At 31.9% G+C, this 72,089-nt stretch overlaps 5 protein-coding genes across 8 annotated transcripts; 2 read left to right on the forward strand and 3 right to left on the reverse strand.

Moving 5' to 3' along the window:
* On the forward strand, nt 9,470-12,572 carry LOC109352281 (extensin-2-like). Of its 2 annotated transcripts, XM_019594197.1 has the most exons (4): nt 9,470-10,027; nt 10,283-10,404; nt 10,546-11,055; nt 12,238-12,572. In XM_019594197.1, exons 1-3 carry the CDS (start codon nt 9,498-9,500, stop codon nt 11,028-11,030), a joined length of 1,137 nt encoding a protein of 378 aa, XP_019449742.1. In that variant the 5' UTR covers nt 9,470-9,497; the 3' UTR covers nt 11,031-11,055; nt 12,238-12,572. The 2 variants fall into 2 exon arrangements, with proteins under 2 accessions (XP_019449742.1, XP_019449743.1); XM_019594198.1 differs by lacking the exon at nt 10,283-10,404 and having other exon boundaries at nt 9,470-10,095; nt 10,510-11,055.
* On the reverse strand, nt 16,365-23,255 carry LOC109352282 (serine/threonine-protein kinase STY17-like). 2 transcript variants are annotated; one of them, XM_019594200.1, is made up of 6 exons: nt 22,869-23,255; nt 19,048-19,121; nt 18,136-18,234; nt 17,659-17,798; nt 17,486-17,565; nt 16,365-16,403 (listed from the first exon to the last, which is right to left on the reverse strand). In XM_019594200.1, the coding sequence occupies exons 1-5, from the start codon at nt 23,060-23,062 to the stop codon at nt 17,533-17,535; spliced, it is 540 nt and encodes a 179-aa protein (XP_019449745.1). In that variant the 5' UTR covers nt 23,063-23,255; the 3' UTR covers nt 16,365-16,403; nt 17,486-17,532. The 2 variants fall into 2 exon arrangements, with proteins under 2 accessions (XP_019449745.1, XP_019449744.1); XM_019594199.1 differs by lacking the exon at nt 16,365-16,403 and having other exon boundaries at nt 17,146-17,565.
* Nucleotides 26,382-41,068, reverse strand: LOC109352298 (transcription factor VIP1-like). Of its 2 annotated transcripts, XR_002108348.1 has the most exons (5): nt 40,842-41,068; nt 39,033-39,180; nt 35,324-35,408; nt 34,765-35,031; nt 26,382-26,743 (listed from the first exon to the last, which is right to left on the reverse strand). XR_002108348.1 is itself a non-coding variant. In XM_019594221.1 (4 exons), exons 1-4 carry the CDS (start codon nt 41,006-41,008, stop codon nt 34,841-34,843), a joined length of 591 nt encoding a protein of 196 aa, XP_019449766.1. In that variant the 5' UTR covers nt 41,009-41,067; the 3' UTR covers nt 34,559-34,840. The 2 variants fall into 2 exon arrangements, 1 of the variants encoding a protein (XP_019449766.1); XM_019594221.1 differs by lacking the exon at nt 26,382-26,743 and having other exon boundaries at nt 34,559-35,031; nt 40,842-41,067.
* On the reverse strand, nt 48,552-53,213 carry LOC109352285 (transcription factor VIP1-like). Its single transcript, XM_019594202.1, has 4 exons — nt 52,442-53,213; nt 51,838-51,970; nt 49,492-49,576; nt 48,552-49,137 (listed from the first exon to the last, which is right to left on the reverse strand). The coding sequence occupies exons 1-4, from the start codon at nt 52,954-52,956 to the stop codon at nt 48,893-48,895; spliced, it is 978 nt and encodes a 325-aa protein (XP_019449747.1). The 5' UTR covers nt 52,957-53,213; the 3' UTR covers nt 48,552-48,892.
* On the forward strand, nt 59,493-60,733 carry LOC109352286 (vacuolar iron transporter homolog 1-like). Its single transcript, XM_019594203.1, has one exon. It carries the CDS (start codon nt 59,772-59,774, stop codon nt 60,426-60,428), a length of 657 nt encoding a protein of 218 aa, XP_019449748.1. The 5' UTR covers nt 59,493-59,771; the 3' UTR covers nt 60,429-60,733.

Raw genomic sequence — 72,089 nt, forward strand, 5'->3', positions numbered from 1 at the left:
AAACAGTTGAGTTAATCGAATAAGTCACCACGTTAATCGATTAAGTCACCACGTTAATCGATTAAGTCACCACGTTAATCGATTAACCAATATATTAAAACACGTGGTTCAAAGGTAAGCTACTCATATGTTATGCTTAACTTCTATACATGTTTTAACAATTATATTATGCGTAATATGCACATATAATATGTATGATTAATACATGAACATACAATTAACTATATGATATGTCTCATGAATGTGATATGACAATTATAATGGCTTGAGAGACTTGCCCTTAGGTTCACCTCCCCTATACTCACTTACTAAGGCACACATCTCAGACTACTTAGAATAATGACTCTATTTATATATTCTAGTCTAGATATGACCAATGAACTCTAGGCATGTTGATTGTTGAGTCATCTTCAAGCTTTAATAAAACATTGTCTTCATCAAAACATTGCTAGTGCAATCTTTGATACTTTGCACTTTCAATTCCTTATCACTGTATCATAGGTTTTTGCTTCTCATTTTTTTTTAAACTCAAATTTGATTTTCATCAACAGTTATTTCACCATGATGTTGGTTATGAAATAATCTTCTATTTCTCTCTCCATATGTGATGGAGTAACTAAGATAGTATAAATAAATATATGAATTGGTTATCAGAAAACTTATTCCAATTTAATATTATATAATTTACACTACTTTAAAACAATTATGAAATTCAAATGTGGTTAATTTATATTTTGGATCATTATTTTTCTCAAGAAACTTAATTATTATAGAATCGGCTTAAAATATTTAGATTGCTTTATTTGGTGTTAAATTGTAGGTTCATAAGTTTATGACTCTTATACTTTACTATAATTTCTTAGATGTTACGTATTTTTATGTTGCAGATTATAGTAGAGTTTTTGTACATCATTCATTTTATGCTATATTTTTGGATAGTCATGTTTCAATTATAATATGAAAGTTCTTAGGTCTAAAAGTTGAAATTTTCGTAAATATATATGTATTATAAGAAAATTACAATATATACTAGTTGTTGGTCCACTATGTCTTGATTGCATGTAAGTAATTATTATATATCATATGTGAGTGTTTCATTTTTAGAGACACGAATATTTTTTATCGTTTTCTTGCATTATGTGTTTAGATTCATAGGATGTAGAATTATTAAATTATATTGGATTTGTATATAATGTTAGTTTTCAAATGTTTTCAGACAAATTTCTACATTATTATACTTTAGAGAATTGCAGTTCTTTAGATTATGCTTATACATAGAGGGATAAATTTATATAGTCACATAAAAGTTTGAATTTGGTTAAGATTATAGTATCTTTTTTAGACATGTGGTTTGTTATGAGAATTTATAGAACTCAGTAATATTAATATGGTGATGCAATAATAAAAACCTAAGAGAGTTATTAAAAGGGATGGTAAAATGGGTTGCACGGCCCGTTTCGCTCGCGCCTATAAATGTCCGTAATATTTTAAGTGGGTGGGGGTATGTTTGCATTGTTTTAATGGACAAAATGACATACCATGTTCGTTTTAAAACGAGCTAACAGACATGTGGACGACCCACAAACATTGATAAAAGATATAAAAAAAATATTAATACAATAAAGTAGTTGAAGATAATTTTTTTTAAAAAACTTTGATATTTTATATGAAGTTAAACAAATCATATTACATTACAACTTTTTAAAAATATTAAATTACATTATATCATAATTTATTTGATTTTTTTTATTATTATTATTATATCAAGCATGATGGTTGTCCATATTGCCCAATAGAAATGTATGCGTGCATGACGGGCAAACAGACCAGGAGAAACAGGCAAAAAGGAAAATTTTGTATTTCCTACCCGCAAAAATTTGCTGGCTATGCAGGCTGGCCTACGGGCTTAGCCCATTTTGCCATCTATAATTATCAAGAATAAAACATCTCTTGCTTAGCTTTATGTGATTCGTGTATGAGTATGGGTATAAGTGAATGAATTTGGATTTGGATTTGGTAACTAATGAATGAATGAAAAGCTATCCATGCACCAATCCATATACATTTGTTAAATTATATTTTAAATTATTCAATTCATTCATATTCAAACTTAATGAATGAAATCCAATTCAGATATGTATTCATTGATAGATTGGATGAATAAATAAACAATCTATTGGATTTTATTAATTAGTCACAAAAACACTTTAAAGAAAAAACATCATTTTAAAAACTACCATTCCAATAAATTATTTTTAAAATCACTTTTAAAAATCATTTTTCTAAAAGTGTTTGTTAATTTTGTATATATTTTTACAATATTCTACAAGCATATAACATTTAAGGTTCTATGTGTAAATTTGTTAACATATAATTATGTGTGTGTATATTTTTTGGGGTAATAATATGTATGTTATATATAAGAACACACTTTTAATATTAACCACATTCACATGTTTTATGTCATTGATTTTAATTTAATAAAAATCAAAGTGAGAGTGAGAAACACAACATGAAAGAAAGTGAACAGTTGAGATAATGAATTAAATATAAAAGCAATAAATCTTGTTTGTGAATATTTACTTTTAGGATAAATTGAATATCTATCCAAATCAATATATTCATGAATATCTAATGAATATAATAGATTAAAATTATTTACTGGATTATATCAATTTAAATTTATTAACTTCTAATATATGAATTTGGATGAAATTAATGGATAATTTTGCTATGAATAAGAAGAGAGAAAAATTTGTGTGAAGGAAAATGATATATTCTCCTACTAATGTGATACTTTGTTTCCTAATAATTGGTTTATAAGTAACATGTGTCATATTATTGTGGGTAGAAGAATTAGTAGAATAATATAGTAGGAATATATAACATTATTCTTGTGTGGGATATATTAATTTTCTTACTCTCCGGGATTAATCTTTTTCAGCAGCTGCGTGAGGATAAGAGAAACCCCATTTCTTAAAATTTTCTTCTCTTCTATTCTATAAACACAGGAAAGGATCCAAATCTTACCTTCCTTTTAGAGATTTTCTTTTCGCTTACTATTTCCCTTTCTGACCATAGACTATATAATATCTTGTACTTGAATAGAGAATATCATACTGATATTTTTCTATAATTTCAACTGTTTCACTAAGCCACGGTTCCAACCCCTTATTCTGAAAGTATAGGAAGAAATTAAATAAATAAATAAACGAAATAAAGATGCTACACGCAATTTCCAGATTGGTAGTAGTTTTATTATGCTGTCCAGCGAATTGTGATTTAACACAATTTCAAAAGGCATTTTGTTATTTGTACCAACTCAAGGATAATGACATTTAAATTTGTAATCGCCTTAACACACTGGCTAGCTAAGTAAAAGTTGGAAAAATGTTTGCTGGTTAATTTGTTAACGTAAAATGAATATTCTATGTTGAAGTAGAAATGGTATGTTGAGTGGATTCTGTTCAGGCAATTATTAGTCAAAACTTTGACATTGAAAAAAAATGGATTAATGTTATATCATCATAATAAATAAGTTTAAAATTTTTCCTAACATAATAAATGATATATGTCATTTGAACTGAAACATTTAATTTCACGTGTATTAGAAGTTATACATATCATAGACTGATTTGTTAAGGGATATAATATTTTTATTCATCTAAATATTAATATTACAATATCAATATTTAAATATAATAATACCTGAATATTTCAAGGATATATTACTCTGGTATTATTTTTTTCAATTATATATGCGTGTGTGGTACAAACCTGTTATGTATTACTCCAATTAAGTCAAAGTTTCCTTTATACCTTCAATAAAGGAAATTGTCAATTAATTTTTTTTAAATTTCATATTAAACTAAAATTACCCAATATGTTGGATTGCAAACGTAATGTGTTATAATCAACACGCCCTCAATATCAATTATATTATAATAAATAAGTGAAGTGATTTGTCCAAAGAGACAATAATATATTATATAATCACTATGTAACATACATTAATTTTTAATATAACTTGTGAACATAAAAACGTACCGCAACTTGTCAAATATAAGATAAAATAGGAACAATGCCCTAGAAATTGACTAGATCCATTCATTTACCTTATGATGTGAAAGCCAAAGGCACTTAAAGGATGGAGAATGATATATGTGTGAACACTAAAAAATGTTCACATCTATTTTTTAGAAAGTATACATACAAAAAACAAAAATTTGGTAATAAATGTATATTGTATGAATATTTTGATGCTCAAATAATACAGAATTTCAAAGCTATACCAGACAACATGATGAATGTCCAGATTCACATGCTACCCTACCAACTTTCAAAAATAAAAAAATAATATTCGATAATTTTAATCAGTTAATTATTTGTTAGTCTTTTTTATTTATGTGTATGTTGGTTCAATGGAAGATATGACCAAGCGTTAAATAAATAAGTGTATCATGATTTTGACGGATTCCATCCGAGTAGCATATTTCTAAGCTAAGTATATTTAATGTCCATTTCAGACTGTTTACCACTTGAGAAATCAATTTATTATTGGTGGAAATGGAATTTGGAATACTTCACTTTTCTTTGTTTACCTTTAATAAAAAGTTTTCAATTATGAGCTAATGAACTACTACCAGTAATTATTGAAATAATTCATTGATTTATTCAAGTTTGGGTAGTTTTGGAGGGGCTCTTCTCATTATAAATTACACACCAGATTAAGTTTTGATTAAAAATTACAAGCACGTGATTTTTTTGGTGAATATATTTCATGTGAATAGTTTAACTTTAGTGTAAATTTATTCAAAAAATACAGCTGTATTGCTGCAAGGATTCGCTGTGAAACGTGGCCTATGAAAGTGAAAGCAATAAAATAAGAATTGTTCATTTTTGGTACTCGTGAGAGTGGATGTTTTTGTATGTAAATACACAATTGTTCTCTAATTAGAGCACAGTCTTATTTTTACAAATTCCTTGAAGTATTCAAAAAATGAAGAAAAAGAAAGAGGAAAAGATATTAACCAATAATGAAAATGGGAAGAAAGTGCAACAATTCTATTTTATTTAGATTAAGAGAAAGTAACATTTAACAACACTCATTTGAGAGCACTGTTAAAATTAGAAAATACACATTTAACCGCGCTCGTTTGAGCGAGCGCGATTAAAAGTAGAAAAATACACATTTGACCATGCTCGTTTGAGCGAGCACGGTTTAAAGTAGACATTTAACAGCGTTTGTTTGTTTGAGTGAGCATTGTAAAAAATTATAAATTAGACATTTAACAATGTTCGCTTAAATGAACGATGTTAAAGGTATAAATATACATTTAATAGCGTTAAATCGCACTATAACATGTATATTTTCACCAATTTAACAGCACTTGTTTAACTAAATGCAATAGAAAGTAGACAGATGACAGAGTCCATTTAAGGATAAAAAATAAGTTGCACCATTGAAATGAAAATTAGAAAAATTATTTAATTTATTAAGAAATATGAACAATTATAAAATAAGTTGTGCTATTTAAGATAAAAATGGGTTGGTGGACGGAAGTTGCTGTTAGGCAAGGAGAATTTACTTGTTCCTTAATATCAAATATTGTATATTCTAGCTAGAAATGATCAACATTATCAAGTCCTATATGTACCGATGAAATTACAGACATGCGTATAAAAAGTAATGGGTGTTATGCACAAGTTTACGAAGAAAACTATTTTTTAAAAGAAAAAAGTTTACTTCATATATTATCGATTAGGTCTTCATCCTACCCAAGGGTCTAGGCATATTGGAGTGGACATGAACAACTGAGTAGGATAACATATGAAGAGCATAATATTGTCAACATCCAAATCCACCCATTGTGGTCCAGGATTCGGTTTGTAAGGTATTTACAAGGGAAGTCTCCATTAGAAGTAGGGATGAGCATGAACCACGTTTAGTTGAATAAGGCTTGTCCTTTACCCAATCCTAAATGTTGGTAGAATTATTTTTTTGGTTTTGGACCTGATCCTAGACCCGAAGCTGATCTGGTCCAAATATTGGTTGGGACAACCTTCGAACCAGAACCCTGCTTTAGACTTGATTAAATATAATGCATACTTTTTTTAGATAAAAATTTTTCAACATTACTTATTATTATGAATATGTAATTTAACAATTTAACATGTATAATATATGTATATATTATCATGATACCTAAAAAATAACAGATGTTTAGTCCCTAAAATTTTCTTGAATGAAATAATTTGATTCCTAAAAATCCCCATATTACCATTTTAGACCTCTCCAACTAATCATATAATGACCAATAAAACGTCATTATCTAATACCTATGGGCTAGCTAGCTAGCAAGCAAGGGTAGATTTGAGTCAATTTGTCGTTGGTCAAATAATATTCTGTAAATTTGAGTCATTTGACCTAGTTTTGGGATATATGGAACACGTTATATGATTACCAAACCCTTCTACCTTCGTGGTTTACTGATTATTAGGAACAAAAGGTAGCTTCCATTAATATCATTAATTTAAGAGATAAAAAAATGTCAATAATCAATTCACCATAAAGACCACTAAAATGTAGAAGTAATTTCATGTGAATTACCATTAGAGAAAATTCATTTTCAAGTTTTGGCTGAAAAAAAAATAAATTGTATTTAATATTCGTAAAAGCCAATTCTGATCCTTGATGTACATATGTTGGTTCAAATTATATAATTTATTATACACAATAATGCACAAGGTCTCGATGCATGTTTGCATTCATATGGTTCTTTTTTAATTTCAGCCCATAAAGCTAAAGATAAATACTTAAAAATGGTAAAAAGATTTTTTAAAATCTAAGTCACCAATCTAATTAAATATTTAAAATTTTAATACGTATACATGCTTTATCAACTTATTATTTAGTCTCTTATTATCGGTCCTAAGTACTAAATTTATGAAAACCCATAAATTGAAGATAGAGGTGTAAGGTTCCCTTCATACATGAATGTGCACGTGCTTCTCATGTTAGTGGGTCACTAATTGCTTAAATTATTAACAAGTAAGTAAAATAAAATGCTACAATTTTAAGATAACATGAAATGCTACATGACATCTCTATATTTTCTCCATTTTAAAATATTGAAGTCAGGGAGCTTGAGATTCTTGATGTTTTTCTCTAAAAAAACTGTTAAGTTTTGTGAGAATCAAGATAATGAAAATACATTTATAGATATAAAGGTGATTTAGCATATTTATTAGACTTAGCATATGTTCGTACGTAAAAAATGGATAAATAAATATACAATTAATATGTGGGGGAATATGCTAATTATTAGAATGTGGCATTAGCTAAAAACTTATACTTAATGATTGATGAATTAAAAATAAATGAAAAAACTTTTAATATATGAAGTAGCTAGCTATAAGGTCCAGATGTGTAATTTTTTAAAGTCACTTGACAATGGGAAGAAAAATTAGTTGAGCATACATATATTTTTCATCCTCATTTGTGTTTTTTGTGGGTAATAAAATGCATTTGCTTTATTATATATAATAGTAAAATAAAATGCTCAAAAGCAGAAAAGTAAAAGTAGTATATTTATATCTCTCCCCAATGACAACCAAGCAAGGCCATGCAATATGAGTATGGATCCTCTCCTGTACTGGAGAGGCCAGTACCAACCTAAGATAATTTGTACTACCTCAACACCTTCACCACCATTACCATTTTTTTCCCAATTTCTCAACATGGCTGGAACTCTTGTTCCTTGTAAAACCTTGCTTTCTAACGCTTATTGAAAAACATTAAAGACGGTGACGTTCAACTTTTTGAACTTTTGAACCATTGTTTCTTCACCCGTTGGCCTTTCGTCTTGAAAACTCGTATTCTTTCACATTCTCCTTTCTCTTTCTCCACAAGGATTGTGTATATTGGCTTCAAGGGTGCTCTTAAAGCAATTCCATGGATGACCCATTTTTTGTTACCAATGATTCTTCCACTTATGGTTTCTGAGAGAAATCCATATTTAACAACCATAAACTTTATATAGATCTGGTTGCAAAATTGCCCTTTCGTGAAAAAGTAATGAGAAATTGGGAAAATAATGAGAATGGTGGTGAAGATGTTGATGTAATACAAATTAAATCTTAGCCATTAAAATTAGAGTTGCCACGTGTCATCATCTTAGGTTGGTACTGGCCTATGCTGTACAGGAGAGGATCCAGACTCATGCAATATGTATAGTCGTTGTAGCCTCCCATGAACAAGCAGTTTCTAGAGAGAGAAAGATAGTTGAAAAAAATAAAATTATTGAGGATGCCATGGTCCTACATACTTTTTCATCTTTGGATAACAAAAAAAAAACATCTAAAAATTAAATAATAACTAAAGTTGTGTTCCATAGTCTTGTTTGGGAGGAAGAGAAATGAGAATAAATAACTTTATAAAGTTTCTCCTTATTTTAGAGTTGAGCAAAATAGAGGAAAATGTTTTGAAGGTTTTCAAACCCTTCCCATGCTTCCCATGCATACATTTATGATCCTCTCAATCTAAGTTTTTATAGAGAAAAACATGTTAAAGTATCTAAATTTTCTTACTAAAATTTTATAATTACATTTTTTATTCTTAATTAATTTTTTAAAGGATGGTAAAACAAGATTATTGTATTTATAATGATTCATTTTTCTTCATTTCTCCTTCTATTCTTCCACCTTCTTGCTCCTAAATTTCTCTCATTCCATTTTCCTCTTAACTTCTGAACGCAGATAAAAAGAATTAGTCTACAAATTCTGTTGATTATAAAAAATAACATGTCTAAATTTCAACCCACATGAAATTAGTATGTATTAGTTTCATATCACACATGTAATATTAGAACTTCGAGGCTAATAAAATTAAGAGGTATAACATTACTCTCAAATTAATAAATGAGGAGAGAAATGACAAATTACAGAAAGACCTGATAACATAATAAAGAGTTAAAGACTTTGTATTTTTTCATTTTATTCGAAAAAATACATACAAAGGATAAATAATAAAATAACACGGTTGGCATCTTCTATATAAAGAAAACGCAGGCTTTGTCAACATTATCAGCTAATATCAAATCCATTTCCATGTTACAAAGCCCACTTTGATCGCAACACTCCAAAAATAATCAATAACTTATTTAAAAATGGTAAATATTGTCTCCTTCTTTTTTTACATCACTGTGAGTTTTAATCTATAAAATATTTAATATTACCTAATATTTAATATCACAAATTTACATGAGTCATTAGTTGATAAAAATTGATATAGAAAACTCAAATGGAAATGTCGTAGTTGTTTAAACATAGTCCTTTATTTTCAGACTTTCCAGGAAGGTGAATTAGAATCAAAACAAAAAATATACACCAACCAAGATGAATAGTTGGTGGTAAATGGGTAAAGATGAAACTATATAAAGGGTTGCATTATCTTCTCTAAGGCATTACCAAAACCCACTAAGTGAAGTTCGGAAAATATGGGGTCTCTAGTGGCCTCCACCACTCTCACTCTTGTATTTGTAATAATCTCTCTAACCTTGCCATCTCAAATTTCAGCCAACGGCTACATCTATTCATCTCCACCTCCACCGGTGCATTCTCCTCCTCCACCATACTACTACCATTCACCACCACCACCGGTGCATTCTCCTCCTCCTCCATACAAGTATTCATCACCCCCACCACCACATAAGAAACCATACAAATACTCATCTCCACCACCACCAGTTTATAAGTACAAGTCACCTCCTCCACCTGTTTATTCACCACCTCCTCCATACAAATACCCATCACCTCCCCCACCACCCTACAAGTACCCATCTCCACCACCACCCGTTTACAAGTACAAGTCTCCTCCACCTCCAGTTTACAAGTATAAGTCACCCCCTCCCCCTGTCCATTCACCTCCTCCTCCCTACAAGTATTCATCACCACCACCTCCACCAAAGAAGTCATATAAGTATTCATCTCCTCCTCCACCAGTTTACAAATACAAGTCTCCTCCACCACCACCAAAGAAGCATTACAAATACTCATCTCCACCACCACCAAAGAAGCATTACAAGTACTCATCTCCACCACCACCAAAGAAGCATTACAAGTACTCATCTCCACCACCACCAAAGAAGCATTACAAGTACTCATCTCCACCACCACCAATTTACAAATATAAGTCTCCTCCTCCTCCTGTCCACTCACCTCCTCCTCCATATAAGTACTCATCTCCACCACCACCACCCTACAAGTATAAGTCTCCACCACCACCACCAAAGAAGCCCTATAAGTACTCATCTCCCCCACCACCAGTTTACAAATATAAGTCTCCTCCTCCTCCTGCCCATTCACCTCCTCCTCCATACAAATACTCATCTCCACCACCACCACCATACAAGTATAAGTCTCCACCACCACCACCAAAGAAGCCTTACAAGTATACATCTCCACCACCACCAGTTTATAAGTATAAGTCTCCTCCTCCTCCTGTCCATTCACCACCACCACCCTACAAGTATTCATCTCCTCCACCACCACCCTACAAGTATTCATCTCCACCACCACCACCCTACAAGTACTCATCTCCTCCACCACCACCCTACAAGTACTCATCTCCACCACCACCACCCTACAAGTACTCATCTCCTCCACCACCACCCTACAAGTACTCATCTCCACCACCACCACCCTACAAGTACTCATCTCCTCCACCACCACCTTACAAGTACTCATCTCCACCACCACCTCCCTACAAGTATTCATCTCCACCACCACCACCCTACAAGTACTCATCTCCTCCACCACCACCCTACAAGTACTCATCTCCTCCACCACCACCAAAGAAGCCTTACAAGTACTCATCACCACCGCCACCAGTTTACAAGTATAAGTCTCCTCCTCCACCTGTTCACTCACCACCACCACCACATTACGTCTATGCATCACCTCCTCCACCTGTCCATTCCCCACCTCCACCACATTACATCTATGCCTCACCTCCTCCCCCTCACTACTAGACAGTTTAGCTGAGCAACCATGTTGGTAAGATTCTTCATACAATCTACGTTATTAAAAAAAATATACGTTATCGAAACAGTAATGAGATTTGATACATAGTTACATGCTAAAATAAACTTAGACTCTGTCTAATACTTATCCTTAGTCTTTATATAGAAATATAATCATCGAAATTTCACAGATATCTCTCAAAGTACGTAGTTTAGGCTGAGAAAACCTACAGTAACTTTTTTCATTCACGCTTCTGAAATTATTTTCATACTGAGATTTTTAAATTTTAGAACGTTTTTTATATTTGATGGACTCATATTGACACAATTTTATTATAGTAATTACAAATTTGTAATACATTTTCAGTTTTCTGTTCCTTTGCAATAAAATTTGAGAAGAACATATATATTCACTCACTGTATGAGTTTTTGTTTAATTTTAATAAAATAATTTTATTTTTACAATGAAGTTGTAACAATTTTTAGTTGTCCATTTGTTTTAGGATGAATTGCAACTTTAAGATGCGTGCATGGATAAAAAAAGGAAAGATAAAAATATCTTAAATTGTTATAAGAGAAATTGTGGAAATTGAGATATACAAGTAAACTATGGTTTAAGAAATGTAGCATAAGATTTTTTTTACTATAGGGGAGAGTATTCATTTCAAAAGTAAATTTAAAAATCTTCCTCCAGATCTTAACCATTCATTTTAGGAAAATTTAATGGTTCAAATTTAGTTGTTAATTTAAATCATTGGATTTTCTTAGAATGAATGAGTAAGATATGAATCATAATGAAAATAAACATTTTCAATATAACTTAATTAGTATTATTGAAAATGAAATAAAAATATATAAAAATCAGAGGCACTTTAATTTGTGAATCCCAACGGATGATGATTGATTTGCGTGTTACATTAATCCTTTCCTAATCCAATTAGTTTTGCAATACAAGCTTTACCCCTTATATATATTTCTTTTAACCGTAAATCGTAAGATACTAACTAGCTAAGAAGAGATTCAAATTGTTTTATGCATGTTTCCAAAAATATGTTAGCCTCACGTTTTCAAGGGTTTAATTATATATATATGTGTGTCCTAATAATAGCACTTAAAGTGCATTAATATTTATTATCTGATTTATTGATATGTTGAGGAACTAACTAATAATGGAGTGATTAAGTAGTACTAAACTTATGTGTTTGTATTTTTGTAGTATTTGAGGAATATGTGGAAATAAAGAAAGTGATGGAAAGCATAAAGAAGCACTTCGCAACTACACAAGAAGAAGCCGGCAACAAAGTTTCCGCGTTTTGTCCTTTAAATTAAAAAGAAGTGTCACATAACTTTCTATATAAGTATAGGTTTCAATTTCCTTTGTTTGCTTTGTTCATGATTAAGATTGTGTATTTGTATTTCAGATAGTTGTGAGGCACTGCGTTGCTCTATTGTCATTGATTAATACATGCATTATGGTTCACTACCTGCTGCTTTTGCAAGGGGTTGGAAAGCCATTCATATAATAAATAAATATAAATATTTTGTCTCTCACTTTCTGTATATCTATTCGTATTTTGAATTGGTCCACGTTTAAAATTGTTCCATTTAAAGTATGTGGGCACGAAGAAGAACGAATAATGAATGAGAAAATGAAGGAGTCAAATGGAAATGCCCAAGTAGAGACAAATTTGTCCGTACTTTATGCATATGGAATATCTTAGTATCATAAAAGAAAACATTAAAGATAATTATAATCGGTGTTATAAAACTCGGCTCAAACTGACCGGTTTGATCAGTTCAACCATGAATCAGATATTTAACCAGTCCGAACCTCTCATCTAACCGGTTTTGTATCAAATCGGGTTGATTTGATCAGTTTAAGCCTAAAACTAGTGACTCGGGTGGTCGGACCGGTTGAACCAGCCGAGTCAATCAATTTTTTTATTTTTAAAAACAACCAAATTGATATCATTTTTAAGTAAAAAACATGTAGTTTTAACTTATTTGTAGTTATATTTGTCATTTCTTAGTTTACATTATAACAAAATTTTCATTGTTTAATTAGATTTTAAATTTATTGTATGTTTTTGTTGTAATTAAAATAGTTCATATTTTGTTTCATCATGTTATCAACTTACTTGTATCATTTTATAGTAGCAAAGTGTTCTTTTTGTTGTTGCTTAATTAGACATGATAATGTTTTTAAATTTTGAGTATATCATTATTGAATATTGTTATGTAATATTATAATTTTTTTAGAATTTTTTATACAAATCGAGTTAACCAGACCAACTATTAACTCACTAGTTGAACTAATGACTCATTGAGCCAGTACCCTGACCAAGTCATTGACCGGTCCAAGTTTAATAACATTGATTATAATTAATTACTTATAATTTCTTGGTAAATGAGTATTATAATATTAGATTATGTATTTAATATAATTAAGACTGGTGTACCAAATTTATTTTATTCTTTGTACTTGAATATTAATATGATAATGATATTGTAGTAAGTTACTATGGTAATGTTGTTAAACCAACACTACTCGCCACAATTAACATATAGCTAAAATTTTCAAGCAAGATGTCAAGAGTTGAAGAGAAGTTTTAAGAAAAATTTCCATCGTTAAGGTAGCTTTGGACATGGGAATCAAACAAAACGAAACATCAAAATCATATAGAATTAAAACATACTATATAATCTGTTTTTAGTAGCTATATTAAATAGAAGGCTTATATGTCTTGTTTAGCGTTTGGCATTTAACGAATAGTAAAGAATATTACTTTTTTTTGCAAGAAATGCACGTTGTATTGCTAATAAATCCCAGTTACACATTAAACTAGGAGTGAAATATCATTTTAAGGGAATCATCCAACTCAAGAAAAGGTCATGATGATCCTCTGTCATAGTTTGGACTTTCTGTCCTGTGTAAACAAACGTTGTCCAATTGCCAGCCATGTTATCAAGCTTTGCTTGGGTATATTGAATATACCCGAGACTCCGAGAGTGGTTTAACCCAATGTACTTTTGCTCTATTCCCTTTGAAATATTTATAGGCTGTAGAATAATACCCGTTCTTATGTGTAATTTTTATTATTTAATAATATATTTGGAGACATAGATATAATTGGTCAAACTCCAATAACAAATTATCTTGTCTTCTATTTATTACACTCCATTTATTTGATTGCTTGTATCTATGACATGTAGCAGTTATTTCCATTATATTAACAATTGATATTAGAGTCAATTGGTAGATGACTTTTAATTCAGGCACCAAAATTATGGTGGAAAAGTTTGATAGTACTAATAACTATTGGTTGTGGCAAAGGACAGTGAAAAGACGTATTGGATAGACAATGTCTATCGAAGGCATTCTACTGAGATAAACTAGATGAGTTGAAGAAGAAGGGAAGATAGTGAGATCATAGTGGGGATCGTCATGTTGGACTAGAACCCTAGAAGTCCATGTATTGGATTGAGACACAAGTAAAGATAGAGACCCAAGTGGAGCATCATGTTTTGAGACATGTGCCTGCAATATCTCTAATTGTCGAAGAGGATAGTCTTATTTAAAATGGGAAATAATATACCCTTATGGTGTTTCCCCGATATCACTGAGAAGGATGTTAATTTATAGCATGTCCACAATAGCACATGACACAAGCTAATTTTGATGTACAATGTAACACATACATTAGCTTTGATGCATTATTTTAGATGGGCATCAATAGATAAGTTAGATGTGACATGAGCATTGACATGGATCCACGAGTGTGACACATACATTAATTAGCATTAATGTAAAGTGTGTGGTGGATAAAAAATAAAGAGAAAATTTGTTGGTGAATTTTGGTGTAGAGCTTCAATAATATTAAAAGACTTCATAGTAATGGAGAGTTAGGCTATTAGTAACATGCACCAATTAGAAACATCAAATGACATTGAGCCCAAAAATATACTAGAATTTGTAATCTTTATTTTCTAATAATATAATAAGATTGATAGTCACTCAATACTTCTAAAGATGTAAGGACTATGTCCCTAGAAAATGATAAATTAAGTTAGTGTTGGTTAATATGTAAGATTATGTGCTGATATGAAATACTTGAGTATGAGTTAAGGTGTCTTTTTGTTAGTTAAATAAGTTAATATCTAATAGAGAATAACATATCTCTTGGTGTGAAGAGATAACTCTTCTCCTTAAACTAGTTAGATAATAACATGTGTCCCTATTTTTAATACTTTTTATTTTATTTCTCATTTTTATATTGTATTTTTTGTGAACTTCTTCCCCATCAGAAAAAAGAGCAACTTCACTTCTCATTCATTCATCGTTTCTCATCTCTCCTTCATTTCTCATTCCTTCGTAATCAATTGATGGCTCATAATCACAATCTTCATACCGTCTCTTCTTTTTCTCAAATAATGTACTATTGTTACTCTCATTCTTCAAAAAAGGAACTATTGAATGCTCTAGGCTAAACGATTGCATTAAAAAATGGCCTAATTGGATCCAATATTGAAGCTGAAGGTGACTAATTCAGTTCTGCATGCGGAAAAAAAGGACGGGGTTTAATGGATAATATTGAGAAATAAAGGGAATGTGGGTTTTTCTCCTGGCAGGAAGAAAAGAAAAAATGAAAATAAAAGTATTAAAAAGAGGGACACATGTCATTATCTAACTGGTTTAAGGAGGGGAGTTATCTCCTCACACGAGGATACATGTTATTCTCATATAGAAATAGGGACATAAATATATTGTCAAAATCAATCATCATTATAATATTCGTGAAGATTGTGATTATGAGCCATCAATTGATGACGAAGGAATGAGAAATGAAGGAGAGGTGAGAAGCGATGAATGAATGAGAAGTGAAGTTGCACTTTTTTCTTATGGGAAGAAGTTCACAAAAAATAGAATATAAAAAATGAGAAATAAAATAAAAAGTATTAAAAATAGGGACACATGTTATTATTTAACTGGTTTAAGGATGAGAGTTATCTCCTCACACCAAGAGATATGTTATTCTCATGTAGAAATAGGGACATAAATATATTGTCCAAGTCAATCATCATTGTAATATGAGAATAATGTATCTCCTCGTATCAGGAGATAACTTATCTCCTCTATCCAATAAAAACGTGACATATGTGTTATTTTGTTTATTTTTAAAAATATTTTTATAGAAAATGATGAAACATGACACATGTCATAATTTCACTGACAGAAGGAGATAACTTATCTCCTTATACCAGGAGATACTTCATTCCCTTATAATATTGGTTATTAACTTACTTTCACAGTTATCAGCAGTAGCAATCAACATTGTTGAAACAAACGTCCAAATAATCAGTTACTTGATCTGGTGGACACTTCTGCTGTTCTGCATGAATTTTTGTCAAATGTGTAAAGTTGTCAATGCTATCATTAAAATAGTGTTCAGAGAAGGGAAAGGTCCCTTGGCATTATTTTTCTACTCAACATTTAACAATAATCAACAACACAACATTCAATAATAGTCAACAACAATAAAAAATAATAAGCAAAAATAATCAAGTTTTAGTTCCACAACACCATAATTTCTTATTTCACCTGTGATTTTTCTTAGCCTCACTATTTTTAGAAATTAAAATAACATTCACTTTATCTACTCTACTTAATGAAACTTCTAACAACCTCCTCAATACATACCTAAATAACTAAAGGAGTGATTCTACCATGTTTTTTATTCCAAGATCTATTGTGCTAATGCAAATCAAACCAGTAAGCTTGCCGAAATTGTACATTATTTGACTGTGGATGTGGTGGGTCGGGGCCCCCAACTCCCAAGTTTAGTTTAACAAGGATTTCCTTCACTAAAATAAATAAAAAAAGTAACTTAACCGGTGCTGACAATCTTTAGCAAAGAATTACCTGAAAACCTCTAGCTCAAGATTGGAAGACTAAAAAAATGTATACAATAATAATGTAAGAGTTTTATTCTGCCACTGTATTATTTACCATTTATAATTAATCATCATTTACTCTTTAAAAAAAATACTACAAATTATGGTGGATGATATACAAACTGTGCATAAATCTTTATAGTGATAGTATATATATATTACACAACCGATTTGTAGTGAAAAAATAATAATAGGGGGAGAATAAAGAACCCAAATCATCAACCCTGAACTGAATTACGCTCGATATTACAGTCATTGAACTTTTTTACCAGAGAATTCTTTTCAATAACAGTGAAACATATTTCTTGTATAAAAAACAATATACAACGTGGGTATACTATATCAGAAGTAGTATCAACTATAAAATTAGTATGTCTCTGTACAATTTCACACTTCGTATAGGTGAGCTTCTGTGAACAACTTTTTCCCTTGGTGCAAAAAGGGGGAACCGAATAACTCTAGCTATTTGAAAAGCCAAAGAACAGGGAAAAGAGAAAAAGTGAGATCCTCACCCAATTGCCTGAGAATAACTGGAATCTAATATTATATCCAGAACATGTCAAGCGCCATTAGCTTGTGAATCTAGACCGCTCTGCAATTTGAAAAACCAAACTATAATCAGACAACCAGAGTACATATTTATCAAAGAATACAAAGCTAATATTGTTTTCTTATATAGTTTAACCTCAACTTCTTGCAGAAGATTCTCAAGTTCAACAGTTATCTCATGGAAGGATGGCCAGTTGTTTGGAACTCCTTCCCAACATCTTTGCATCAAATCTAATAGTTCAGGATGCCCATGCTTTGGAGTTCTGGACGCAGACCCTGAAAAGATGTAAAAGATCACTTTTGGGTCACCCACAAAGTAGGCACTCCAGATTGAACACAGTAACTGCAATACAAAAACTCTAAGAAACATAAATGCACAGGTCCAGCCTCAACTTTTACTGCACATATGCTATACCATAACCATGCACTTGTTGAGTTATAGCATATACTTATTTCTGGAGAGACAATTCTTAAACCAAATTTGATGATTGACACATTGAAGCTACAAGTTAATTGTTTACAGTTTAACAGGAGGAAAAACAAAGTAACTGAGACAGCTTGGCTGTCTTCAGATCCCTATGAGCTATGTTGTTTTTGTGCAAATGCTCAATACCCTTGCAAACATCAATCACAAACTTTAGTAACTGAGACAGCTCCAAGACATTTTGATTTTTGTGCAAGTAATCATACAGACTTCCTCCAGTCATATACTCTGCAAGTAAGAATAGAAATAAAAAATGTGTTTAGACAGATTAATTTTAAAAAACAAGAAGAAAGACAAATCAATAACAAAGAAGAAGAAGAAGAAGAAGAAGAAGAAGATATGAGAGACAGTTTTTAAAGTAATTGGTGATCTATCTGAATTTATAAGAATCTAATTACTGACAGTCAAACCAAAAGTTATTTAGGTGTATGCCCTCAAATAATTTGTTGCACAAATGAATAAAGACATATGGTGATGTATAGATGACTCAATCGTATGAGATGTAAGTGAACACAAAAATGGGTAGCCTAGTGCACGAGGACCCCAAATGGATTTTCAGAATTTGAACTCGTGACCTCATGGTCACCACAATGTCGACTGGCAGGGGGAGGGTAGGCACAGAGAATCCCAGGCCATTAGCTAACAGCTTGATTGACTTCACTAGTTGATGAACAATGCCCATGATGTGAACTGATAGAATCAAGGCATGATGGACATTACACTAGCAACACCCATGCAGTGCATACAGGAAGAAAAATTCTAAGTTCCTCACCCTCGCATTAAGGAGCAGATTCTCTGTGGGGTACGAATAGCTAACAAGGACATTTGAGAGACCATTACAAAGTACACAGCTTTAGAAATCAATTCCTCAGCTAAATGAAGAGGAAAAAAATAGTGAATCACTTTACAAGGAAGATTGAGGAACTCATGGGGGGATGTACAGTAAAGAATTGCCTATCAAAAATACAATAAATTAGGTAACATAAACTATATATCTACATGTGCCAAAGGGTCATTGATAGAAAAACAGAAGAGCTATACCAGTTACTATGCACAGATGTGGAGACTTTGTACATGCCCCAATGAAACCAACAACATTTTTATGATGCACCTGCCTGCATTAAATAATACAATAATTTACTAAAAGATCTACACAGTGAAGAGAATTGTGGATTAGCATAACCTAAATGAGAAACATAGCATTGTATCCCATCTTTAAATTTAAATCCTGGAAGCATAGAAGTCCTAGCAAATTTATAAATAATGTAAACAAAAGCAATGATAAGGTAAAATTAACTGGTAGAGATTCCATTGTCACCTGAAGTTATCAAATATAAATTTCATTACCCACTTTACAAAAGCATATATTTAAAAGGTTGATCATTGTTTTCTTTGTGGATAAAAGAATATATTTAAGAGAGAGAAGAGAATAGTAAAAAAGGAGGAGGATAAGAAATCCTCATAAACTAAGGTAAAAATGTGAGCCGAATTTGTTCCTTGAAAGTTGAACTAACAAAGTTTGAATCTTGGCTCAAACGTTGGGAGATAAAAGTGGTTGGCCCTTTGAGTTGTTGAGCCGAGTTGGTTAGAAGATTATTTCACAAGAGTTGATCTTGCTTAAATTGAGTCAATGTAAAGTTGAACCCCCTTAAAGCCTTGAACCGAAATGCCATCCATGTAGGAGTTGAAAGACTTGGCCTTCCACAAATAATGCCACGGGTTGTTGAGTCTTCAAATGCTAAAGGTGGTCAAGTCTAAAAAGACTTGTGTTAACCGAATTTTGGGATGGCCAAAACAACTCAATCTCTAGTAGTTGAATCCCTTAATTCAAGCTTGCCGAATTTAGGCCTTTTAACCTCAACGTTATCTTCTATTTATCTTCAAGCTTCCCATGGTGAAATCGTGTGCTATCTTCAAGGGTTTGAACACGCATCTTCCTTATCTTCAACAACTTCATTTGAATTTTCTCTTTGTGCCAATTTTGAAAGAAACACGCCTAGCACATGTGCCTCATGCTTGGCGCCCTAGATGAGGTGCCTAGCACCCAAGTTTAGATGCTTGGCGCCATGCTACCTTTGAAATTCAAAAGCTCTAGCTGTGCATTCTTGTCTTCCTTGATCATGCCAATTCGAAAAACTCATGTCCTAACCTAGAAATATCTTGTCTTAACCATACTATGCCTAAACAAAGACACTTGGCCACTATTGGATCATCTTACAAAGAATTAAATAAATTAATTCTCAACCCTATATTACATGAATTAAATACTAACATGCTTGACATCAAATAAAATAAACTCCTAAAAATAAATCCTACGACTACATGAGAATAAATTCTCATTTATTTAGAACTTATGCAAATAAAATAAACTAAGATATGTAAATACCTAAGGACATAAATGTCCTTCCTCCATGTAATATCTACGGTCAAATGAGTCTTTTATGACCTTGGATGGTCCAAATTTGGCTTTGATCCTAGTTATAGGACCTTCATGACCTCTCTTGCCCTTAGATTCAAAGGTTGCCCTAGGAGGGTTTACATCATTACTTATATTTTTTCCTTAGTTGTAGCGGTCATTCCGCTATCCCGTTATAGTGTTTTTGGGTTCGACCACTATGCTCCACTATCCGCAATTGACTACCTAGCTTCCTTGACATTTCACCTTGTGTCAATCCCCAACTTCTACCACATGCCTTAGTCGGTTGCACTTCAATTTCATACCTTCCACCACTTCCTTGGCAATGAAGTTGTGGGAAGTTCCACAATCAATCATTACTACCACTGGTCTACTATCCAGGGTTCCCTTAATCTTACAAGATTTAGTGGAAGTGAGCCCCTTCATAGAGTAGAGGGACAGTTGCAGAGAATTGAAAGCTTCCTGCTCTTGTCCCACCTCTAACTTCCCTTCTGACCCTTCCTCCTCAGCAAGAAAATCATCCTTAGTTGCCTATTCTTACAAATGTGATCCTTGGTGAAGAGTTCATCACACCTGAAGCAAAGGCCCTTCTCCCTCTTCTCCTTCATCTCAATACCGGTGAGCCTCCTATACTCCCCCCTGTTCTTGGAACTATCAACTTCTTGGATAGTTCTAGTACTGCCAACAACACTACCAACTGATGACCCTTCTCTCCTGTTACTACTAGCATTAGATGGATCCATGGACACTACCCTGCTGTAAGTTTGGCTCTTATATGGAACCCCAGACTTAGCATAACTCCCACCAGGTCTCCTATTCATCACTACATTCTTCTGCTCAATGAGGATGGCTTTTCGTATCACCTTAGGCAATGCATCCAGCTCATACAGCCTCACCTCCACCCTCACCTCCTCCTTCAACCCATTTAGAAATATTCCCCTCACAAAATCCTGGTTGATTTCTTGTAAAGCCCCAACATACTTCTCAAATTCCTCTATATATGCCTCTACACTACCCTCCTATTTTAAGGACAACAATAATTCAAAGGGATTTTGTATCATAGTTGGTTGGAAACGTCTTACCACAACTATCTTGAAGCTAATCCATGTGGGTGAGGGGTTGCAACATTCCCACCACTGGAACCAGCTAAGTACCTTTCCCTCGAGGGCAACCATGGTGGCTTGCATCCTCTCCTCCTCTATGATGGCCTTGATGGTGAAATATCCTTTCAATTTTTGCACCCAACCGTGTGCATCATCTCCAAAGACTGGAATCTTGAGGTTTCTCCACTTATCGTGACTTGGATGAGGTTTATGGCTTTCTACTTCTTCCTCATTTTCACTACCCCTCCCTACGGATTGATTTCCATTTGAAATCCCTAGTTTTGAGGCTATAGCTTCCAACAGTTCTTCAGCTTTCTTGGTGCGTGCTTCGCTGAGTTCCAACGGTGCTCTAATACTAGTGATAGTCACTGGTATCTAAGTTGAATGAAAGAATGAAGAAATAGAATGAAATTGCCCCTAAACCAGAATCAATTGGATTCTGCTAGGGTTCTAAGAAGAGTTTTATTGAATATAGGTAGAAGAAGAAGAAGGAAATGTTACAGAGGATCCCACGATCATAACACCCTCACTAATTCCACAATCAGTTGGAATTCCCTCCCAAAAAGTAACTAACTCCCCCTAACAGCTTTCTATTTATAAAAGCTTAAATTCCTAACTACCTAAGGGTATAATAGGAAAGTTGGTTATTGTATTCCAACCAAACTCTCTTTTTCTCCCTTTTATGGACATTAACAATTTTTGGCCTGGTTTGAGCAAAAGCTAACACAAATTTTCCCATTAAAACCAGATTACTTTCAACAAGAGCTACTTCAATATTCACCACGTTCTGTTTTTTCAAATTTGGATCCTCAATTTGCCATAACCAAGATCTACAGAAACCTAATATTGAAAATATTAAAAGTTGCCGAAGTATTCAAATTAAATCCTCATATGTGTCGTTTCATGTCATGGAAGTGAGAGATACACATGATGCAAAACAATAAGACAAAAAAATAAGTACGCATCAGTTCATGAGTTTTATATCGACATCATTCAACATTATATTTTATATTTCATAATCAATTACTCTTCAAAAAATAATAATTTCAGGACCGTGTAGATATTACAATCAAGCAATAATCTGCTGTGAACTCAAAACATTAATCAAATACTGAAGCACACACACGAATGCAAGCGAAGACCAAAATATAAATAAATTAATAAAAAGCTAAGAACTAAAATCCAAATTTGTTATCCAAAATTAGTAAGAAAAATAATCACACTAACCTCGGAGTGTATCTTTTAAAGATAATCAAGCTAAATTCTCTAAAAATAGTAAACTTAAAATACATAAAAAAACAAAAGGATTTTCAAATTTCATCCACCGATGAAATCGTTTGTACCTTGGAGGCAAGCGATTGAAGTGAGCCTCCAACTGTTCCTTAAAATCGGGATTCGAAATCGCTTGATCGTGACCGATTTCAAGTAAACGATTGTACACATCAATGCTCATGTCGTAGTTGCTAACACCGGTGAAGCTTCGCGGCGGCGGCGAGCTCTCTCCGACGCCTTCAACGACATCCAACACTCTCTCCATGATTCATGAGAATAAGAAAGAGAAAGCGCAAGAAAGTGAAGTGAGAGAGAGAATCTTTGACTTGGAATTTAGAATCTGAGTGGGAGTGAAAGGAGAGAAAAACGGTTACGTGAATTGAAGGAAATTTGGAGGGTAATTTCGTCCGCCATGACCGTAAGGTTGAGACAATGAAGCACGTTTGTAAAGAGATCCAGTTTCATAAATAGAGAGATTCTGTAAAAGAATTTCTATCTATTTATTTGTAGAAATACTTTAAAAATGTTTAAATGAAATGAGTTTAGTTTTTATATATTTATACATATTTATTATTTATTTGTATTACTTTTTTAAGAGTCAAATATAATTTAAAATGACTTGACAAATAATGGAATGACAATATATAAAACTCTAACCGTGTTAATGCATTCATTTTTTATCATCAAATATTTAGGTAAAGGTTAATATAAAAAATAATTTGGATTATCTAACAAACAAATACTCTTCATAATGAGAACATGAGATAATTTTGCATGTTTAACTCATTTGAATTGTCAGTGATAGCAATTAATTTTTTATTATGATATTAAGACTAACTTGGCAAGTTGTATCAAATATGATTATACGGATTTAGATTGGCATAAATGATAAATACTTAAAATAACTTTAAATTGGTTAAATTGATAAGGCAAAGTTAGTCGATCTAATATTCAACAATTAATTAAATTAAGATGCATATAAGAATTTAAATGAGGCCAGAGCCAATAGAGAAATTTTGAAACAGAAACATATAATCCAAAAATGCATCTCCTTCATTTGTCGTTAGAACAAATGGGTCTCAATTTATCATATTAGTTTAAAATGTTTTTTTAATAAAAGCATTGCCAATTGGCCAATATCATATTTAACCATTAGTCAATATCACCATTGCAAATTGGCCAATATCATATATATATTGTTAATAAAAGCAAAAGGTGCTAGAAAATTTTCTGATATTTTTGTCTTTTTCTTAAAAATTTGTGGGCGTGATGATATGTGTTATGGTCACTTCACTTTATCTTCATGGTTGGTTCATATTGCTATAATTTTGAACAATGGGGTTTTTCATGTGATGTATGTAATGAAAGGTGTGTCTTATACAATAGTTTAAGAGTGTCATATTTATGCATTATTAATATAAATATTTATACACAGTTAGTACATCCACTATTTACTTATATTAGCGCTTAATGATAAATGATGCAGGAATAATATATAAAGCTGATAGTAGTAGTGCATACATTTTTCTGTCAGGGTTTAATGTGTAGGAAATATTGGTGTTTCTTTTACAGATTGAGAATATATTGTATTATTAGTATAAGCTATAGCCCTTTTGTTATAGTTTGAGTATCGTTAGGACTCTCTTTATCATCATTGTTTATCTTGAAAAAAAAGGTAGCGAAGTTTAAAGAAAAAACAACTGATCTACGTCATTAATGTACAAAAGAATTTTTTATAGAGAAAGAAAGTTTGAAGCAAAAGCATGCAATGCAATCATAGAGAGTGAGAGATTACTTGCAAAAGAAGTAAGAAGGGAAAAACAAAATATGATTTCAATCATCTTTGAATTCAGTATGCGGACTTCAGTTCTCATAGATGTAGAGAAATATGTTTTTTTAAAGATAACATTAACAAAGTTTGTGATAAATCTAATATTAGAGAGATAACATGTAAAAATTAACGAAGTTTGGGGGCAGAACCAAAATGATCATCGTCTTCTGTCTCCAATTTCAACATCGGCCCTTTTTGGTCTTCACTTTCGAAAAAGGGTAAATGAAAAAGATTGGAACAATGGGAATGAGAAGAAGGAAAGTGAGAGTTTTTTTTTATTGAGACATGCAGTGTAAGAAAATCTCTTTCAAAAACAATTTAAATGTCACAATTCTTGAATAGTATGTTTGTTTTGATTGGTAATAATAATGTTCCTCTGATATGGTATGTTCATATTCTCAACATTTACTTATTTAGCTAGTTTGTGATTATAGTTATCTTCCACTTACCACGATTGAACTTCACTAAAATTGATTATTCAAGCATATTTTGATTACAAGGTACCTTGCATGCCTTTATTTCAGTCATTTTTTAGTACAAAAGCTTATCAGCAATGATTTTATTAATTTCTTTCTTCATGTTAATTTGAGCTCTCACATGAGTTTGAAGTGTTTCAACGATCTTGAATATTTCATAGTTTTTGAATTGTTGGACCTCAAAAAGGCCAAGGAAATGCTGAACAAAATATTAATTTTGGACAAGGCTGAGAATAGAGGAGAAACATGTAGCACACAAGTTTGCAAGCTTGTATCCACTTAAATCGAGATAACATATTTTATTCTTGTTCTACTTTCTATCTAAATACAATTAATAATTATTATTTAATTAAAAAAATAAATTATAAAAATAAAAACTAATATTTTTATATTATTTTATAAAGTTTGATTACTTAGAAATAGGGGTGTCAATATGGGCATTGCCCGCGGGCAGGACATGATATTTTTGCCTATTAGCCCATATTGTTCGACCCGTTTGTCCGTTTTATTAGCGGGCATTTTAAACGGGCTTCATGGGCTGCCCGCAGGCATTACAGACTATTATTTGATTATTTTATAATTATTATTGTTGACTTGTTAGACAGAATTATTATCTAATATGGTTAGAGAGACATGTTTTGAATTATTATTATAGGGACTTTTAATTATTATATAATGTGGTTATGTAAAATCTATTGATTTACTGCCTAATGTACTCTACATAGGAAATTTGAATTGACATTTGATAACTTAGCATTCACCATTGTTGCTTTTTTAATGTAAACAGGAAAATGTCGGCGGGCCGTCCATTAGCCCATTAGCCCATTTTAAAACGGGCATGACATGACTTTTTGTCCGTTAACCGATTGCGGGCATGCCCGGCCCGCTTAAATTATTGCGGGCATTTGCGGGGTCAGGCGGCCCGTTTTGACATCCCTACTTAGAAACATGAAGACACGATTATTTTGGGATAGGAGATCTTTGTCCATGTCGACTTACCCTGTGCCATTTTGGTTAACCATCCCAAAATGCTGATTTAATATGAAGAGGCTTATATTGCACAATTCTTCTAACACTAAATTCATTGTAAAATATTGCCTTAACAGAAATATTATGTTCAGACAAACTCATTAACTCTTCCTACAATTGGAAAATCTTAGGTTCATTCTTCTGCTGAAACCTCTCAGAATTCCAAATGTCAGCAATATGATGAAGAAGCAAAAGACAATACATATTGGTCACAAAGACAAATAACGTACCATATTATTATGATAATAAACTTTTGAAATTGAGCATGTTATTGAACTAGCAATGAATGATTACATATATAGTCCAGCTTGAAGTGTTAAGCTGTAACTGACTATAAAATAAAACTAAATCATAACCAACTTAACCATAGTGATCAACTTGAACTGGATCAACTTAAGCTACAAATAACTGCAATATTGTTCCAGATATAACAACCATTCTTGATGATTTTGCTTTGCTATTTTGCCTTGAAATGTTTGCTTATAGTTCCTGGAGCAATTATTTTATAGTGACTCCACTATAATAGGATACTTGTTCTTTGGCATCCTTACAAGTGCTGCTGGTTGGACAGAATTTTCTTTGTCAGAGAGGTTTCCACCAGTGACATTAACTTTTATCACACAAATGGAATAATTGAGTTAAAACATGAAAAATGAATAAAAGAGAGAACAAAGCAGAAATAAGAGAAGTGTTATCTGTGCATCAAACCTATAAAACTTTCATTTTTCAAATTTAGTATTGTAGTTATCCATTATTAGTAATCTTGTATCTGGTGACAAGATGTTGTATGAAGATACATTTCAACCTTGGCAAGGTTCATTCCAGACACATGTGGTCCGGTACCAAATCCAAGAAAGCTGAAAGGCCTTATGAGTTCCTACAATTGACAGTATTACTAAATTTTAGGATCAATAGAATTAGAAATACAAAAGGTATTTGTGAGTTTCTTGTTAGAGAAGAACATACATCAAATCCAGAGAGATCAAACTTTTCAGGATCTGGGAAAACTTCTGGACCATGGTGTATAGAAACAACATCTAGGTTCATTGACCAACCCTTCTTAATTTTATATCCTGAAAAATTTATTACCAACTTTGTATCTCATACAAATCACAAGTTTCTATATGACACAAACACACCATGTATGCATTAATTTGACCATAACAGTTTTCTTATTATGGAAAGCTTAACCATACAATGATAGAGTATCTCTATTTATAGACATATAGTCCTGATTACTAATTTCCGTGGCTAGCTGCAAGGCTAGCTCTAACTAACTGAAAAGCTAACTCTAACAACTACAGAAGGCTCACTCATACAACACAACTGGCTTTACAACAGACTTTCCATAATTGAAGCCAAAGGCTTCAATTTACTGTAGTACACTCCCTTGAAGTTAAAGGTGAGTTTCATAATTGCAGGTCTTATAGTCGTGTAGTAAAACTTTCCCTTAAGCTTGAGTTGTTTTTTTTATCACATATGACATCAGGAGCACTCCGCCATTTCATCTGATCTGCTTAAACCTAGTGATTCATGGTATGATACATAATTTTTACCTCTAAAGTAGGATTTGTTCGCGTCTTGCAAAACTTACACTCCATATACTTTGTCTTACTTCGACTTATATAAAATTCACGTGCTTCCCAAGCTTGTCTCCACATTTCTAGATTAAATTTAAATCCTCTTTTGAGTCTCCTACTATTATTTGAATATTGTGTTGTTATTATATTACTAACTAATACTGTTAGTTAGTTCTCTTTCTGTTAGTTTGTTTAACTAGTACTTAGATATTTGTAAATAGTATATACTCATTTCAATACAACTTTCATTTTCTGATTTCACTTTCTCTCTCTGTCTTCTCTCTAGAACTTTCTTCTTTCTTCTTCCCCCTTCATCTTCTCTCTTTACATGGTATCAGAGCCATGGTAGTTCCCACAACCAACACCAATACCGGGACCGCTCCGACTTCACCAACGCTTTCTCCTTCCGCCACTTCTTCTCCGATTCAGGCGATTTTATCGTCGTTAGTTCTTTCGCAACTGTCGATGAAATTGATGGAGAAAAACTATCTCGTTTGGAGGTATTTCATGTTGGCAACCTTAACCTCCAACCGCGCAAATCATTTTGTGTTAGGAACAGAAATACCTCATCCTTTTCCATGTGACGATGATAGGTTGATCAATCGTGTCAATCCATCTTACCTGCGCTGGGAAGAAGTGGATCAATCGGTTTTTTCATAGATTTTGAACTCCTTATCTAAAAATCTTCAACCTCGTGGTTGGATGCATTCACTCATGGCAGTTATGGGAGGAACTTGACTCCTTATGTAACTCTCAGACTAAAGCTCGTAGCCGGCAACTAAGGTCTCAACTTCGCTCCATTTCACAGGGCTCGAGTTCCATTTCAGAATTTCTCTCAAAAATCAAAGGTTTGGTCGATGCCTTAATCTTCATTGGTTCACCAATTTCTACTTCATAACATGTTGACTATATCTTGGATGGATTAAACGAGGAATATCAACCGATTGTAACTTTTGTGGAAAGCCAACCAGATCCTCCAACACTTCACAATCTCGAATCCTTCTTGCTTACCTTTGAATCACGGTTCGAAAAGAACACACATAAGGTTCTCTCTGATGCATTATGTGATAATATTGCCTCTGATTCACCTTCATCCTCTCAAATGCACTTGGCTCGACTTTGTCCTAGATGCATTGGCTTCAACTTTGTCCGAGAAACAGTCGCCTCATCTTTACCCAGATGCTACGGCTCCGGCTTTGTTACAAATGCATTGGCCCAGATTTGTCCTATATGCACTGGTCCGAGAGTTGTCCCAGATGAACTGACATCGGCTTTGTCCTAAAAGAACTAGCGTCGGTTTTGTCCTAGAAGAACTAGCGTCGGCTTTGTCCTAGAAGAACTAGCGTCGGCTTTGTCCCATATGCAGTGACATTGGCTTTGGCCCATATGCTGTGACATTGGCTTTGTTCCATATGACCTTGCTCCGACTTTACCCCATATACCATGGCCCCGACTTTTTACCACATGCATTGGCCCCATCTTTCCGCCAGATGCATTGGCCACAACTTTGTTAGAGATGTACTGGTCCCAGCTTTGTCCCATATGCATTGGCCCATCTTTATCTATAAAGCAAAGGATAGCCACAACTTCAGAGATTTCAGGTGCCGCTAAGAAGAAAAAACAATTCTATTTTCTATGTGACAAGCTTAAAGCTTCGTAAGCTTTAACTTATAGGGAGTGTTAAAATATATTATAGAAAATATTTAGAGGATAATTAGATATCGAGATAATATCTCATATCATCAATTATATCTTTAGATTTATTTAGAGTATCTTAAAAGATCTCTTAAGATATTGATTACCTAATCTTTTATGATCTTTTTTTGTTATTTAATTAGGATTCTAGCATAAATAGAGGTTAGCATTATGTCTTTTACATCATGTTATAAACAATCATCATTCACACTAGAATCAATACAATTTACTATGTTGAGCATTCATTTTACTCTTTCCATACTTAAACCCTGTAAGTTCAACAAGTCCCATATAACATTACTAGTCTTATGATTGTGCGGAAAAACTTTCCATAAAGTTTCAGCCACACATTTCTATCACATATGACAACTAAAGCTCTGCCATTTCATCCCCTTCGCTTCATTCATATGGTTTACAGCTCCGTCAATTTTCTCACCTTGTTGTTTGCTTAACCAAAGATACTTAAATATAGTAATTTGTAGTATAGTTGATCTTCAAAATTTACCTTAGAGTCGGGTTTGTCCGCCTCTAGCTAAGCTTACACTTCATATACTATATATTACTTCAATATATACGAAAGTTATGTGCTTCTAAAACTTGTCTACATCTTTCTAGTTTCTCATTTAATTCCCCCTCTCGAGTCTCCAAGTAAGACAATATCATTCGTAAAAAACATGCATTGTGGCATCGATTTTTGGATAAGATAAGTAAGCATATTCAAGACCAATGTAAACAAGTAGGGGCTCAATGTTGACTTTTGATGTCCGTCGTATGGCAATAGGAAAATCTTCTAAGACTCAATCTTGTGTTCTCGCACTAGTTTTGATCTCATCATGAATATCCTTGATTACTCTAATGTAGGCAATTCAAACTCCTTTCTTCTTAGAGCTTTCCATGATACCTCGAATAATATATGGGAAGGTCGAATGTTGTCATAATGCTCTATCATAAATTATGTTCATTAAGAAAACAATGATCTCTAACTTTTTCCTAATCATTTCTCCTATGATTATTTTAGGCTCCTTCTTCCTCTAGAAATCGAGCTAACCTTCATTTGATCTACTATTCTTAATAGGACTTCTAACGGTCCCCTTCACACCTGTTCAAATCAGCTAAGGTATGATTCTACCATCTGTTCTTCATTATGAGCTACTTCACTCATCTAACACAACATTCTCATCTATGTTATGTGGAGTTTATTCTCTTATTCACATTTTATCGCTCAACTTTCAATACAATAAAACATTGTAGGTCTGAGCTTTGTGGTAAAACTTATCCTTAAGCTCGAATGATCATTTCTATCATAAATTACACCTGGGTTATATGATTGACACAAGATGCTTAAATTTAGTGAATTGTGATATGGTATGATCTCCTTTTTTACCTCTAAATAGGGTTTGTCCACCTCTTGCTAAACTTACACTCCATATATTGTCTTACTTCAAATTAAACGAAAATCATGTATTTCTAAAGTTTGTCCTTACATTTCTACCTTCTCATTTAATTCCTCTATCGAGTCTACAACTATGATACTAGCATCTGCAAAAGCCATAAATTAGACCTAACAAAATGGGTCGGATCCCCACCAAAACTTGGAAATTCATAGGGTTCAGGTACCTTATTAGATATCTTTCATTGAAAGCATACTTTTTACCTGAACCGGTTAGGCTACTATAAAACAGGGTTTGGGGCTGGCTACCCAATTTTTATTCTTCTATTCCTTTTTATAGATTTTTGGCTTGATAATAAACGTGTTAAACATATAATATTAGCAATACACTTTTTTAATACTTCTATAGTAAAAGATGACCTAATAGAGTAAATGTGCTAAAGAAGAATTATACATTAATATCGACTAATATATTTTTTTAAGTTTAAAAACAGTTAAAAATTAAATAACTTTCATTAATGTTATTGGATTGGCCAGCCACAACCTGTAGTCCACTTAGGGCAAGTTTAAACTGTAATTTGACATGCATACAGCCTGATTTACCCCGAGTCATATGCGTGCTAGCCCGAATCCATTTTGATACCGATTCTCAGATATGTTGGTAAGCACTTCCATGACCAATATGAACAAATAGAGATTCAATATTGACCATTAGTGTAATCCTAAAGCAATAAGAAAATCATTTGTGACCTAATTTTGTGTTCTCACGCTACTCTTGACCAATCATACATATCTTTGATTGTTTGAATATAGACAATCTTATCTTAACCCTATCTTTTGAGAGCTCATCTTGTGTTCTCATCTTTTTCTCTAAAGCTTTTTGCAATACCTCTCTAGACACCTTATCATATGTCTTCTTCAAATCAATAAAAAACATGCAAGTCCCTATGGTTAATTCGATATATCTTCATCAATCGTCGTAGCAAGTATATAGCCTCCATGATTGACCTCATGGCATAAAACCAAATTAATTTTTTTTTCTATGCCAGGTCAATTATCTTCTCCCATAACTCATAATATGTCAATGATGTTCTTATAAAAAAGGATTAAAATGCTTCTACATTGTCTGACATCTTAGCCCTAATGATCTCATTAAATAACCTTGTGAGCCAACTAATACACTGATCACCTATAACCTTCCATACCTCAATAGGTATATTATATGGTCTAATCGCTTTGTCATTCTCCATCTTTTCAAAAGTTTCTTTCACTACTAACTCTTGAACCATACGATACAATATATAAGTTTGATCCTCCTATTAGGTGTTTAGTCTATCATAAAGCAAGGAATCATGTTCATCATTGAGAAGCTTGTGAAAAATAATTCATTCATCTTTCCTTAATATGTTTAATTCCCCAAGACTTTTTCATCTCCATCTTTAATGTATTTCACTTGGTCGAAATCTCATTTTTCTTTTCATACCCATTGCAAGCATACCATTTGTTTCTCCGCTATTGGTACCTAGAGATTTGTATAACAAATCATTCACTCTATCTTTTACTTCCCTCACCATTTCTTGTCTCTATCTTAGTTAGATTGCATTTTCCCCAACTTTCTGCATTTTTACACAATGATCATGCTTTATAACATTCCTATAAATTGTTATGTAATATAAAACCATGGGGCAATCTTTGTAAAATATCTAATACCGAGGGAAAAACCATGGGACAATTTTTGTAAAATATCTAATGTGTGTGGGACAGTTACAATATTTTCTCAACACTCTTCTCACACATGAGGTGTAAATATAGTGTGAAATTATCTCCCATTTAAATATTACAACTAGTCGTACCAGGAAGTAATAAAGATGATATCCAAAATTAACCAGTGCATATTTCCCACACCTCACTCCTTCAGATTTCCTGACACTCTATCTTTCATTTACTACTAGAGGCTTTCACTCACAAAGACTTATAATAAGTTTTGCTTCCTACTTTTGCGTATGCTCTGCTTCGGATGAATGATGCTCCCTCTATATATAGAAGTCTTAAGCAGAATAAAAGCATGCAAAATTTCAGCCAACAAAGCCAGTAAAAGTTTTGCACCACTGACCCTGTTTTTCCTATTATCAACCAACGTTACTGTGTTGCATTAAATGCCAGGCCTCATGACTTTTGCAGTTTTGCCTACTTTAACAATATGGTTTCTACCATACTACGGCTGGACTCCACACTTTAAGTTTAGCTGTGTTAAGAGAAATTTAAAGGAAAAATATGAGTGATTAAGATGATATGGAAATCAAAATACCCTGAACTAAACTTCTTTTTATGCCATGTAATTTTTCATGCAATTATGGGCGATATGCAAATAAAAGTCCTGTTCAAAGTGGTGAATCCAAACTCAAATCTTGTGTATATGGTTTTGCAGACCCACTATTCAATTTTATTTTTCGTGCATCCAATACAGGCCAGTCTCATATTTACAACATTCATAGATCCTTTGGGCATTAGGTTTCATAATTCACAAGGATTTATTATTTGTCCTCAAAAAAGTATTTATTATTTCGTATAAATCTAAAGACAAATAACAGTAAAGTGTAATTTTAGATTATAATTATGCAGACTTAGTTGGGACGTAAATGGTGGCATAGAATGCCAAAATAACCTACATCCTCAATAGTCTCTAATAGTACATTTGAATCATTGAATGGTATTCCATTGTTTGGAAGTTGTTATATCCAGTGGTGTGATAATCTAACCGGATCGGCCATCCAGTCTAATCACTGACCAGACTTTAAAGCGGTTCTGATTTGTGGTCTTAAACGAATGAAGAGTAGGATCACTTTGAATCAGGAAAATTCCAATCCGATTGTGTTAAACCCAATTAAACTGGAATAACCCGGGAAGTGAGTCAGACGATTCACTTAAAATTAAAAAAATGTAACACTAATCTAATATTTTGTTTTACTCATGTCCAAAAAAAGATTGAAATATATTACTTCAATATAATTATACATAACTATTAATTATACTAAAATTTTATATTTATATATAATTATATATTTATAGATATAAATTATTAATTATATATATGAAATCATTTGATCCAACCGGAAAGTTTAATCGTTTAAACTGACTGAACCTAATAAGGGACTTCCTCCTACTTGATATCCGGCATGGGTTTCACAATATTATTATATCAATGAAATTGAATGGGATTTTCCTTTTATATTCTCAAAATTATTTCCCCTTCAATTCAGGATAGAACCAATGAAATGAGAAACTTTTCCCTTTCATTCCAATTCCTAAAACTCCAAAACGTACCTAAAGAGTAATAAGTTCTATAATGTCCAAGGAAATTGCAGGGAATCCAAAGGTAATAACACGCATTAAATACAATAAATACAAAACATGACCCAATACTTGATCATGTGAATTTTAATCCTCTCCATTTCCATTCGCGTCCGTATTTTTCACATGTTATTCAATTAAAGATCATATAAGAATTAATTAATGCTATCGAAGTTTTTTTCTTTGTAATTTAGCTTAATCACTCGGTAAAATGATATATTCTTTAGAGCTAAACTGAGTAAGCTTTATCACAAGAGAACAAGCTTAAGAAATGAGTTAGTGATGACTTTATTATCAAGAACTATTTGACAACTTTATTTTCTTCACCCTAAACACAACTCCACACAACTCATACCGAGAGGGTACTTCCCACATACAAACCTGCTGTGTAAATTTAGATATTTTAATGTTTAACATAAATTTATTCGATAAACTTTATTCAACAACGATAAACTTATGGTTCATAATATCTTATGTTACCATAAACAAAGGCACCCGCCTCTCTCAGAAGAATTGAAACCAAAGGAAGTACATAATAGCACATTGTTTTATCAAACAACTGTAGAAGATAAACAACAAGACATTATTTTGGACACTGAAAGTTCATAAAGTTACCTTTCACGGGTCACATTTATTCTAACCACTCATTTATGGCTACTATCATGAGCTACTTCTTCTGAATGAAATCAGGCTAGTCCTCCTCATCATCAGAAGACTCATCATCATCAGAGGGAGGAGAAGGAGGCAGCCCAAGCAGTGGCTGCTGGGGAAAAAATCGAGCATTAACATATTTGAGTGCCTCATGGTTGCCGATCTCAAGGGCCAAAAGGATATTATTTGCCTTGAGTTGCTGAAGTTCTTTCCACATTGCCTGACGTAATTCTGCAAGCAAATAGAAATCGATGTTAATGTTTGCGTACTAAATTTAAAATTTTTGCCAATTTTCAAGCAATAATTATTTCCATGAGCTTGAAAATACTTATAAAAATATATATACAAATTAGAATTTCCCAACAATTCTTTGGTGCATAATTTTGGAATGTAGTAAAATTCATACATATGAAGATTCATGAGATACTATACTCAGTTAATGTTGATCGGGCCTTCTAAAATATATCCAATTCAATGTTAAGTCCACATTTTCATGCATTGACAAGTATGAAATCATGTGTACCTATTTTAGGCTGCAATTCTTGCCTCATAACCTCTATTATCATTCTCAGCCTGTTATTGAAAGCAGCTCTTTCCGCAGTTTTTCTCTGCATCATGTGAAATATTGATAAGTTGCTTTTCTCTTTCACTCACTGTGCAAGTTTATATGAACTGAATCGCAAAAATATATTAATGATAGTAGTAGATGAAAAAACTAAAGATATGGTATGCAACAAGGGAGTTTGATTATGTAATCACCATAGCTCATGTATACTACTCTTACCACAGATGAAAAAACTCAAGTGGAATTTCCTTCCACAAATGTTAACAGGAAAATTGCCATCCAATACAACAGTATTCAATAAATATATTGTCCTGGGATTTAGTTAAATTATATGTTCTTCTCTGATAATATAAAATATTAGGTTCACTAAGTTATTACTTGTTTGTGGACTTGGGCATTTATTAATTGTGTTAGCACTCTAACATAATTACAACTATATAATAAGGTTATTTGAAGATGGTTGATGGAATTGAGATCATGTTTTGAAGTTTTCTACATTGCCTTTCTTGTGCTATTGCTATTATTTTGTTTGTGGTTTGCTCTGCTCTGTGAGTTCAGGCTATTCTGATCTTCTCACTGTATTCTTTATTCTTCCTAGTTTCTCATCTTATTCTTTCTTTTTCTTGGAAATTTGGTGGACTTCACATGGTCTATTGGTTTCTTTTCTTGGGGATAGCTTCTAATAGGTTGTATGGCTTGTTAAATTTAACAAGTTAAAGCCTAAGCATAAATAAAGAATAATACATTTGCTTCAATTCATATATTAGCCTGAGTGTTTAACAGCTCAAGCTTTCGTTTGTAGTGATAAATACTTCACCTAACAACATGATTACAACAGAAAATTTCAATAGTCTTATTCATTCTAATAAAAGATTTGTATTCCTAATTAAGCAAACAAATCATGAAATGATTAATGAGAAATAACTACTAAGTGATTGTCTAAGATACTCTGGAATATTAAATGGACAATAATGATGTTATCAAATATTTTTGATATTCTAACACCATTCCTCGAACTAAATCATTGGTACTAAGCATTAAGCTTGTTATGAATTAAAAGCCTTTAAAAAAGAAAGGTAACAAAATTAAAACTCGAGATCCCAAATACTATTGTTTTGAAGGCAAGTTAGGGATGGTAGAGATGTTAGAACTGGAAGATAAGTAATTAGGATGACTAGAATGGCCATCAACTTGACATGTATTTCATGGGAAGCAATTAGGCATAGAATCTTCTTACTTCTCATAATCACATTTGAATATTTCGGAGAATGACAAGACTAGTGATAGGATTGGGGGATCCCAAAATATGGGGAGATATGCAAATAATAATGCGCCTAAGAATGAAGAAGAACCATAATAAGCTAATCATGAACACCATATCTAGACTCAAAACCTTAAGAAATCGGGTCTTTGAGTTCATCCACCCATAAATATTTCAAATTAGCCATACTTAATTGACGTGACACTTACCAACCACATCTCACACTTCGAATTTCCTAACAATCTTCCCTTAAAGTTTGAGTCATTAACATATAATTACTCCCCCTCATGTAGAAACCTTCAAGTATTTGATTGAATCACCAAGAGTTAAATCATATTGACACTCCTAGGAGCCTGGTCAGCCAAAGCTCACACCTCTAATCAGGTTGCAGGTGCTCTTCTTAAATCTTGTATCGCTTTGTCCATCATCTCCATTAAAGCATGTCACCTAGCCTCCATATACCACTATGAAAACTTGCAATTCAAGGACCTCAAACATGTAAATAATCACTGTCAACAACACATGCCTTAGCCGAACCATTGAGTCGGACACCACTTGTTAGGATTTAGGGAGCCCAAAATCCCGGGAGGTCTGAAAACAATGGGCCAAAGAATAAAAAAAAACTACAATAAGTGGATCGAGCACCATATTTGGACCTAAAATCTTAAGATACTAGGTCTACGAATCCATCTATTTATAAAGCTTTCAAATTACCCATACTTAACCGATATAGGATTTCTCAACCACATCTAACTCACACTTGGAATACTTAACAACTAAAGCATATGGAAGAGGAATCAAAGCTAGAGCATCTCTAAAAAGTTTGGCTAGTGTTGGTAATAACCAATAGAAGTCACAATATAAGAATGACCATTAATGAAAAAAATTCACCACTAGAATGGTTCATCTATGGAAGACGAATCACAACAACAATGGTCGTAGATGGAAAGAGAACTCATTTTTATGGCCCATTAGTGAGAAAATAGCATGACAAATGTTGGCTTTAAAGTATAAGTTGGGACTTTATTATTCAATTTCTCCTTAATGTTGATCTATGATGGAAAAAGAGCCAAACAACAAATTAAAGAGATTTAAGCATAAAAAAATAGCAAAACACGACCTAAGAGACCAAATAGACATGTTAGTATGGTGAACATAGGGGACCAAGGTTGGGTCTGTCCAGAAACATGGAAACGGTTGAAACAACCATGGGTAAGAATGTAATGTCCATAAATAAACCCTAATACATGTGAAACCCTTTGAGAAAAGACACAAAGCATACTAGTGAACGATAAGACAAGATGAGGACATATCAAAATCGCGAAGACCTATACGAGTTTAGGAGGACAACTAGTAGCTGAAATCTTAAAGGAATCTTTAGATGAACGAACATACGTGGTTAGAGTGACAACATGTGGGGCAAGCAATATATTTGTGAAAATGAGTTTGAGCGTGTGAAAGGTCATGGTAGTGCAAATTTATGGGATGGCCTGTAGGAGCACAATGAAGTTGATGGCAACTATGATGAGGTGGAAACCTATTGATGATGGTGAACGACAATTATCAACCACGAACGGAGAAAAAGGTGGCAATAAAGGTTCCAGAATAGGGTAAAGAATAGCAAGATGACTAATTGGAGTTTCAATTGTTGGAAGATCAACAAGAGATTGAGATTGGGTAAGTCACGAAGGATGTACCACATTGATGATATCATGTTCAATTTGAGGATTTTAAGTGTTTATGAAGAATAAGACAAAATAGAGGCTTAAAACTATATGACGAATAGTTTGCCATGATATTTTTATATAGAGATCAAACGTTGGCTGTATAGTATTAAGTTTAACAATGCTTTTATTTGGTCTTTTATCATATTGGTATAACAAGAGGAAAATTTCAAAGGATAAATTACATAAACCTCCTACCTAATTAGTAAATTTGCATGCACATTCTTTGAGGAAAATGGTTGGTAAATATTTATACAAATGTTGAGAGGAGGATGGTGTAGGTTCTTTTATCTTTCATGTGAGCTAGGTCTGAACTCACAATACATGGGATGTTTGTTGAATATAAAATATTATAAGGAATGTGAATAGAGGGTAATTTAAAACCATCACCAAAATATGGGAATTTTTTATAATTTCCTTTCATTATAACTTAGAAGTGTTTTAAAATTTTCACTTCTTTTCTAAAATTAAAATGCTTACAAATTTCAATATTTTCCTTTAAATAAAAGTCTCTTGGTATTTATTTTGTCAATTCGATAAATTGTCATGACCACAACTCACAAACAGTAAAAAAGAGGTCTACATCATTGTTAAAAATGGGAGGCCTTTGTCAAACACTAATATTACCAAATATTTATCAAATACTATATCAGCGCAAAATGAAACGGAAGGAAGGACATACCTTACACTCAGCAAGCTTTTCATCAATGTCATTAGTCATATCCTGAAGCTTCTTCACCCTAGTCTTCAACTCTTTTTCATAACGAAATTTCGCAAAACGAATTTTCCTTTCCCTTGATTTTGCAGCAGCATTCCTGCTAGCAAGAATCCTGCATACACACAACAACATTCCAAACCAATATCAAAATTAGTGCAACAAAACAAGATTTATTTACCAGTTGCAGATAAATGTAATAACTCATTTTATTATAAAATTAATTCATATTTTTAATAATTAATTAATTCATAAAATTAATGAATGTATATGTGTAACAATTTTTTCGTTCGGAACACCGTAGGTTGGGTTAATACTTATTCCCCCGTCGATGAACACTACATTGCCTACATAGGTTTTTAATGGAAGCAATGCTTAAACTAGAACATTCACATTAAAAGCATATAAAGACGCAAAGAGAAAGACAAAGAAAACAAAAATAAACCATCTTTCATATTGCTACGCCATTCAATTGTCAAATATGTGACCAGGTCTCTTCCGCTACATTAACACCCGGTTTGGATTTCACAAGTACGGGAAATCTTATCATCCAAAAATTAGTCCCAACAACCAATTTGGCACAGACACAAATATCGATAAACAGACAAATAAATAAACACACAAAAAGTGGAAAGACTAATAGACATGGTACCCACACAAAGAAATATAATCAAACAAATAAATAGTCAGACATATTAATGATGATTAATGCACAATCCACGTATTCAACAATGTGAAGAAGAGTAAACATTTTACAAAAAGAGTAAGATGGTGTCTTTAATAACTTTAGTCGCATATTCAAGGGATTGTTACTCATTTGGCCATTTTCCTCTAGTGGATTTTTGTTTAAATTTTTTCAATAAATCCAACGGCTACAGTCATTATTTTATCAATATCTCAGGGGAAACTACGTCGATATATGTAACATGCAACAAAAAATGAGTTGTCAAACTGAAGCAGTTTCAGACTTTCCCGATAATTCTGTTTCGAAACTGGTGCCTTGGTTCCTTCACTACGTCAACATATGATCTGGGTTTTATGATTACAAGAAATTGTAATATCTCGTGAGTTCACCTTAAAAGCTAGTTTGGCACGCTCTTAAATAAGGTTACGAAAATTGAATTCAAATATCTTTTATTTAATTTTTCATATAACTCTCATTTCCTATATTCTTCTCTTCCATTTTTTAGAACACACAAAAAATGACCATAAGATGGTAAGAGAGAGGATCCACTTAATCCAGGAGGAGTAAGTTAAAAAAACATATTTCACATCTTAGTCATTGATTATATGAAAATCTAATGGTTCACGTGATTTGAATTAGTCAGTAGATCTGAACCATTAGATTTTCATACAATGAACGACTAAGATGTGCTATACGTTTTTTTAACTTAGTCCCAAAGTAAGTGGATTCTCTCTAAAATGGGTAATGATTATCAATTAAATTTAATTGGGAAAGATACACACCGATCAATGTGGAGATATGCACAACCATTATAGAACCAGAGTGAAATGGTTTAACTAATGTGTATACACACAAACATGACTTTAATCTCTCACATATTGTTCATATCTATCAAATATCTTGATAATAGTTGCATGTTATGGATATACAAATAAAATAGGAAAGTAACGATGAAAATATTTGAATCAGGAATTTAGGTCAATCACAACAACATGATCATGAAAACGAAAAAGATCAATGGATCAAATCATGAATCAAATATTACACTACAAACATTACATTAAAATATTAATTGTTAAATTTGCACATACCTTCTGAGACGTTTAAGTTCCATTGCTGCAAATTTCACAGAACACAAAGTCAAGAAATTTCTCTTCTGTTTCTTACAGAGTAGCTTTTGGTAGTTGAAGAACAAGGACGTTGTTCTTGAGAACTTGAAATATATATGAGTTGTGTCCTCGAAATTTTCACATTTCATGGGCCTTCATTATTAAGCCCATACCATAATAGAACATTCTAATATTCAAAACCGAATAATTACTTAATTAGTGTTCCTCAACTCATCACTCTATTATTAAAGTGTAATATTATTGTAAAGATTTATACACATTCGGTATATTATTTACTTTACATATGAATTATTTTTATTTTTATTTAAAAATTTAATAATAATTAAAAATAAATGGTGGATAATACAGTAACTTTAACTAATATGGAGCTAAGTGATAATTATATGATAGGTTCAACTTTTTAAGTAAAAAATATAAAAATCAATCACAGTCTAATAAGATAATGTAACATATCTATCCTGGGCCAAAGCCCAATAGGCAAGTTAATCCCAACCTAGGACAAGTACACTACTAATATTATTATAAGATAATGTAACATATCTATGTTTGTCCATGCTTAGCTATTTTGCATTTAATTTTGTTCTTAATTTGAAGTATTTACTTTGTTCGTGTGCTTTTGGATCTGGGGTCTGGGGCTAATTTGTTTAAATTCGGGTTTTAATATGTTGGTGACTTGTTATTTATTTGCGGGGGATAACTGGAGCAACGGTGGGACCCAATATTTTCTTTTAAGGCATGCTATCTCCTATATTTTTTATAATATCTATGCAATGTAAAAATTTATATATTTCGATACATGATCTATTATTTATTTATACTACTTTCAAAAATTAATGATGAATAAAAATTAATAATTAATGATATAATAATAATATAAAAAAATTGTTACGCGGTTAATATATACATCTATCTCTCTTTTCTTATTAGGTAATGAAATATTTTTCATTCCATGCCAAAAAAAACATAGGTAGTGCAAAAGTCATTTTCAAATTTAAAATTAAAGAGCTTGGTGCTCTCCAATATTTTACTCTATGCTTGGCATTTTTATTTGCCAAAGAAAATAAACTTTGGACATTTTTTTGGTTTAAATCTCTTGCTTCTAAGCTAGTTCTCATGCTTCTAGTTTTCACCAACAAATTGTCTCCAAGATTCTAGTCCCTATTATGATCTTGTTCCATATAGTAAGCTTCTTGGTAAACTCATTTACTTACAAATACTCAACCTTATATATGTTTTTCATTGCAACAACTTAGTCATTTTATGTCAACTCCCATTTTTACTTAATGTCAACTTGATATTTGCATCATAAGGTATCATAGAGGGCTATTTTATCATTTAGTCTCAATCTTCCATTAAAGGCATTTAGTGATTCTGATTGGATAATTTGGTTTGATACTCACAAGTTTATTACTAGCTATTTCATATCTCTTAGGCCTTGTTTGTGAGTGGGGTTTTGAAGGGGAAGGGAATGGATGACTTTGGAAAGCTTTCGCATTGTTTGAGAGTTAGATGAAGAAGAGTGAAATGTTTTGGAGGGTCCCTCCAAAATCCTTCATGTGTCTATTTTTAAAGTTCCCATAATTTGGGGGTTTTTTGAGATAAAATATCAAAATAGCTAAATATGTTTAGTAATAATATATAATTACATATTATTGTCAATTTCTCATTGTTGATTACATATTTAAGAGAAAATAAAAAATATTCTTACTTTATCATTAGTTTACTCTCCTTCATCTAAATTTCATACTCCCAAACAAGGGAGATAAATGGAAAGGGAAGGTTTGAGAATTATCTCACAAGTGTATTTCATGGCTCCCAAGTCTTTCCTTTCTTTCCCCTTCAAAATTCAACTCTCAAACTAACCCTAAGAGTTCTCAGTTCTCCTCCTCAATCCAACAATATTATATTGCGATAATCATAAGTTGATTCAGCATTCAAGGAATGAACCAGTAAAATATTGATTGTCAAATTGTTTTTGAATTCTTCACTCAAATTTCTCATCCACTTCATATTTCTTTCGATGATCGACCTACAAATACCCAAACTAAGTCATTGAATTTGTCCCCTTTCAAGCATAAGGCATTGAATTCACTCCCTTTCACACATCTTTGTTAGTTATATATTTCGGTTCCTCCATGGTTTAAGCTTGCATTCTTCAACCTCTGTTTTCTGGGTTAAGGGTAGTTTAGGATTTTTGATTTATTGTAATGGCTTTTTTGGTTTTTCCCTCTTTCTATTTTTTACTCTTTCAGGTTAGGTAATTCAGTTATTTTTGTTAGGTTAGTTTTCCCTCTTTCATTGTATATATAGCCGGATCTTCTTCATCAATGAAATCTATCAAGAAGTATTATTTTTCTCTTGGTTTTGACTTAATCTTCCTCTTCCTCATAGATCAATGATGTACTAAGATGGTTCGTCTTCAACACAAAACCTTCTCCCTTTTCTTCCTTTCTCCTCTTCATCAATTTTTCTTGTGTTGAACTCTGTCCCATTCTCTTAAAAATGGTGAATCGGACTTATTTGGATTTCAACACAAATCCTTCCAACTCATTCTTTCTCCATTCCAATGAAAATTCAACTTTGGTGTTAGTTACACCCTTATTAAATGGTAAAAATTACTATTCTTGGGCTAGAGCAATGAGAATGATTCTAGAATCCAAGAACAAAATTAGTTTCCTTAATAGAAGCATACCACAACATCTTCCATAAGATGTCCTCTATGGTCCATGGAGAAGATGCAACAATACGATTCTATCTTGGTTCCAACGATCTATAGAAGAATCCATAGTCAAATCAATTCTCTGGTTTGAAACTGCTGCAGAAGTTTGGAAATACCTCAAGGATAGATTTTCACAAGGTGATATCTTTTGCATTACAGAACTCCAAAAAGAAATCTATCACGTACATCAAGGTAACCTCACCATCTCTGAGTTCTTTACTAAGTTGAAGACTATTTGGGAAGAAGTAGAAACATTTAGACCTACTAGAAAATGTCAATGTGCAACACCCTGCTCTTGTGGAACTTACAAAGAACAAGATTATGTAATAAGATTCTTAAAAGGTCTTAATGATCAGTATGCTCCAGTGCGTGCCTAGATAATACTAATGGAACCCCTCCCAAATATTTCAAAGGTCTTATCTTTACTTATTCAACAAGAAAGGCAAGTAACCACCACTACAACCCATCTCTTAGATCTTGATCCTAAAGCCTTGCATTTCAATACTGAAACTAGCAGAAATATCACCACAACCTCAAATTCTCAAAGCAATAGAGGTAGGAATAACCAATTCTATAGAGGTAGGGTTGGTAGATATAATGGTCAAGGCAGACAACCAAATAGATATTGCACTCACTATGATAGAACAAACCATACCATAGAAACTTGCTTCCTAAAGCATGGTTACCCTCCTGGATACCAAACAAATAGAACCAGAATGGTTAACCATGCCACAGGCTTCCCTTTATACAACATTCCATCAGACCAACCCATCCAACAATCACATGATACTACATCTATAAAGGATTTACTGAGGAGCAATACCAAGGCATCATGTACCTGCACAATCAAAACAGACAAGACAACAATCACACAACTAATTCAGCAATGATAACCAACATTGACTCTGCTAATACAGGTATTTCTCATTCATCTTGGCTTCTTTACACTGGTGCTACTGATCACATCAGTTACAATTTACAATTCTTTTCCACAACCAGAAATATTTCCCCTATCCTAATCACATTGCCTACTGGTGAAAAGGTGTTCACCACCCTATCTGGCACAATCATATTATCTCATACCCTTACTCTTTTCAATGTTCTTTATGTACTTGAATTCCAAGTTAACCTCATTTCTGTAAACAAATTAATTCATACTCTTAAATGTCACTTAATTTTCACACAAGACAAATGTGTCATTGTCATTCTGCACAATCACAACATTCTCACACATTATGGCATTTAAGACTTGGACGCATTTCTACTAATGTTTTGAATTTAATTGCCAAACAGATATCTTCAGTTTCCCCTTGTAACATTTCCTTCTCCCTTGTGATTCTTGTCATCTTGCTAAACAAAATAAATTTCCCTTTAATATCAGTCAAACTTACACTACTAAACCTTTTGATTTACGAAATGCTGATATTTGGGGGCCTTATTCTACTCCTTCTATGTTTGGACACAAATTTTTCCTGACTCTAGTTGATGATTATAGTAGATTTACATGGGTTATTATGCTAACTAGCAAGGCTAAAACTAGACAACACTTTATCAATTTTATATCCTTCATTGAAACTCATTTTGGCACTAGATTAAAAACCATAAGAAGTGACAATGCTGTCGAATTTCTTATGCACAAATTATGGTCTTCAAAAGGCATACTCCACCAGACCTCATGCATAGAAACCCCCCAACAAAATGTTGTGGTGGAATGAAAACACCAACACATTCTAAACATAGCTCGTGCCCTATACTTTCAATCTCATCTACCAAAACATTATGGAATTTTGCCATCCAACATGCCATACACCTCATTAATAGACTTCCAACTCCATTACTAAAACAAAAATCACCTTATCAACTGTTATACAACAAAATCCCTTCCTTTGATCATCTCAAAGTTTTTGGATGTCTTGCCTATGGAAGCATCATATCAGCTAACAGAACAAAATCCTTACCTAGAGCTAGGAAGTGTTCCTTTATTGGTTACAAAGAAGGCACGAAAGGTTATATACTTTATGATTTGAACTCTCACAATATCATTGTTTCAAGAAATGTACACTTCTATGAAAATCATTTCCCCTTCCTAGCTCTTCAACCAAATATTACCTAAGACCAACCTCCTTGTATACCATACAATTCCTTTTTCCCTGCCTTAGATGACCCTACACCTACCCCAATCCCAACTCCACCTGATCATATATCAGACATCCCTATCACCAATACAACTCTTCCTACTAGACAATCCTCAAGAATTAGAGGCCATCTTTCCCACCTTCGAGATTATTATTGCCAATTAGCCCATACTCAGCATCAAACTCACATTGCCTCTACCAAAGTATTGTATCATTTGTCCTCACTTATGATAAGTGCTCCCCCTCATATAAAGCCTTTTGCTTGAATGTTACCACTACCATTGAACCATCTACTTTCAAACAGGCATCTATGTTCCCTCACTGACAGAATGCTATACAATTAGAATTTCAGGCTCTTCAAGATAATAACACATGGCCCCTTATGCCTTTACATCCTAATAAGACCCTAATTGGATGCAAATGGGTTTATAAGACTAAATATAGGGCTGATGGCACATTGGAAAGACACAAAGTCAGGCTGGTTGCCAAAGGCTACACATAATTAGAGGGAGTAGATTTCTTTGATACCTTTTCCCCTGTTGTAAAAGTAACTACTGTTCGTTTAATTCTAGCCTTAGATGCCTGCAACAATTGGTTTTTAGAACAATTAGATGTTAAGAATGATTTCCTTCATGGGGACTTACATGAAGAAGTTTATATGACCACACCCCCTAGTCTTCTTATTACTCCTAACACCTTGGTTTGCAAGTTAAACAAATCCATTTATGGCCTCAAACAAGCAAGTCGTGAATGACACACCATTATGTCCTCCAAATTGATCAATTTAGGCTATAACCATTCCAATGCTGACCAAGCCTTGTTTACTAAGAAAACCCCCACTACTTTCACTGATATCAGTCTATGTTGATGATATGGTTCTTACTGGTAATAACATACAAGAAATAAACCTTGTTAAAACTATTCTAGACAAATCCTTCAATATCAAAAACTTAGGCAATCTAATGTACTTTTTAGGACTAGAAATAGCCCGATCCAAGTCAGGTATACATATGAATCAAAGAAGATATACATTATCCTTGTTAGAAGATGCAGGATCCCTATCTTCTAAACCTGTTTCAACACCTTTTCATTCTGCCATAAAGCTGCAACTTCACAAAGGCACTCCTCTCTCAAATCCTTCATCCTATAGAAGATTGGTAGGAATACTACTCTACCTAACAATCTCGAGACCTGACATTTGTTATGTTGTCCAACAACTCAGCCTTTTCATGGATAATCCTCATGACTCTCACTATAAGGCTGCAATTCGATCTTACACTATCTCAAAGGAGCTCCATCTTAGGGACTTTTCTTTTCCTTTAATTCTCCTATTACTTTTTCTGCTTTTTATGATTCTGACTGGGCTTGTTGCCTTCATTCCAGGAAATCCATAACAAGATTTTGCATTTTCATGGGCTCAAACTTGATCTCTTGGAAGTCAAAGAAGCAAAGGACAGTCAATAGATCCTCCACTGAAGCAGAATACAGAGTCATGGACACCTTGGTCCGTGAATTGCAATGGCTGCAATATCTCCTCAATGACCTTCATATCTGCAACCCTTCTCCAATTTCGGTTTATTGTGACAATAAATCAGCAATATACTTGGCTCATAATCCAGTCTTCCACGTACGCACCAAACATATTGAGATTGATTGCCACATTGTTAGAGAAAAAAACCAGCAAAAATTGATTCACCTTCTCCCTATAAAAACCGCTGCTCAGCTAGCCGATGCTTTTACAAAACCTCTACATGCTTCCGCCTTCAAGGATTTCGTTTTCAAGCTGGGTCTTTATGATCTACATCGTCCACCTTGAGGGGGGCTGTTAGTTATATATTTTGGTTCCTCCATGGTTGAAGCTTGCACTCTTCAACCTCTGTTTTCTGGGTTAAGGGTAGTTTAGGATTTTTGGTTTATTGTAATGGCTTTTTTGGTTTTTCCCTCTTTCTATTTTTTACTCCTCCAGGTTAGGTAATTCAATTATTTATGTTAGGTTAGTTTTCCCTCTTTCATTGTATATATAGCCCGTTCTTCTTCATCAATGAAATCTATCAAGAAGTATTATTTTTCTCTTGGCTTTGGCTTAATCTTTTTCTTCCTCTTCCTCATGGATCAATGTTGTACTAAGAATCTTTTCTTCATGCTGAGTAATCAACATATACTCTCCAACTTGGAAATGTTAAACAATATATAATACTACATATGTTATTGGTTGAGTTTGTTATTGACAGTCATGGCTACCAACTTAGTTTTTATATAATTTCACAAACTTTTTTTAGATGAGAATAATTAAGTTAGTTATATTATAATTCTAAGAAATTAGTCACTAAAATTGTGATTTCAACTCTCATTATATTTTCAAATATGATAATTAAATTTCCAAATATTCAATTTTAATTCCAAACTCTAATGACATGCTAGATCAAATGTGCACTAATATATATCACGTCATGAACTAGGCTCACACGGTTAATGTTATGGTGAAAGGTAACATATAAGAACACAAGATACTATCCTTAAAAAAGACCATAAGAGTGAGTTTAGAGCTCATGAGGTAAAGCTAAGCTTAGTTGCTAGAATTACAAGACATAAAGTATGAACACCCAAGTTCAAATCCTCCTAAGTAAGTTTTGTCTCACTTCCCCATAAAAAAAGAAAAAATTGTTTGTCCATAAAATGATATCCATAAAAACATAACATAGGATACTATAAATTTAGTGACACAACAAACAAATATTTATTCCATACTCCACCTGAAGATTTGAATTTCACTCATCTTCAACTTAATCCTTATCCTTAATCAATATGGTAAATGTGATTCCAAAAGCCTCTTGCTCAAAATTCATTCATTATGTATAGTAAACTAGTCCTTCCAAACTTTATGTTAAGTGTGATTCCACCTAAGAACTGTAGAACATATATTTCAAAGGCTAAGGTTCTAAATTAAAAGTACAGAAAGTATAATAGGACATGGTTCTATCCTACAACTGTAGAATATAAATAACAACACAGGACTGAGGACACAGAACTGCACAAAGATACCCCTTACAAGCCTCACTTATTATTATACTTTCATAGATATGAATATATATACATACATACAAGATGTTACTTGTGAATATTCCCTTTAACCACTTATTTACTGCTGCTATTATGAGTTACTTCTGCTTGTTGAAGTCCGTGAAGTTAGGACCGCGCTGCTCGTTAAATGGCTGATCGGAGGGAGGAGGGGGCATCCTAGGCTGTGGCTGCTGGGGTGGAGGATTAGTCAACTGTTGCATTGCTAGTTGAGATGCCAATTGGTTGAACATTCCAACAAAAGAAGTGTTACCAGAAATAGCACTGAGACGGATATTTTGCTCCCTAAGTCGCTGCAGCTCTTCTTTCAATGCCGCATTGAGATCTGCAAGCACACAGGTAGAGATGTTAATATTCATCAAGCAACAATTATTTAGCTTCCTGAACCTGAATATAACACAACGACAACTACGCATTCATCATACTAGGTGAGTCAGATACATAGATATGCTATAATGCTGGACCTGAATATACTTGAAAAAAATATACATTAGGAATCACCAATTCTTTAGAGCATAATTTTGGAAAGTAGTAAAATTGATACACAAGTTCATGAAATACTATTAAAAGAATAGTGAAATGATGAAGCCTTATTATTTATCCAATTCAATATGATATGATAAAAGTGAATGCACATGTCCACAATTTTAGCCATAAACCAATATGAAACCATACATACCTTCTCTAAGCTGTGCTTCTTGTTCCAAAGCCTCCAATTTCAATTTTAGCTCCTTATTATGAGCAGCCAAGTCGGTAGTGTCTCTCTACATCGTATGAGATATCAATAAGTTTATTGCTTTAATCTTCCTTTTCTCATTATGTACGTGTACATAAATTGAATGTAAGAAAATAAAAAAGAGTTATATTACAACTAGAAATTTTCGACAGATTTGACCAAGAACTTTTCAAGATTCAAGTGTGGTTATTGGATAAGTTAGAGTGTAGGGGACCACTCATCTATCTAAGAGCCAATAATAATAGGAAAGGTTATAGGCTATTTAGTAAAGATTTATACATATTTAGTACATTATCCATTTGTATTACTTTTTTTAAGAGTCAATGATGATCAAGTCAAAAGCATAAAACACCAATTAAGTTTTGAATCTTCAATCTCTTGCCCGAGTCTTGCATGTTAAACAAACTTGGAATGTTGAAAAAGGCTATAGAATTAAGGGGACCTTGTAGTGTTAGATTCCTAGATAATTACCACTTCTATTTCAGTCATCATTTTAGTACATTTCAAGTTACTTTCTTTTTGTGCTATGGTATTATTAAGCACATGCCATTGGCAAAAAAAAATTATGAGAAGAAATTCATAAGAGACAAGGATAAGATATCCAATTATAGAAAAATGAAAGAAAAAACCACTGCGAATGAGCAATGCATGCCAATCTCCCTCAATATTTGTTACAAATTTGAGCATAGCATAGCATAAGGATTAGAGAGTAAGAGCCAAAAATAAATCCTACTCCAGCAGAGATAGACCGCACCAAATTTTAGTCAAACTGTATGTGTCACTAACAGAAATAACAGTAATAACTGTTAGAGAGTAAAGCTGAGGTTAATTATTTTGCAGCCAAGTGGTTATAACTTATAAGACAGTTAGAAGGAAGGCAGAGTTAGTTAAATGGACCAGCTATAGTAAAGTTTGGCAAAATAGGACAGACATGTTTGTTTAGAGCAAAATCATTAAAATCTTGTAGAAAGAAGGCCAGGTGTTTAATGCCGACAGACTGACAGTAAAACATGAGAAAAGTAAAGACATAGGATGTAACGACGGAATCTGATTCCATAATCATGCATAACCCATCTCACTCTTACCACTTGCGCAAAAAGCTCAAGTTGATTTTTTCACAGATGTTACCTGCTAAAAATGTCATCTCATCTACACTTCCATTTCACCCACATAATGTGATATAAGTTTACACTTATACTTACAGTATTCAATAAATACATTCTCCGAGGATTTTGTTAAATGATATGATCTCTATAACATTCAGAATGCATAATTGATCCACATGCCTTGCAACTCCTTTGTTAAATGATACAATCAAAATTGCATTCATATTACATACTTGATCCACATGCCATATGATTGTGGTGTATCAGATTTTAAAAATATGTTGCATGCATCCACATTACACAAACTTTTGTCAATTGATATCAAGAGTTCTTAAAACAAATAATTTGCCACAAATCTTCCCAGAGTAGAAAAAATTACAGTGCTGCATAACTATCAGTCTTCCATTGATCCATTCCTCAATTTTCTTTGGTCCCAAAATTCTTCTTTCTTAAAAAGCTATATAAATGATTTCAAGACCAATTTCTTTTTGTCTTAATGCTACGCGTATGTTTAGGTGACCATATTCTTTTTTACTTTGAACTGTACCAGATCTGTTACGATTCAATGTTATATACATTGGGCACACAGGGGGTTTCACTTTCACTACCGCGCAACAAGTAAAGAACATGTAGAGATAGATAAACAGGGTCAAAAGGCTTCAAGTTATACCTGGTATCTTTTGCAAGAACCAGTTTTAAACCTTTGAATACCTTCTGAAGTTCATTTTACAACACCTACTGTTGAATTATGAGGGAAACATATGATCAAGAGTCAATTCGTGTTTATACTGGTTCACAGCATCCAATCAAGTGGAAACTTATATAAAAGTTCAGAAGAGGGTGATATTGGTTCTTCGTTCGTTCAAGGGAACTAGGTGCAAATTCTCGAAATATAAGGGATATGTGAATAATAAGAACAAGATACTGTGATGGAGAGTAATTTAATGTAATCATCACCAAACCATGGAATTCTTTAAAATAACTCTCTTTCACTAGCACTAAGATCGTTAAATCTTTTCACTTTTTTTAAGAAAGAAAAAAACATTTATATTTTGAGGGTTCGATAACTTGTTGTGACCACAACTCACAATCAGCACAGAATAAATCTACATAATTGTTACACTGACAAGATTAAGTTACCATGTTTATGTTTATCTAAAACAATCTAAGGAAAAGGACATACCTGAAGCATGGTAAGCTGTGCAGAGAGGTTAGTTGCTTCTGTCTGAAGCGTCTGCACCCTCTTCTCCAGCTCACTCGTATAACGAACTTTCCTTTCCTTTGATCGAGCAGCCGATTGCCTGTTAGCAAGAACCCTACAACCACAACATTCAAAACCAATATTACTGCACAAAACCAATATGAGGTATTCAGCTACATGAATCAAACAAAAATCATAGTAACATATCCTAAACCAATATGAGGTATTCAGCTACATAAATCGAATGAAAGTCATAGTATCATATCCTAAACCATATCTATAAAGTATTTGATTTGTTATATCTGAATTCTTCTAAATGACTCGCGTATAATTTTTTTTGTCTTCCTCCACCTATAACTATGTGATCTACTATTCTCTTCATTAGAGTTTCTACCAATAACAACATACCGTTATACAAAATAACTATATAACAGCACAAAAAACGAGTTTTAAAATTATCCATTAATTTTTTTTCCGCATACATAGTAAATCGAATTTATGACAATATTTAAGTCAAAATGAATCAAAAAATTTAGTTTGTTCACTTTTTATGAAAAATAAAAATTGAAGTTGCATGATGAAGAACCTCTTAGCTCTCTTGGGATCAATACGAGCAAGCTCAGCGAGCTTATCAGGTGCCATGGCCTTCTTCACACACTCCTCAAACGACGTCGTTGGAGACCCATCCATCGAGTTACTGCGGTGATGCCCCACCCTTCTCCCGCCAAATTTCTCGTCGCCGCCGCCGGCGAACCCAAGGCTATCAAAGAAATCGGAGTCTACGGACAAGCTCCGGAGGTGGCCGCCACCTGGGGCATCCACCGGCCTCGGTCGTGAACTCTGGCCGCTCGACTCGTCCGAGTCGATAGTCATCGGGACGGAGGCGCAGGCACCGGCGACGCCGCCGCCGGAGGTGGTTGGGGATGGGAGGGGGAAGGTGGAGATGTCGAAGTCGGAAGGGTCGAAAAGAAGGAGGTCGTCGAAGTTGGTGGCTACACGGAAGCTGGTATCGGAGTGGGACCTCCGGTGGTGGGACCCACGCTCCGGCATCCTATCTATGTCCACCGTCGCCGGAACCTTTCCGATGCAGTTCAGGTCCATCTACATATAAAAAACAAAAAAGAAGTTGAATTTTTTATGAGCTGTGAGTTTATGTGGTGGGGGGTTATAGTGATAGTTGTGGTGGTTGGTGGAGGAGTGAGAGAAGAAAGTGAAGAGGGTAAGGAACAAAAAGTATTTCAGGTGGGTGGTTGTTGTGTGAGTTACAGAACAGACAAGTGTCCAACAACAAACAATCAATTTGACTTTAGATACCAAAAGTTGAGGGATGTGTCTTTGGAGTAGAGGGTGGGATATAACACATTATTGAGAGTATGAATAGATTATTAGTTTTGATGGCAATGGCCAATAATGAAATGGATTATTTTTTAAGCCACATTTTGATCAAATTTATCATCAAAGTTATAAAATTGAAGTTGTTACTCAAATATTAGTTAAACTACTTTATCATAAGGATGGCAATTTGATTTAATAACCAATTTGAATATTTAATGTTAGTACCCAATCCTTTTAATGATATTATTGAAAAGAATTATGGAGCAAAAAATTGTTAAAAAATGGGGAAGCTTTGTCTAGCAAAATTGGTAGTTGCACCCCTTCCAACTTATAATATGTAAATAGCATGGTCCCCTAGAGTGTATGCAATAAGATTGATAAGATGACCAAAAATTTCATTTGTGCTTAAAAATAATGAAAACAGAAGATTTAAACTCATGAAGTGAAGGTTAGTTCCTATGCATATAAATATATAGGTGGTCTTGATGTTAAAGTACAAAGTCAAATCTTGCTCTCTTGGGAAGTTAATTTGGTCTTTTTTACATGATCATAGTAAGCTTTGACTAGATTTCTATTATAATAGTATTTTAAACAATATTCAATTTTCAGTGGTGTTAGTTCTGACGCTTCTTTTGTTATGAATAGTATCTTTAGAGCACTTTAAGGTTAGGTGCTTAAAAATGATTTTAAAGTCAACTATGGGAACTCTTCAATTTTGTATGATTATTCGACATGCTTGCAAAATTTATAATCATATTAACAATGTCCATATTTCGAATTCTTTACAAATGTGTGATCTTTGTTGAAACGGATGTTGGAACCTTGATCAATTACCAATGTTTCTTTCTATGGAGTTAAATGTCCAAACAATGCATCAACATCGTACCATTAATGTCCTTGTATGACTCAAATGATGGATGGACATGGGAAATGAATACTATCGAACCTTATATAACTACTTTAGGTTATAAACGATATCCTTGTCATAAATATAAATGTGTAGTTTTTGAAAATTCTTCATGTTTTCTAACTAGAGAAAAGACATGATTGAGCTTAGGTTAGGCCTTGCAAGTGGTGAAATGATACAGAAACTGTGTCATTAGATCTTCCCAATGACTAAATGACCGCAAAGGCGTAGGCAAGAATAAAGGTGATATACTCGTTATAAAGGTGATATACTTGTCTTCACATGATAATACTACCCAAAAACATCATAGAGGTGATATACTCGTCCACGTGGTTTTCTAGGAAATGTTTTAAATAGTAGTCGTGGTTTCACTGATTCTCAAAACCTTAATGTTGCAATTAATTTTAGACAAATGTGATTGATATGACCTCAACTACTCTCTAAGATTGAAGAAGAAAATATTGGAAAAGAAGAGTTGGATTTATTCATTGGATGTATTACTTACAAAAATACACACATATATATATATATATAACTCCAAAAGAAAGGAAAGAAAATAATTAACTAGTAACTAACTTCCTTATACAAAAAGTGACTGGAAACTAACTATCAATCCATATAAGAAAAATGTGTTGCCTAAGCTTCATAAATATACAATGGCACATAAGCTCAGCACTGATGCAATATTCACAGTGTTGCCTTGTTGTTGGTATTCGACTCGTGGCCTTAGCCCATGTGTGACTTAGCTTGCTTGTGGCACATGTGTGCTTTATGGCCTCTGTGATGTGCATCATGGTGCATGAGATGCCTGTTGACCCTACTGGTTTGGCCTTCGTGGCATGTGTACTGGTCTGCTGGATACATGTTCTTGGGCTGGACTATGTAACAATTGCAATAAGATACAGTTTCAACAACTAGTAAAACCTTAATATATATGCCATTATCACATACCCAAATCTAAAACCTTAGATACAATAGATTGGGGTAAAATATATTCTAGATGGATGTATGAGTAGAATGATACATGTGTAATATGTTGGTCGACTCCTTAGGATACTTTTGGGCTTGTCTACTAGCTACTAGCTAGGCTTGCCCCTAACCAAGGTGAGCCTTTCAATTTGATTTGAGGTATTGGGCCTGTTGGCCTCTAAGTCAAGCTCATAGCCCCACTATTGTCATTGGATATCATTAGACCAACCACAGTGGTTGTTCTTAACGGAATAAAAATATTCTTACTCTGTTTTTCACTGTGTGGTTCTTATTTTTTGACTTTTGTTCTTAAATAAGAACAACTTGTTGTTCTTAACCAAAGGAAAGAGAGGTAAATGTTGTGGGAAAAAGGTAAATGATGTAAGACTTAAACAAGAATAAGAATGATGTTTGTTATTGTGAGGAAAAAAGTGAATGTTGTTCTTATTTTATGGGGATTTGTAATAAATTATAAAATAATGTGTGAAACCCATATAAAAATGATAAAGTTGTTTGTCATTGAAGATGCTCTTATTCTGTACTACTTCGGTCCACCTCTAGTACTATAATTATTTTAGTATATGTTTGTATGTTGAGTCTTTAGAGGAATAAAAGAAAAGGACAAACTTTAAAATGTAGGGGCGAGCATGAGACAGGTTAAGCATGTCCCTCACTCGTCCCTAAATATTGATCGGATCGATTTTTGAACTCGAACCCATCTCTAATTAGGATGTGATCCGCGAGGGATGTGTCCAAAATAAGATGGGTCCGAGATGAAAAAATGACAAACATAAATTTTTTTCTCAAATCTTTAAGCATGCACAATCAAAATTATCACAATTTGTATATAAACTCAACTAAAACCTACATCCCACATACATCAGTATATAAACTACAAACCGTAAATTGTATCCTTCAAACTAAAAACTATCACAATCACGTGACTGAAAATTATATAAGATATTGAAAATTTTAGAACAATTTAAACTGCCAAATATCAATATAAGATGAAGTGTTCCTGTAAATGGTAAAAAAAAAACAAATGAGAACTGAAATGAAATTTAAATTGAAGTTCACACAGAGTACACAAAAACTAAAAATTAAATGATTTTCTATCAATCAATATTCATGGTTGCGTGCTCATCTTGATATATAACTATTCTTGATATATAACTATAAGGGACAGATCGGGTGACCTAGACATAGATCGAACCCGTCCTCTTTTGACGACGGGTCTGTCCCTTTTAATTGGGTATGTCATTTTTTATTTATTTGTACGGGTCAAACTCGTCCCTAAGTCATCGGCTTGAGACGAATCTATGGATCGAGTCGAATCTTGCTCACCCCTACTTTAAAGCCATTTTTACTATAGTTTTTCATTTATGTTTATTGTTCCCCAAAATCAACTAGTAAATGAGTAGAATCTATTTGCGAATTAGATTTTTTATGAGAATAAATAGAAAGAAAAATCCTCAAGGTCATGAAATATACTCAACTTAGGAACAGACCTTTAATAATTTATAATATTAATGGGTTTAATTTAATGAGACAGTATGTGGACCTTGAATCTGGATTCTCTCTCCAATACTGACAGAGATTGTGACATGTGACATTTAAAAATATTCAATAGTATAAATTTTAAATAGTTTTGAATTAAAGTTTTTTTTAAGTTATCAAATCATTATGCGCCTCACATTCCAGTACTGGACTATTCTGTACTGGAGAGGATCCCAGCCCGTGGACCTTGTTGTCCACGAAGCAAGTTGGTGATGAAAATAATGGTAGTACGTTGTAGTGCAAAAAACAGAATGAAAACTCTGCATTCTATCTATGATTAAAGGAGATATAGTCGTGTGGGATACACATGCACTCCTCCATTATTTATATTATCCACTTTTCCCACTTTCTTTTTTTCTCACACCACTAGTGCTTGTGCTTTCCTCTTCAGCAATCCATTCTAGCTTACTTCACTCTTATGCCCTTCTTTTTTCCCTTTACATGGTTTTGATTCGCAAGTTAAGTTAGGTTATGATTGCAATAAAAGTAATCAAACCATTTAATAAAAATTGAAGTGGTTATCAGTTTAAAATTTGACTTCGATTTAGCTAACAATATATATTTCGGGTGTCCATATAATATCTTTAACTATTCACAAGTAGTGATAGATGAAAGAGAGGTAACCATATAATCATATATGTTTATGAAAGACCAAGTTGAATAATAATTACTCATTAGTACTTTTGAATATTGTATTAGAAATAAAAAACAAAAAAAAATATGTGTGTTTCATTTATTAAATGAATGATTTGAATAAGTTGAATCACAAAAAAATTAATTAACATATTATATAGAAAATATAAGAAATTTAACTCTACTTAATTATACAAAAGATTAGTGAGTTTAAACTAATTACTAGTTCATTACAATATTAACCCAAAATACTAAAATATATTTTAATGTAGTGTTTGTCCGCTAAGTAGTTACTCATTTTTATATTTGCAAAATTACTATTCTTTTTTTACATTTCTTTTTTACTACTAAATAGACTGCCACCTAATGGGCGTTCATGCTTGATTATGGATAATGGTTTAGTGTTGAGCTGATTGAAGCACAAATGCTTAGTTACACTGATGATATCCATTCAAATTATTATTAGGTTTAATGTGAAATGTTCCTGAAATGCGGACAACCTATGGATGAAACTGTAGTTGGGGATGATTGAGTTAACACATCACTGAAACTATTCACTTATATTGATTTGTCATTTAATTTTATTATTAAAGATTTCATATTGGTCTTTATTAAATATCTAAAGTCGATCAAATTATTTTTATAAATTTATGACAAATTATTTTTAAACTTGTTGGTCTCATCATAGAATGGTCTATCAATTAATGTGTCCTCACAATCAAATTGGAGTGTTGTAGACCTTTAATTAATACTTTTTTTTTCTTTTGATGTGATTCATTTCAGGGAATGCAGCTATTATATAATTTAATGGTCAGCATAAACAGTATGTAGTTTCATTATTTTAAATTCTATAAATTCATTATTTCTCAATTTTTAAGAAACCATAATGCTTGGTTTTGAGCTACAGTTATTAACATTGAAATGTATGGTTTTAGCAAAGTTTAACACATGAAATCTCATAATAGATTATATGTAGGCCCATACAACATGCATCACATTCCCTAATAACCTAAGTAGCAATTATATCATTATCAACACCCAATTATTCATTGATCACCATCTTCACATTTTTATGCTTTATGCTTACTTTTTTATTTTAACCCGGAAACTATTAACTAAATTACACGCTATATATATTATATAGAAAGGATGTTACACTCCCAATTTTATGTGTGCTTATGATTTAGAGTTATCAACCTAGACACACAATCTAGTTAAAGCAAAAACAGTCCTTAAACTCAGAATCACATGAAATTCCTATATGTTTCCAAATGCAACACGAGACTCTCTATGTCAGCCCTTTATTGTAAAGGATGGGAACAAAATATGCCTCAATATAATATACTTTCTCCCATTATTTTTGCATGAAAATAAAAAACCGTTACATATGAGTTATTGATACTTTTGTGATTTGTCATTGTTTGAGTCATGCCATATTTATGACTCATGAGCTGCATTCACATCAAATATACTTTTAATTTATAATGTTTCATACTACCATTCATTTGTATTATTATTTTTTAAGATTTAATAATCATAAAAAATGAATAGTACCATGAATATATTTTTTTCACTTATAATATACCAACCAAAATATATGTGCTTACTATACATTGAAATTTTGGCTTCCTTTACTTCAACCTTTACCTTCTTTTCTTCATCTCTCATCTTAATCAATACCCTTATCCTTGAATTTGTTTCTTCTATGACACCGTATTCCATTTATGTACTATTGATTGGGGAAGCTTTTTATCTAATCAACAGTCTCCCATATATATGATTTGAAACTTTACAAAAGAGGTGTTTTCCCTTTTTATGAGAAAAAAACAATGATGTTTCTTTTTTATGAATATTTTTCTATCATGATTCGAAGAATTGTCTGCTTAATATACCGTTTCTTAAGATCTTCTTTATTAACTATAGTTAGGACTGTTCTAAAAAAATTACCAAAAAATCATCTTGTTTTCTTTTCCAACTTTTCATATGATTTTGATTCTGAAAAGTAGCTGTTTTCTTTTCTATTACACTATTGCTTAGCTGTGTTAATATTTTTCCTCCAATAAATTGCACACCTTTTTAATAGAGTGTATAGCAAGATTAACAGAATGTTTATATAGATTCTTCATGCCCATAAGCTCAACAAATTTCAAAGCACAAAGCTTAGTTGAAGAGAGTAATCTCAAACTAAATTTGCTCCTTCATACATCTTTTACCATGTTACAATTTGTATAAACACCCTTCAATCATTCCTTTCCTTTTCATTGCAACATTTATTTTGTAAAGTATTACTTTAACATCCCATTACAAATATCTTTTTCAACAGTTTGTGAATCTCTTTCTTTTATATATTTAGTGGTGGGGTAACCCCACTTTTGCTTCCAACATAGGCAAATTTATCCTTATATACGCTTCTGGGTAGCGTGTGTCACCCACACTTTCATCACACCCTTCTTCTTCATACCTTTCTTTCATATATTGATTACCCTTTCCTCTAGTTGTCTTATTACTCTTTCTCATGGCACCCACTGAGACAACCCTTAACCAAACCAAATTTGTCCTTCCAAACAATGACCTTGAGCAACAAGGAACAACCCTAGAGATTGAAACCAAGGACTTTGACTACTCAAGAAGATCTCAATGGCTGCGCGCCGCGGTGTTAGGAGCCAATGATGGATTGGTTTCAACAGCATCTCTTATGATGGGTGTTGGAGCAGTGAAGCAAGACATCAAGGCCATGATTTTAACTGGTTTTGCAGGATTGGTGGCTGGTGCTTGTAGCATGGCCATAGGTGAATTTGTGTCTGTGTACTCACAGTTGGACATAGAAGTTGCTCAAATGAAGAGAAACAATGAAAGTGGGAGAGGAAATGAAAATATTGAAGAGAAGGAAAGTTTGCCAAATCCTTTGCAAGCAGCAGCAGCATCAGCTTTGGCCTTTTCTGTTGGTGCAATTGTGCCATTGCTTGCAGCATCTTTTATAAGGGAATATAATTTGAGGCTTGGTGTGGTTGTGGCTGCAGTGACCTTTGCTTTAGTGATCTTTGGTTGGTTAGGGGCAGTGTTGGGTAAGGCTCCAGTTTTAAGGTCTGCTCTTAGGGTTTTGGTTGGTGGTTGGTTAGCCATGGCCATTACTTTTGGTCTAACCAAGTTGATTGGGTCAAGTGGTTTGTGAAGTGTGTTTTGCAAGTAGGTCTTGCCAACTATGGAATTATATCAGTTCAAACCCAGAAAGAGTTCACTTTTATTTTTCCTTAAAAGAAAGTGTTTGTGTATAAAATAAAAAGACCATGGAACTATATCTATACTTTGTGTCCCTTATCTTCTTCAAGCCTCTTATCTTTTCTTTTTGCTAGAAATGATAAGGTGTGAGACATTAGTTGAAGAAAGTTGTATTGGCAATTGACATAAAAAGGGGTAAGGTGTTTTAAAGTCTTTTGTAATTTGTATATGTATAGTGCTCCCTATGAATGATATTTGGTAAAAGTTTTCATTTGTAAGGTAGGTTGAGATATAGTCATATTGAAGTGAACTATGATGTTAAAATATATAGAAAATTGCAGTCTAATTCAAAGATAACAAAAACTATTTTGTCCTTGTAATGGAAGAGGAAAAATAAAAGTGATGTCCATTTCTAATTTAAGTTCAGAATATTTTTTGGCATATTAGTTGCTTATTCAAGATTTGTAATGGCCTACCCAGACTATATTTGATTTACATAGCTCATAAACTTGTTATTTAGTTGGGCCATGTAGCTCTTAGTTCTTTGGTAGTGATCATTTTTGCTTTTTCAAATATGCCAGCCATTATTCATGCATGGGGGTATACAATTTTATGCATATAAGCAATTTGTCTTTTTTTTTTCATTCTCATAACAAAGTTCTCCCATGGATCAAAGATAAAATGTAACCCAAAACCAGTTCTTTTACTATTCAGCTTTACCTCTCATTAGAGTCCTATTAGATTTTGTAAACAAGATTATTTGGAGTTTAATAGATTTCGTACATAAAGATTATTTGGATTTCTTAACTAACCAAATATTCTTTTGGATTAATTGGAGGGTAAAGGAAACATGTATTGTTATTTCTGATGGACCGTTGAAAGGGCTGTTACTTTGTTATTATAGCAATACAGCCAATACTTATTCACATATTCATGTGATTCTTGATACCCTGGCCTTCAGTAATTCCTTTCTATATGTCAAATTTCATTTCTAGAAATTTTAACTTTCATAATTTTATACTCTACCATTTGACATAAGATAATAATTAAAAAGACACCCAATTTCCAATTCTCTAGGAACATTACGAAATTCAAAATAATTTTGGGGCATAATATGTGTTATTATAGAAGATTTGTTACTGACTATCAAATTGTTGTACCCTCACAAAGCTCACCAAAAAAGGAAAAGTTATATGGGAGCTACATATAAAACTTGAAGAGATCTATGAGCATGGAACAATTTTTTCCCTGTCCTTCCACTATAGGTAATTCTGTCCGAGTTGGGAACATCTACAGGTATGTGGGGCTAATTCTCCCAACGCGGGTATTTTTTCCATTCACAAAACTCGAACATGAGGGATGGAGCAGTCTTATATTTACCAATTGTAACGATCTGGACTACATTAAATCATTATCATATTAAGGAGAATAAATCACCTTCCAAGTTTCCACTAACAAGGTAACATCATTATATTTTAGGCCATTAAATAATCACGTAAAGTTATTCAATAATATTTGGAACTAAAATGGTACTCGTGAAAAAAGAAAACAAGTATGACACATAGGCTTAAGATATTGGTGTTTGAAAGCGTTATTTTAATAGTTTTAAGATCATATAAGATTTTTCAGACATAATAACTTCCTTTAATTATTTTCAAAAAGATTTTAATGCATAATGATATATTATAAAATAAGTTTCTTCACACAAAATAACTTCCTTCAAGTACTTTTCCAAATTCTCCGCATTTCCCTCCACAAAGTTAATTGACTCATATAAAACTATTCACCCATATAAAAAATCACATAGATGTACATCTTGAAATGTAATGATGGTGTAGTAGAGTCTAGAATCCAAAATACAACAACTAATTTGTCATCAAGATTTACAAATTCATGGTAGATTTTATAGATTTTGTTGTTATGTATATTGTAAATTCTTTGCACTTCCTTGAATTTTGTTGTTTTTCACATTTGTAGGTTGCTGGAAACTTTCACACTAATCTGTTTATTATCCAAAGTCCTCACATGTAATGAATTACAAACAATTATGTAGAAACACAGATTTTGATCTGAAGTTTAATTTATTCCGATTCAACATGAACAATGTTAGTTATGTCATTAAGATTTATCACTTTAAATTGTTCGTTCACATCTATTTTTTGTTTTTATATTATAATTATTTTGACTTACTTGAATATTTGTTGTTTTAACTCATACAAAATACAACTTCAATATTTATATTGTATTATTAAACTAATACATGTCTCTATTTAACTAACAACTTAGGTCTTTTACATATCTATAAATATTTTGAAATTACTAAGGAGGTTATTATGAGAAGATGGGAGAACTTTGTTATTATGAGAATGAAAAAGACAATTAGCTTATATATATCCATGAATTTCGTATACCCCTGCATGAATAATGGCCGCTCTATTCGCAAATCGAAAAAGATTATATTTACCAAAATAACAGCAAAACCCAAAGACTAAATTTCACAAGTTTATGACTATGATTTTTGATACAAATAAAAACATCATTCAAGGAAATTCAATAATGTGTCCAAGACTGCTCCATCCCTCATATTCCAGTCTAGTAAATAGAAAAAATATCCGCACTGAGAGAGTTAGGCTCGCATACCTGTGGATATTTCTGACTCAGATATAATTGCTTATAGTGCAAGGATAAAGAAAAAAATTGTTCCATGCTCATAGATCTCTTCAAGTTTTATATGTAGCTCCCATATAACTTTTCCTTTTTTGGTGAGCTTTGTGAGGGTACAACAATTTGGTAGGCCGTAACAAATCTTCTATAATAACACATATTATGTCCCAAAATTATTTTGAATTTCGTGATGTTCTTAGAGAATTGGAAATTGGGTGTCTTTTTAATTATTATCTTATGTCAAATGGTAGAGTATAAAATTATGAAAGTTAAAATTTCTAGAAATGAAATTTGACATATAGAAAGGAATTACTGAAGGTCAGGGTATCAAGAATCACATGAATATGTGAATAAGTATTGGTTGTATTGCTATAATAACAAAGTAACAGCCTTCCTTCTTATCATCTTAAGTCTATTTAATTTTTTGAAATTATTAAGGAGATTATTATTAGCATTAATAACCATAATTGTAATTCTCATAATAATTTTACTATTAATTCTTATGAGAATCAAGAGCATGACATTAATGACATCATGAAATCTCAAACTAAATCTTATGTATGATTTTATTTTTTTTGTCTTTCAATTTTTTCTTCATTTGTGATAGATATCATTTATTCATCATATAAATTTCACATGTTTTATTCAACAAATCTACCATCTTTAACTTTCTAACTCATTCAAGGTATTTGTTTTCTATTCTTTTAATTATTGTCTTTGTTGTTAAATATATTTTATATTATTTCAATTTTTTATTTGTACACTCTTTCAAATTTTCATTTGTTGAGGTATGATTTGCAATTTCTATATAAGTGTACAAGACTAAGGAATACAAATCCACACATTCAACAACAAAAATCAACATTACAATTATAAAAATTCAAAATGTACTTGACTATTTATTTTGTATGTCTTTATTCAAAATTCACAATATACAGTTCGATCATAGGCATTCAAATATTAAGGCTATATTATATTTCAAATAACATATTTCATTGAGACTATTCCATGTTTTGAATCAAAGTAGGAAGTATCCAATTATACTCATTATAATATAACGTATGTTTGATTTATATTTTTTGTGAATTATTTTTTATTTATACGTTACTATCATTATGTTATCTAATTAAAAAAATCTCATTAACTCATAATATAATATGTTTTCCAAATAGATTAAAAACATTATCTCATCTGAATATTTCATCAAATCATTCAATATGACAAAATAAGATATAAAAATAGTATTATAATTAATACTCAAGGATTTGAAACATAATTAGTATATTTGAAACTACAAATTAATACAGCTACACATAAAATAAACTATAAAATCAAGAATTTGTATATAAATCGAATACTATAAAACATAATGAGCGACAATCTGAAATTAATATAATAATAGTCTTATTTTTATTAAAATTATTATAAAAAATATGTCATTGATTTGATTTTATTTAGATTATGTTCTTGATTTTTCTGCCTCTATTTTATTAAGAACAATTATAATATATACAAATTTGTATGCATTAAAACACATATTTGATTTATATTTTGTTTGAATTATTTTTTAATATTTACTTTCAGGCAACGTTCACTATATATATATTTTGTTTGGGGTTTAGTGTTTGCTTCTAATATTGTAATGTTACTATTACAATATTAAAACAATAATAACAATTACTATCATAAAATATTTTAATTAAAAGATAACAATGGTAGATATAATCAGAGGGGCATATAATTATTTTTATTAGGAATATATAAAAATAAAAACTCAATTATGAAAATCTTCTTACTATTTTGATTAAAATTACCAAAAAATATTGCGTCAAATCCTAACATAATGTGTTTTTTAAATAGATTAGAAACATTGTTCCATCCTAATAGTTCATCAAATCATTGACTATAATAACATAAAACAAGAGTATTAAAATTAATACTCAATGATTTGAAACGTATAATTCAAAATAAAAATTGATATAATTGCATATAAGGTCAATTATAAAATCAAGAATTTGTGTATAAATCCAATAGAATAAAACATAATGACTCACAATATAAATTTAAAATAATAATAATGTTATTCTTATTAAAATTAATTTCAAACAATATGTCTTTGATTTAATTTTATTGTGGTCATGTAAATGATTCTTCTAACTCTATTTTATTATAAACAATCATAAGATATATGCAATATGTATTCCAATCACATAATAAGTCTTCAAATATTAAGGTCTAGAATTAATTTACTTTATTTTAAGAATTTATATTTTATGAGTAAAAGAGAATATAATGAACTTCTAATTTATTAAAAAATTGTAACTCTAATAATTATCTTTTAGTTATTGAAATAATGATTGAAGGAAATACTCATGCTTCTTTCATTAAGGATATTTCAATTAAAAAATTTCATTAATTTTATTTAATATTTTGAATCAAATTAGGAAGTATCAAATTATCTTCATTATAACGTATATTTGATTTATATTTTATGTGAATTATTTTTTATGTATATGCTAATATCATTATTTTATTTAACTAAAAGATAACACAGAAGAATATAAGTCCTTTTATTAGGAATATATAAAAATAATTACTCAAATATGAGAGTCTTTCTACTATTTTGATTAAAATTATCAAGAAAACAAAATCCTATCAAATCCTAATATATTCTGTTTTTCAAATAGATTAGAAACATTATCCTATTTAAATAGGTCATCGAATCTTTCAGTATGACAAACTAAGATATAACAATAGTATTAAAATTAATACTTAATGATTTGAAACATAATTAGTATATTTAAAACTAAAAATTAATAAAAGTACACATAAGATCAATTATAAAATCAAGAGTTTGTATACAAATCGAATACTATAAAACATAATGAGCCACAATTTGAAATTAATATAATAATAGTTTTATTTTTATTAATATTGTTACTCGAAAAAATATGTCCTTCATTTGATTTTTTTATTATGTAATTGATTCTTCTACCTCTATTTTATTAAGAACAATTATAATATATACAAATTTGTATCATTTAAACACATATTTGATTTATATTTTGTTTGAATTAATTTTTATTCTTTACTTTCAAACAACATTTGCTGTAGATATATTTTGTTTGGGGTTTAGTGCTTGCTTTTAAATTCTAATATTGCAGTGTTACTATTACAATATTAAAACAATAATAACAATTATTATTCTCAAATTATTTAATTAAAGGATAACAATTGTAGATATATTCATGAGAAATATAATTATTTTTATTAGGAATATATACAAATAAAAACTCAATTATGAGAATCTTATTATTATTTATATTAAAATTACCAAAAAATATTATATAAATCTTAACATATTGTGTTTTCAAGAGTTGGTACTTACGGATGAAGAACTACAAAATCTAACATTATTAGACATTGAAAAATTACTACAAGCCAACCGAAAAAGTTTGAGAGACTATCTATCAATGTCATACCCAAACAGATATATAACAAGTCGATTAGGCAATAGTGGACTTAAAACATAACTTCAATCTTCTTTTCAATTCTCTTACAGGTACTATAACTTACTCACATTTTTATGAATGACCAAATAATTTTTGGTAATCTTAAAAATAAAAATAAGATCTAATTCTAATTTTATATATAAACTAATACATATGAGCAAATAAATATTTTTAAAACAATTATGGAAGTAGTTAACCACAATAAAGGATGCATGTACTTCTTATATGGTTATGAGGGAACCGGAAAGTCTCGTATGTGACGAACCTTTACATATGCATGGAGGTCTCAGATGCATATAGTACTAATTGTAGCTTCCAGTAGTATAGCTTCTTTGTTGTTATCAGGAGGTAGAACAACACACTCAAAATTCAAGATACCTATACCAACTCTTGATAACTCTGTTTGTAACATTCAATATGGGTCTGAACTGGCAGAAATACTGAAACAAACAAAGTTAATTATATGGGATGAAGCTCTGATGACACATAAATACTGCTTTGAGGCACTTGATAAAAGTCTTGGAGATATAATGGGTACTACAGAGAATGATTCAATTGTTTGTGGAGGTAAGGTTGTAGTTTTTGGAGGGGATTTCCGACAAATTTTACTAGTTATTCCAAAAGGAGGTCGTTCAGATATTATACATACCACAATTAATGCATCATATCTTTGGTATAATTGTAAAATATTAACTCTCACAAAAAACATGTGTTTACAAAATAATTCAAATGCAAAGGAAATTGCAAAATTTTCAGATTGGATTTTACAGTAGGAGGATGGGAAATTATTTGAGTCGAATGATGGTTGTGTTGAAATAGATATTCCAGAAGAACTTTTGATTCTAAATTTTGATAAGAATGGTAAAACTCCAATATCAACAACAAATGTGGTTTACAAGTAAGTGTTCCAAAACCTGTAACATTTATTCTACATCTACTTCAACATTCATATACTAAATTGTTATTTTCCATAAATCTGATTAGTCTTTTATTTCAAATTCATGAGGTTAAATATAAAATAACAACCTCCAAGGTTACACTCTGATATTTAACATACACAATAGTTATTTCCCTTCTAATATACAATATTTAAATTCAATTTTTTAAACCCATGCCAACAATAAAACACTTCACTCGTACAAATGCACGGGTATCCTACTCAAGGGCGGAGCATGGAAGGGACAGGTGGGGGCAGTTGCCCCCCCTGGATTTTTTATTTATTTTTCTTAAAATGTTTTTTTTACTTTTTACTCTACTGAAACATATTTATTGTCCTACAGAATGTGTTTATTTCATATGTCATTTAGTACGTTTGGTCAAAAAGATATTTCATTATTAAACTTTCAAATTATAGAATGTGACACATAGAAATACAAACTTTTTGGAGCAGATATACTTTTTTTACCTACACCCAAATGATGTCTTTATCGAGATACTAGTGGGAGCTCATATATTTCTTTAATTTGTGGCTAGATAAATAAATATTGTGCAACTTGTGTAGTCACTCAAAAAATTATATATAATGAATCAAGTTCTCTTGCATGTTTAGATGTTGGTGGCTGCTCATAATAATATGACTTCATAATGATTTTACACTTGATGAAATCGTTAGCCATTTAAGTTTGAAATTTTTTCTATTTATTTAATTAATTGTAATTAAATATTATTGCCCCCTCTAAAATTTTGTTCAAGATCCGCCACTGATACTAGTATCATATAAAAAGAGACAGGCCAAATCGGATTTATTTACTTTTCAGCTTTTACTCTCATTGGGATCCTATTAGACTTCATATTCAAGATTATTTGGATTTTTTAGTAAATCCAAGAAACTTTTTAATCAACTTGAGGCCCAATAACGTGTATTGCTACTTTTTTAGGAAACCGTTTTCATCGATCGGTTACATTGTTATTATTATTCTTTCACGTAACTCATAAAATATAACGTGTATACCCCGTTTTATAAAGAACTAAAAAAGACAAATCATCTAGAATTTCCTATTTATTTTTTGAAAAACAAATCCTCTAAAAAGGATTACAAGAACAAAGAATTGCTATGTGGAGTTAGGATATTTTCCATTAATAGAGAGATAAGTGCTTCAAAAAACAAAGAGAAATATAATTTTCAATGACACATTTATCCTTTTGAATATAATAAAATTACATTTTTACCACTAAAATCAAGTACAAAAACATATATTGTGCATTCCATTGAAGCGCCACCTCCCGGTGAATATTTTGTTATGGTTCCTACAATTGTTACACAATTATGAGAAGGAATACTAACAACGCGTTAGTTTAGCGGTGTGAGTCCTTATTAGATCCCCAATCAAAAGATTAAGAGTTCGATTATTGTGAGGAATACTTGTTAACAGGGATAATTACACACTTCGAAAGAATTAGTTCCAAAAAAGTGAAGAATACATTTGGTAGTACCCAAAACAATTATCATAAGGAATCACAATTTGATGGCAATTAAATGAACTTACCTCGGACTCAAGCTTTTTTAAATAAGCAATTTCATGAAGATATATATACAATATGAGATTTACTTTTCAACTTAACAATTTTTATCTCATTTAAATGAAAAGGGGAAATTTACTCCTTAGTAATTATGAGAAGTAAAACTAAATAGCTATTATGTTTAGTTTAGATTTATTAAAAATTATAAATATTTACTCAATGTTTGTATATACTTTATTCTATCATTGATTATATGAAATTATAAATGATAATCATAAGAATTTTGAAATATTTAAATGTTATAGTCTTATATATATAGCTTTTATCTTGTTGAATTTGATTGTAAATTGATATGGACTCTAGAGTCTAGACCTTGAGCTAAGATATGGAACCGGTCCATTGTCACTCTAATTTGGGCTTGGAACAATGGAACTTAAGTCTCATACATTTAAGGCTTTGATTAAATCCTAATATCTCACCACGTGGTGCAGCCTTGGCACCCTCAAGATTGACATTGCAATGCCATTAGTTCATTTTCATTGTGGTCGATCACTTTTTAGCTATCGAACTTATTTTAGATTCTTTTTTGACTAATATATTGATTACATTAACTTGTTAGAACGTTCTACATCACAAAGCTACTTATTAGAACACTGGGCAAATCTTCCATCTAACAATATGTGTTATTTTCAGACTTTCAATAATAATTAGTTAAAAAATATATTTAAGTTAAAATTTTAATTATTTATAATTTTTTTTAATTAATTGCAACTCATAATATATAAAGTGACATGTTCTAATAGAGGACAGACATGATAAATCTCACACTTCCAATCATCCCACCATGCTCCATAGCCTTTGAGCCCACGGGATATGAAAGTATTCTAGCCCTTTGACTAGTTTTAGTGAATTCTAATATCTACATCACTATTCATGTCGATCACTTGGTGCAGCGTAGCGAAAAAACTTATATCAATTAATAAGAACTTTAGGAAAACACACCACAAAAACTATCTATTATAATCAAATGCAGAAGATCATATATTAGAATCTCATACTTAGAACATGGAAATGTAATCCTATTTTCATATCCCTTACAATTTGATGCCAAGAGCATTTACAACTATTAACCACATTACATTTTCTTAATAAGTCATGGACATCTTTCGATTTTTTACTTTCTTGTAATTTAAGCAACATGGCTGATATTTACTTCATTTCTCTAATGAATCTCACACACTTGTATTTTATGCACTTGTACCCAATTTATTCCACAAAATTTCTAAGAATTGATTCTAAGAAATGATTCTTAACTGATTGGGAAGAATCTAGTATTAAAACTAAAGGTGTCAAAATGGAACATGTTCAATGGGTTTGATCATTTAAATCAACAAATGCTTCGTGTGAGCCTTGGAAAATTATAGCCTAGACTGTTTTGGACTAACCTAGACCAACTTGATAATTTATTAACCTAACATGGGTTCGTTGCAAGGTAGGCTAACCGTTGGTTGAATTTTTTAAAAAATGTTCATAGTATATTTTTATTTATATTTATTTGGATTAAGATATAAACTTTTTTATCTTTTGAATTGTGCTTCATTTCTCTTATGTTTTTGTACATTTCTAAAAAAATCAGAGTATGACATAGACATGTGAATATGAATGTGATAAATACATAGTTTGATGTTTTTTTTAAAACAAAAACCAATGACTCAGTCGTTTGGCCCATTTCCCCTTACATGTTGAGAAGGGCAGGGAGATTATAACCTTAATTTTTTTTATTCTAATCCAATCCAACTCGAAAAACTAGTAACTCACAATGGTTCATCTTAAATGGTTGACGTAACCTGAAATGACAAATCAAACCATGTATGTAATTCTTAATTAAAAAGTAAGTTTAATAACTAAGAGATAAATGCATGTCGAATCTAATATAAGCGGTCACTCCATTGAGGAAAAATTTCGGTATGTATAATAGTTATTTATGTTAATTTATGGGTTTCCGTACATATATCGGATAAATACTTTGATATTTATATTTCATAAAATATATATAATCATATGAATTTTCCTAAATCATCATCAACTCATTGTAAGATATTTTTGTAAAAGGATTTAGTTGTGAATTGGTTTTTATAAGAAAATGAAGAAGATGAAAAACATGTAAGAAATATATTTTACGACTTCAATTCATTATTTTCTTTTTATTACAGAATCTAGCATTCTTCATTTCCTTTAAACGGTTATCAAAATCGTGTCGTATCGGTCGATTCAACATGAAAATAAGTGAATTAGTTCTCATACTAGTATATAGAGTAATAATTATTACACATGCAATTCTCGTAATGACATTTATTATAAATCACCTATTCATTTTCTACACATACATAAATCTACCTAATTTATGTATACACATTACACTCACTACTCCTATAAAAGAAATAGATGTATAATTTTAAACAAAAAATAGTAATAAGTGTAATGAAGTTAAACAAAATATGATATATTGTGAACACAAATTCAAATAGTATACGAACTAATAACTTTTCATTATTTTTGGTTCATTATAGTAAGTATATAAGAGAGATTTACACAATATATCCTTAACATTATTGATGCATGTTGTAACAAATTAAAAATATTGAAGAGACATTGACTTTTATACTATTTGGGCTTGTGTCGAGAATATATCATATTTTATTTAACTAAAATACACTCATCAAATTTTTTGGTTTAAAAGATCACATATTTATTGTACATGAATAGTTAGTATAATATATGTATAAAAATAAGAGTGGTATGTATAGATAAGAAAATAGAATATTAATTTGTGTAATTTCACTAAAATTAAATGAGTGTTAGTATAATTTACTCTTTACAATATTATCAACTTTTTATATAAAATATGAATTTTTATTTGATTTCGACTTATCTATCTTATATTTAGTCATATCAAATAAGTCTTAAAACAATGATAA

This window comes from Lupinus angustifolius, chromosome LG07 (assembly GCF_001865875.1).
Source record: "Lupinus angustifolius cultivar Tanjil chromosome LG07, LupAngTanjil_v1.0, whole genome shotgun sequence".
Classification (NCBI taxonomy): domain Eukaryota; kingdom Viridiplantae; phylum Streptophyta; class Magnoliopsida; order Fabales; family Fabaceae; genus Lupinus; species Lupinus angustifolius.

What these genes read in the sequence shown, in the direction of transcription:
- LOC109352281 (XM_019594197.1), top strand. Translation starts at nt 9,498, where the DNA reads ATGGGGTCTCTAGTGGCCTCCACCACTCTCACTCTTGTATTTGTAATA. An exon ending in AAATACAAGTCTCCTCCACC is followed by an intron (nt 10,028 to 10,282) that starts ACCACCAAAGAA and finishes GTCTCCACCACC; the next exon opens with ACCACCAAAGAAGCCCTATA. An exon ending in CTCATCTCCACCACCACCAC is followed by an intron (nt 10,405 to 10,545) that starts CATACAAGTATA and finishes CATCTCCTCCAC; the next exon opens with CACCACCCTACAAGTATTCA.
- LOC109352282 (XM_019594200.1), bottom strand. Translation starts at nt 23,062, where the DNA reads ATGGAGAGAGTGTTGGATGTCGTTGAAGGCGTCGGAGAGAGCTCGCCG. An exon ending in ACATCTGTGCATAGTAACTG is followed by an intron (nt 18,235 to 19,047) that starts GTATAGCTCTTC and finishes TCTTACTTGCAG; the next exon opens with AGTATATGACTGGAGGAAGT. An exon ending in ATCTTCTGCAAGAAGTTGAG is followed by an intron (nt 17,566 to 17,658) that starts GTTAAACTATAT and finishes TTCAAATTGCAG; the next exon opens with AGCGGTCTAGATTCACAAGC.
- LOC109352298 (XM_019594221.1), bottom strand. Translation starts at nt 41,008, where the DNA reads ATGAAATGTGAAAATTTCGAGGACACAACTCATATATATTTCAAGTTC. An exon ending in GAACTTAAACGTCTCAGAAG is followed by an intron (nt 39,181 to 40,841) that starts GTATGTGCAAAT and finishes GTGTGTATGCAG; the next exon opens with GATTCTTGCTAGCAGGAATG. An exon ending in AGAATTGCAGCCTAAAATAG is followed by an intron (nt 35,032 to 35,323) that starts GTACACATGATT and finishes ATTTGCTTGCAG; the next exon opens with AATTACGTCAGGCAATGTGG.
- LOC109352285 (XM_019594202.1), bottom strand. Translation starts at nt 52,956, where the DNA reads ATGGACCTGAACTGCATCGGAAAGGTTCCGGCGACGGTGGACATAGAT. An exon ending in CACAGCTTACCATGCTTCAG is followed by an intron (nt 49,577 to 51,837) that starts GTATGTCCTTTT and finishes CATACGATGTAG; the next exon opens with AGAGACACTACCGACTTGGC. An exon ending in AGAAGCACAGCTTAGAGAAG is followed by an intron (nt 49,138 to 49,491) that starts GTATGTATGGTT and finishes GTGTGCTTGCAG; the next exon opens with ATCTCAATGCGGCATTGAAA.
- LOC109352286 (XM_019594203.1), top strand. Translation starts at nt 59,772, where the DNA reads ATGGCACCCACTGAGACAACCCTTAACCAAACCAAATTTGTCCTTCCA.